Source organism: Castanea sativa, chromosome 8 (assembly GCF_040712315.1).
Source record: "Castanea sativa cultivar Marrone di Chiusa Pesio chromosome 8, ASM4071231v1".
In the NCBI taxonomy this organism is placed as follows: Eukaryota; Viridiplantae; Streptophyta; class Magnoliopsida; order Fagales; family Fagaceae; genus Castanea; species Castanea sativa.
Window position 1 is genome coordinate 54,194,462 of NC_134020.1, and position 71,581 is coordinate 54,266,042.

General features: G+C 32.5%; 6 protein-coding genes and 1 long non-coding RNA gene across 14 annotated transcripts; 4 read left to right on the forward strand and 3 right to left on the reverse strand.

The window, feature by feature from the left end:
- Positions 1-7,023: 7,023 nt before the first annotated feature.
- On the reverse strand, positions 7,024-14,935 carry LOC142605522 (loganic acid O-methyltransferase-like). The gene is made up of 4 exons (XM_075776920.1): positions 14,820-14,935; positions 9,160-9,240; positions 8,152-8,811; positions 7,024-7,398 (listed from the first exon to the last, which is right to left on the reverse strand). The coding sequence occupies exons 2-4, from the start codon at positions 9,214-9,216 to the stop codon at positions 7,057-7,059; spliced, it is 1,059 nt and encodes a 352-aa protein (XP_075633035.1). The 5' UTR covers positions 9,217-9,240; positions 14,820-14,935; the 3' UTR covers positions 7,024-7,056.
- Positions 14,936-16,912: 1,977 nt separating this feature from the next.
- LOC142607955 (putative disease resistance RPP13-like protein 1) lies at positions 16,913-21,203 on the forward strand. Its single transcript, XM_075779643.1, has 2 exons — positions 16,913-20,833; positions 21,029-21,203. Exons 1-2 carry the CDS (start codon positions 17,000-17,002, stop codon positions 21,068-21,070), a joined length of 3,876 nt encoding a protein of 1,291 aa, XP_075635758.1. The 5' UTR covers positions 16,913-16,999; the 3' UTR covers positions 21,071-21,203.
- A 705-nt stretch (positions 21,204-21,908) lies between these two features.
- On the forward strand, positions 21,909-32,731 carry LOC142606684 (uncharacterized). Of its 8 annotated transcripts, XR_012839161.1 has the most exons (13): positions 21,909-22,035; positions 22,675-22,797; positions 23,221-23,285; positions 23,386-23,537; positions 23,660-24,010; positions 24,101-24,186; positions 24,265-24,293; positions 24,422-24,816; positions 25,479-25,597; positions 25,868-25,997; positions 27,943-28,101; positions 28,229-28,586; positions 32,283-32,730. It is a non-coding gene; the product is annotated as an uncharacterized LOC142606684 (long non-coding RNA). The 8 variants fall into 8 exon arrangements; XR_012839159.1 differs by having other exon boundaries at positions 24,101-24,475; positions 24,687-24,816; XR_012839160.1 differs by having other exon boundaries at positions 24,265-24,816.
- A 5,004-nt stretch (positions 32,732-37,735) lies between these two features.
- Positions 37,736-40,337, forward strand: LOC142606811 (loganic acid O-methyltransferase-like). The gene is made up of 3 exons (XM_075778153.1): positions 37,736-37,896; positions 38,382-39,041; positions 39,875-40,337. The coding sequence occupies exons 1-3, from the start codon at positions 37,771-37,773 to the stop codon at positions 40,217-40,219; spliced, it is 1,131 nt and encodes a 376-aa protein (XP_075634268.1). The 5' UTR covers positions 37,736-37,770; the 3' UTR covers positions 40,220-40,337.
- Positions 40,338-42,362: 2,025 nt separating this feature from the next.
- On the reverse strand, positions 42,363-45,095 carry LOC142608136 (loganic acid O-methyltransferase-like). Its single transcript, XM_075779847.1, has 3 exons — positions 44,915-45,095; positions 43,518-44,177; positions 42,363-42,825 (listed from the first exon to the last, which is right to left on the reverse strand). The coding sequence occupies exons 1-3, from the start codon at positions 44,963-44,965 to the stop codon at positions 42,484-42,486; spliced, it is 1,053 nt and encodes a 350-aa protein (XP_075635962.1). The 5' UTR covers positions 44,966-45,095; the 3' UTR covers positions 42,363-42,483.
- A 2,496-nt stretch (positions 45,096-47,591) lies between these two features.
- LOC142608257 (uncharacterized) lies at positions 47,592-55,870 on the reverse strand. The gene is made up of 13 exons (XM_075779998.1): positions 55,627-55,870; positions 52,937-53,046; positions 52,735-52,845; positions 52,546-52,603; positions 52,183-52,272; positions 51,726-51,820; positions 51,529-51,582; positions 51,094-51,231; positions 50,794-50,851; positions 50,578-50,692; positions 50,332-50,401; positions 48,302-48,373; positions 47,592-48,082 (listed from the first exon to the last, which is right to left on the reverse strand). The coding sequence occupies exons 1-13, from the start codon at positions 55,799-55,801 to the stop codon at positions 47,966-47,968; spliced, it is 1,263 nt and encodes a 420-aa protein (XP_075636113.1). The 5' UTR covers positions 55,802-55,870; the 3' UTR covers positions 47,592-47,965.
- Positions 55,871-59,414: 3,544 nt separating this feature from the next.
- Positions 59,415-62,510, forward strand: LOC142608316 (GDSL esterase/lipase 6). The gene is made up of 4 exons (XM_075780067.1): positions 59,415-59,754; positions 60,256-60,401; positions 60,863-61,328; positions 61,960-62,510. The coding sequence occupies exons 1-4, from the start codon at positions 59,523-59,525 to the stop codon at positions 62,202-62,204; spliced, it is 1,089 nt and encodes a 362-aa protein (XP_075636182.1). The 5' UTR covers positions 59,415-59,522; the 3' UTR covers positions 62,205-62,510.
- The last annotated feature ends 9,071 nt before the right edge of the window (positions 62,511-71,581 follow it).

Here is a 71,581-nt window from a genome sequence, read left to right on the forward strand (position 1 = left end):
AGAGAGAGAGAAGAAAAACTAATTTAACAAATTGAGATGGAAGAGAAAATAATTTGAACCAAGTTTGTGATCTCTTCCTAGAGAGAGAGTCAAGATACTTTTTAGATCTTAATTTTAGTGATTTTTCGTTTTATTTTGTTTTTTATTTAATTAAAATTAATAAATTAACTTTTTAAATTTATATGTTGAAGTGGCATTATATTCTGTGTGATTATATTATTTTTTATTGTAACGTCAGCTACGTCAGCTATTTCCATTGGTTGACTGACGAAAAGGACCTAAATGTCAGGCGATAATTGGTTATGGAACTAAAAGTGGTAAAATTAAAATGTAGGGATTAAAATGAAAAAAGTGAAAAATGTAGGGACTAAAAGTGCATTTACGCCAAAATTAAATGCAGAAGATGCCTATTTTCATGTTAAACTCTCCTGAGAATATTTATTTATTTATTTATTTTTGTCAAGGGCATTGTAACTTCATTGGCATCTCTTCATGCATAAAGTACTAATTAGAGGTCTAGGAAGAAAAGGGTTCAAATTACAAGATTAGCAACATGTTATAATTATTTCTAAAAAAAACTCTCCTGAGAAAATATAGTGGACACAATGTAAGGGCTTGATGGGGTTTTGAAACTAATCACCCAGAATTATTTAATTAAATTTCCAAGAAATTTGCAATTAAAAAAAAATGTAACAATGAATAAGGGAACACTTAACTCATGCATCTCTAATAGTGTAATCATTTTGAGAATCTTAGTGTTTTATTTCCATGAATAATCCATGAAAGCCCCTAGATATCATAAAGACATGGACATAAGCATACTCAGATCATTACTAAACACTCTTGCTAGATAAGAGACAAGAGCCCATAACTCCATAAGCCTCTATATATATATATATATATATATATATATATATATATATACATATATAATAAAAAAATAAAAAAAGAGTAGAAGGAGGTGATCAGTGTAGCTTTTTTATTTGGGCATTACCATAGTAGCACTACTCTACTCACTTCCAAGCGGGACCCTATACTTTCGGTCTGTACGAGTTGTATTATTATCATTATATTGTTGTTAACTCACAATAGTCACAATATTTATCTTATTTAAGCCAAAAACACATGTTTTTTACTTTCACTTCGTCCATCCAATCACTGCGCGCGGAAGACAAAACAACGAAAGACACATATCTATGCATCACTTTGTTCTACGTACATCAACGCGATAATGCAGTTCATAGTTCACACATATTGGAATGTTACTTCACGAAACTCATGGGACCAAAATTTTGAATTATTTATTCAATAACAAGTAGTGACAAACACATGGGTCAATACATATCGTTAAGAAGTAGCCCTTGTAGACCACAAATTTTTTAAACCAATCATAGAAAAACACATTAGTGTTTTAGTTAACTCTTTTAAGGGTATGTACAGCTGCAAGTTCTTAATCAATTATTGTTGCAGTACTGGAGGCCAACTTAGAGACCCAGTTGGAAATGCTTCTCCTGTTAAGAAATATTCTTTGATGCCACCAATGGTTTTTGTTAACATTTTGTCTTTTCCCCTGAATAATAATTACCCATAAGGTCCATAACTAATATTAATTTTCTAAGTCTCTATGTATCTCCACCTCAAAATGTGCTACTCCCCCTCAAAATTTTCTCCCCCTTTTTGACTGGAATGGCCAAAGGAACTAGAACTGATCAGATTTGGAGTTGGAGCCATCGACATATTGTCGATCTGTGATGATAGGGCAGTGATTTGACCTTGGAGATAAGCAAATTGCTCCGTGGTATGATGCACATGAGACTCAAGCATGCCATATATCTGATCTACCGTTGCTAGAAGGTGATCAAGACGATCAGATCCTCGTGTAGGTGCTGAAGAGGATGGTTGTGCCAAGGTCTTTGGGGTAGAAGTGAAGCGATCAATCTCATCATCTGTGTCACCACCTTCATCTTGAACAGCAGCCCTTGGGATTTGAGACGTGCCGGTCTTTGATCCTTTGATGTGAGTTGTGCTTCGAGTCACTGTCTAACCACCAATAGGATAATCCCTCTGAACCACAGTGAGACCACTTGGAAGTTTGAGCCTCGTTTTTGCAATTAGGCCCATTATAATTGAAGGAAATGGAAGAACTATTCTGGAGTTTTGCTTCACAATGCTCTTCTTCAAAAGATGAAAGATGTGTCCACAAATATCAATCTCTTTGTGAGTGAAGAGATTGAACAAGAAGATGGTCCTTGGCTTGGACAATGTTGTCAAATTGGTCATTGGGTATAAGTTGTTGATCATCACATGACCAAGGGTTCGCATCTCTAGACTAAATTAGATTGTGTTCATGGATGTTTTCTTAGAAGTACTGCCAAGTATCTTCACCATCTCCTCAGTAGATTCCAATCTTTCGTCATATTGCATCGTGATTGGTTGAGATGGAGGATGAACTTTTAAAAACTCTTGAATGCTGTCCCTAGTGATGACAAATTCCTTGTGTCGTACCCAATAGTTTATATGATCCTCTTTAACGCTAGCATTGGAGAAAAACTCTCTGATAATCTCCGAGTACACTACTCCACTTAGATTCAGCAGTTTTGTCCATGTTCTTTCCTTGAACACTTCAGGTATGAAAGTGTTTGCAAGAGTTTCTAATTGCACAACCTTTTCCATGATGATAGTTGCTCCTTTGTAGAAGTCATTGTACTTTATGTCTGCTTCAATAGACTTGAAGTTATCTGAATCTGTGTGAGCACGCTTGGAGGATGGTTTCTTAGAAGCATGCTTGGTGGGAGACATCTGCAAAACAGATATAAAGTACAAACGAAAAAAATACAAAACAGACCACAAACACTTGATTAGATTCAAGTTAGTCCAAAACAAAAGTAAAAACATCTTAAACAGAGTATAATAAACTCAAAACAACATGTTATAAGAAATAAAACATGTAAACATGAACGCAATGCATAAAAAAAATGACTATGCATGTGTGTGCATGTGCTGATGCATGTGTGTGCAGCAGGTGATGCATAGTGTGTGCCTAGGTGATGCATGACATGGCATTGTGACGCACACAATGGGAAAAGTGTGTAAAACACACACCCAATGATCAAAACATGTCAAGCATGGTTAATCAAGGGTAATCCCAAACATTGGAACTCATTTGAGTCCAAACCAACACAAAAATGTCACTTGGACATTTTGTCGAACAAGCATGCAACACAGTTCTACATAAATGAATAATGCATGAACACAAAGAAATATGCCTAAATACATGCTTAGAATTCCACAAGGGGCCAACACAAACACAAACACAGCAAATGGGACTCAGCCCAATCAAAATTTTGAAGAAATTTTCACAAAAATTAGAATCCCAACCCATTTTTCAAAAGTCCACAATTTTTAAAACCCTAAGTTAAAAACTGCAGAAATCTAAGACAAAAGTGAAAATAATGTTTAGATAAACATACCTTGAAGTGATTTTATAGAAATTTTTACTTGAAAGTGATGGGGTTTGAGTGAAAGAGAGTTTGGGGTTGAGAGGGGTTCGAGAGGCAAAGTGAGGGAAATGAAGTAATTTGAAAAAAATGTCACATCTGCTACATAAAAACTGAAAACACGCGTTTTTCGCGGGTTAGAGAGTTGCGAGATTAGTTGTGAGACACATAGAAGCTTTTACGAGAGCTTTTAGTAGTGACACAATCGTGGGACACTCACGAAAGTTTCTGTGTAAACTTGAAAAATTCCAATTTTTGCCTAAAAACATTTCGCGAGTAGAGTTTAGTCGCGAAATACTCAAGAGGTAGTAGCGAGACTCTTTGGATGAAAATGTGACTTTTTAATTTCCTTTAAGCATTTTTCACGGGTAGCTCTAAGTCGCGAGAAACTCGCGAAAATGCCTCTGAACCAGTTTTTGAAGAAAACACAAAAATGCATTTTAAAACAAAAACTTAAAGCACGAAAGAAAAAACACACTTTCAAAAACATATAAAAATACTCAAAAATCTTTTTGGTTTTGATCGACAAGCAATTGAGTATACACATTACATTTAATCATATACAATCACATAAATGAAATAAGTATTCATTGAACAAAGTCTTGTGTATTGTGTATGAGTATCAAATGTGGAATAGTCCTTAGTCTAGGGTGAAGCTTCAATGATTGATTCAATCAAGTCATACACAACTAGTACTAAGTCAAGTGGAATATCTCAATTATAGAAACGAACATATTTGATCTCCCACATTCATTATGAGAATTTGAGATAGTAAATAAAGGCGAAAATATTATTTTGGTCCCTATATTTTGAGGTCACAGTCGATTTAGTTCTGACATTTTGATAATAGTAAATTTGGTCCCTGTTATTTTCAACTTAGAGTCAACGACGTGTGCATGTGGCACATTGAAGCTGACGTGGCAAAAAAAATATTATTAAAATTTTTAATAGAATTTTAAAATTCCATGCCAGCATTAATTTTTTTTTTTTTTTCCTAAAGCTCAATTTCAAAAAAAAAAAATGGTTTCTCAATTTAAAGAAAGATTAAAAAAAAAAGTTCTCATGAAAAAAATTAGCACCTAACAACAATACAACATTACAATTTTTCCTTACATTTTCTCGTACTTTATTGACAATCAAATGCAAAAACACTGTCTTGATTTTTCTATCTTAAAACCTTCAATTCAAATACATTCTACAACAATATTTCACCTACGTACAATTGTGAAACATCCGGATAAAAAAAAATTGAAATTTTAAAACACAAAATCTAGTAAATTTTCATTCGCTAGCAATGACTTTCTTGGTAACCAAATAGGGAAAAAAAAAAAAAAAAACAGATGGAAAAAGTTGATTTCATTCTAATTGTTATTTGTTTCTACAAATGAACCAAAAATTGAAACAAGATTTTTGGTTGTTTTTTGTTACAAATTTGAGATGTATTTCTATGGAAGAGGAAGTAGGAACCCAATCAAAGCTCTCCATGGCAATCAAGCGAATCAAGTATGAAAGCTCGGATTTGTGTTAAAAACACAAGAGCTGTTTAGACCCCAAATTAAAAATTACGGCTCGGTTGATTTTACTCTAACTTAAACTAAGTGTGGAATAAAGTAAATGCGAGTGAACAAACAAGAAAGCTACTCTAAGCCATATTCAACAAATCACAACTGTAAAATGAAAGCTAAAAGAGTAGGGAAGAGAGATGCAAACACAAGATAATACTCCGATGTGTTATCAAAGAGGAAACCGAATAATTTGGCGAAAAACCTCACCGCCGCCCTCTAAGTAGTAGATCGATCCACTAGATAATAAATTGGGATACACGAATAGCAAGAAACCTTCCAAGCCTAATCTACCTAGTACACCTAAGCCCTCCAAGCTCCTACTCCAACAAGGCTTCTCGGAACCGTGTCATGTCTAGTTTTCTGAATCCCGCAATGCGCCCGATTGCATCCGCCAAAACTTGGCTTCTTCCAATGCTTCCCAGTAGCACCAGAACCTCTTCTCTAGAGGGAGATGAACTTTGTTGATTTATGGTACTTCACTACATTAGTTATAATCTCCAAACATCTCTAAACCTTTTGAGAAATAATTACAACATGCTGCTAACCCTGCAGCTGGAACCCTTTCCTCCCTTTCCCCCTAAGCACTTTGTGCATGGAGAGATGATAATTCGGCTACAAGGTCTTTACATTTCTAAACTTTTGGCTATGCATTTTGAAGTTGTATTTCATATTCTTAGTTGGACTACTTGCTTTGTACTATGCTTTAACTCTAATTGAGTTGTGTAGTCATCTTTGATGTAGAGTATGTTGATTTATTACTTGCTATGCTTATTCGTCAGCATGTTTGGATGGTTAATTCATTGATTGATTGATCATTTTAGTCAAATTATGACTATTGACTTTATGATCATGTTCGATGGTTTTTATTATTATTTTTTGCTGAAAATAAAACCTATCAAGGTCTATGGTTTTAATGATACTGTCTCTTGTTTGCTTGATTGGTTTGTAGGCCAAAATGGGGTTTTACCCCTTTCAACCAAACTTTCCAGCATTTTGCCCCCTGTTGAAACTATTTAGAGATATGCCTATGTTTTGAAACTCGATTTTTAGAAAATCGAGTTTCAATGAAAAACTCGATTTGGCAAAAATTGAGTTGCTTGAAAAAACTTGCATGGAACTCGAGTTCCATGCAGGTTTTTATTTTATTTTATTTTTATTAGTTTGATTGCCTATAACTCGATTTTCTAAAAATCAAGCTTTTCATTGAAACTTAATTTTTAGAAAATCTAGTTTAAAACAGGGACATATCCCTAAATAGCTTCAGATAGAGGGCATTTTGCTAGAACTTTTCAGCAAAAGGGGTATATTCCCATTTTGGCCTTGGTTTGTACTTATTCAAACTATTCGTATCCAGTGGTTTCATTGAGTTTTTCAAAAAAGATAGGTTAAATTTGTTATCTATTGACTCAGTCTTTAGTCTAAGTGTAAGTTGAATTGTTTCTATGTTTCATAGCTTACATTTAATCATTTAGTCTAAATGTCAGATTGCAGACACTTTATTTAACTTTTTGCTGAAAGTACAGATATAAGCTTAAAGCTAAAAGCTAAATTAAATAGGATTTTGTTAATGAATACTTTAAGAGTAGATGTATCTAATACTTTATTATATAATACATTTCTATATTTATTGAAAAATAAACGCAATCTGTAAACATGTATCCAAAAAAACACATACAATCACAATAAATTTGTGCATGTAAGTCAATAAATCATTAACACATGTATTACTTTTTTCTTTTTTTCTTTTTGTTGAGAAACAAACACACACACACACACACACATATATACAGGGGAAGGAAGATGAGATAAGGGAATACACTCATACGCCCACGTATTACTTTTTGTTATAAAAAGCATGCGTTATATCTCATAATAAGTATCATTTTCATAATAATTAACCAAATATAGGTGCATGAATAGAGATAGTTGCTTATACAGAGTATTCTCTTTTTATTGGGAGTCATAAGATTTTTTGGTCGAAATATAATTGGAATCTAAATTTTATGTTTAAGGAGGACAAACAATTCAATTGTTTTATCAATTTCTGGATTTAAGAAAAAGGAAGACCTTGCAACTTTCTCAGTGTAGCGATCGAACAATCCATCAATTATCTCATTTCCAAACTGCTTTACAAGTAATCCTTCAAAGGGGGCTCTCAAAAATAAAGCACGCATCGATGGGCTCTGCAAGGTAACATGCTTTTTCTGGTTTTTCAATATTGCCATTCTCTCAAAGCTGAAATACTCACTTCTTTCAACCAATGCCTTCAATTCCTTAGGAGTTGGGAAATAAAGCGGAAAATTGAATGTATCCACTTTTGCTTCATTGACTAATCCCTGCAATTGGAAACCATGATCAATGCCTTATCAAAAGAATAACTTTGTCGTGAAGCAATGTTTTGCTATCAAGGTCGGTTTGATACAATTTTCAACATAAGAAGATGAATTTAATTTGGAATTCATTTATGAGATTTTCACTTGTATTTTTTAAAATTATATTTGTTTAAAATTTAGCAATAGAATTATTCAATAGTTCGATAGTAAAACTCTACTTTAATGAAAAATCTCTTGTAAAGATAGTTTCTTAATGGAAATTAAAACTTTCTAGTAAAGATAGTTTTCGCGTTTTCCTATATTTGGTAGTACATATTAGAAAAAATAAGTTAAAGAAAATTGTTAAAAATATAACTTGTTTCTAATGATTTTTTTTTTTTTTTTTTTTTTTTTGCGAAAAACAACTTTATCTCACACCACGCTAAAATAAAGGAAGTTAATATGTAATATGGAAACTATTGAAAAGAACTCTATCTCAATTTGAGGTCATTATCAAATATAAGAAAATAAGATAGTTTTCCAAAACATACATTTTGGAAAACAAAACATTTTTTTAGAAAATATTAATGTTGAAACAAACGGAGTATTGGCCTTCATAGGCAAAGATATATTCTATCAAAATTAAATTAACAATAGATTTCATATCAATCATATATATAAAAAAACAAAAAACAACATAAACTTGACTTGTGCAAATAAGAATAAGTTTAAAGGTAGGAGAGAAAAAGAGAAGGAATCGAAGGATTATTTACTTACCACTTTAGCCATGTCCATTAGGCAAGATCCTATCATATCTATCTCTATACCAGTATGTGAGTCAGAGTTGCTCATAACATCAGGGATGCCTGATAGGAAAAGTGCCAGTAGCCCTCCACTCACAAGCTCTTGTGCTCTAGCAAATAGGATGGACTCCATATCCTTGGCAAATTGAGTTGCATAGGCGTCCTTAACTTCCTTTGGTGCATTTGTGTAGAAAATCCTCCCTTTATTCCATGCAGGTGAAGCTTCATCCATAACATCCACGGGGATGTTTGACAGCCAGTGTACTGCAGAAGAGGAGTGAATAAAATGAAGAGATGCCTTGGGAAACAAGAGGCCATGGAAAGAACCCGGTACCCCGGCCGCAAAGTATTGTCTATTGGGAGGAAGGGACATGAAAAGAGTATTGAAATCATTGGAGACCTGGTCGTTGAAGAACACTACAAAATCTGGGATTTTACTATTTCCTCCTTTTGATATGTATTTGAGTTTAATAGCTTCTACTATGTTTTGCATTGCCCTGAAGGTATTGGGTCCTGTAGAACAACCCAAGTCTGCTATACATATTGGGTTTGGAGAAGTTGGGAAGGCGTTGATGTCAAACTGATTGGCTATGGCCTCATTGATCTTTTCTATGGCAGCTTCCACAATCCCTCTCTACAGCACAAAGTGATGATTAACATTTTTTATATTGATCATAATAATTAGAATCACGAAAGTTTTATCTCAAAATAAATTAAATAAACCATCAAAGTATCTAACGTAAAAATACTCATCAATTGCAACGTTAAAAACAATTCTTTGATTTACCCATTTGATCCCCAGTTCTCAATGAACATAAGAATTTTAATAAGATAGCCTAGCACAAACCACCCAGCCATTTTCATATAAGTTGTAGTTGCTTCAAGAAACACCATTTTTTTTTTTTTGATAGGAACAAACACCATTAAATGGAGATGTGGTACAAACCCAATAGGAAATAAAATAGATCGAAAAGTATATAACCTGATAGGTGGAGTTTTGAACATAGCTGTCAGGGCCCTCTCCTCCTTTCATTGCCATATGTGTCTTTATGTCTTCAGATGTCTGTTGAAAGCAGTTGTTGTTATAAGAGCATAATGGTTGATGCACTATTTAGGAGAAAGGTGTTCACCAATAAATTATTTCTTCAATTTTATCGTCCAAAAGATTCACTTTCAACTTCACAGATTGACCTTGCCAACTTATACTTAAGCACTATATGCTCAGAAAAAAAAAAAAAAAACCTTAGCAGTTAGCAGTTAACACGACACTGCTTGAATGTTTACTTGAAGCAAGGCTTGGAACTAAAAACGTGGAATCCCAATATTTAAAAAAGAAAAAAAAAAAACAAAAACAAAAAAACAAAAAGAGAAGAAGAGAAAGTGGATTCCCGATTATCCCAAAATAAAGAACGTCGATTTTTAAGAGAGAGAGAGAGAGAGAGAGCATGGATTGGAAATAGAAAATGTATTTGAGTTTTCAAAAACTAACGTTGGCAGGTTATATGATGGGTTTCCTTCTCCAAAATCTGACTTGACTTGATTCAACTTTGAAAACCCTTAGTTTTGGAAAGTTCCACCAAGTCCGATGACGTTTCTAATGAAAATTGGTTTGAGATCTACCAATTCCAATGATTAATACAATCAAATTGCAGAGATCCGGCGAGATCTCAATAGATCTGGTGAGATTTCTACTGTTGCTGTCTTTCAATCATAACTGGTTTCCCCAAATTTGAACATCACCCAACAAGAATCTGATTTGGCCTCCTTTACTAGTTGACAATAGGTATGGTTCTCCACCACCCGATGGGTTGAGCACTAGGTCGGGTATGGGTTAAGCACAATGCTAATTCGATTTGACCTACGGACACCTCTAATTGTGGTAGATTAATTTGAGAATGTTGTAAATTTTTATTGTATCCCTAGGTTTATTGAATAAAAATATGACGTCAAAAGAAAATAAATATTAGAATTCTACAAACGATTACAAAATTAGAGATATGAACAAGTGGGTAATTGCTTACACAAACTTAAAATTTTTTTTTGATACATCAATAATTGAAAGAAGAGAAATTTGAATAATGGCTTTTTGGGAAAGCACTAGGAGGTGCCAATCAATTAAGTTACAACTACAAGATTCTTAGCTTATTGCAACAAGGGATTATACGTCTATTACAAATGATCATGGTTTGAAAATCCAGACTGGACCGTAATGTCGAATCAGGTTAACCAAAAACTGGTCATTATTCCGATTTTTAAACCCATAAAACTGAAAGTTTTATTTTTGCAAGAAACCATTCCAATTGCAGTCAAGCTGTCCGGTTTTTGAGACTATGCAAGAATTTGCCGGTTTCTTTCCCTAAAATATTTTTGCAAAAAGTGCTATATATATATACAAAGAGCTCATGTGGAAAAACATGAGATTCTGTCATGTGGTGTACTCTATGAAGAGAATTGAAATACTCTTACGATAAGAACAAATTTAAAAATAAAGACTCTTTATTTCTATTGGTTCAATGTTTTAAGACTAATTTTTGTTATATCTTTTATTCAATGTTTTAAGACTAGTATTTGTTTCATTTAGTTTAATGTTTCAAGACTTTTTATCTCTTTCACACACAAAAACTCTTTGCATTTCTATTTACCCTTTTCACTTCTACTCCTTTACATATACATGTCTACAGTTCTTCATGTCATCCTATCTCAAAAACACTCAAAAAAAAAATCAATATAATTTATCTTCAACCTTTCAATGACACTTAGATAACTCCAACATTTTGGCACCATTTAATTCTAACCCATATGAGTAGGCCATGATCAAGTAAGGGGGCTTGCATGCGGTTTTTATTCAATGATGATATCTTATGGTTTTGATGTTGAAGTCAAACGTTATGGATTTTGTGAAGGTTGTGATTCACTTTGAGTCTTTGGGTGTTTGGGTTTTTTGTTTGGGAAAGTCATAAATGTATTTGTCTTAGAACTAAAGAAAAAGAAAAAGAAAAAGAAACATTCTAATTGATTATTGATGAAGTTAACTATTTTATTATTATTTTGTGTTAGAACTCATAATTTGTAAGTTTCTTTGTAGGTTTTTTTACAACTATTTTGTGTAGTATGAGCCATAGTGACAAAAATAAAAATCGATGATGATTTCAAAGTATTTTCCACTTTTTTTTTTAAAGATACCGAAGACCAACTAAAAGCAACTAAATTGTGTTAAATAGATGTATTTTTAACCAATTTTTCTTTATTTAATCACGTTCTCTTTATGTTAATACTTACAAATGATTTCCTTAATCTTATCGAGATAATAAATTGGATGTTTGCAATTGAGGTCTCTATATTTGGTTGTGAGAATAAAGTGGTTGAGGAAGTGTTTAGGAGGTGCTTAAATTTTTGTAATTTTAGAATATAAAAGTATTTAATACTTTAATTCTTTTTTATAGATTTCAAAATCATTTAATTAGTTTAAAAAATAAAATCTACTTTTAACAGTAAATAATATAATATGTTACAGTCTTATAGTGTTTTACAATTTTTTTTAAATAAAATATAAATTAAAAAAATCAAGTTTCAAAGTATTCAACAATATTGTTGGCAAACATAAATATTATACAACAAAATAAGTATTATATGTAGGTCTTAATATACATTAAAAATTATTTCAAATGAAATTGTAATGTAATCAACGTATCACGTGAGACATCATCTAGTATATTCTTATAAAAGTTGGGATTTTCACAACTGGTGGTTGCACACAACAATGACGAGTGGCACAATCTTCTATCCATTTAGAATGAAGTGGACAAATAGTGCCACATGACAAGTACCAATTTGTCCATAACACATCACATTTGACATGTGGTAACACATTTAATCCAAAATTAATGGTACATTATAAATATTTTGTATTTTATACTATTAGAGGTGGTGGTAGTGTATGTATACAATATTTATTTCATATATATATATATATATATATATATATTGCTATCTAGTATTCACATTTGATCATCTGATAAATAAAAAATGTAATTATAAAATAGAATAATTATTTGGTTTTTTTTTTTCCAAAAAAAGAACCACTAACATTTGAAGCCTCCATAAACATTGCATAAAATCTATTAATTACATATGTTTTTTTATTGGAGAAAAATCTAATTATATATACTAATTAAAAGAAAGAGGCTACTTTTATATATATCTAATTATATATGTTTTTAATAATAATAATAATAATAATAATAATAATATTTTGCTATTACTATTCACATTGATCATTTTTATTTGATTATTTGATAAATGAACAATGTAATTATAAAATAGAGTTTTTTTTTTTTTTTCAAAAAACAATCACTTACATTTGAAGCCTCTATTTTTTATTATTGGAGAAAATTTTAATTATATATACAAATTAAAAGAAAGAGACTACTTTAAAAAATGATTGGCCAGCCAAAAAAAAATGTTAAGATTAAATTTTATATCTAGTTACTTTTTTAAAATTACATGGGTCAACACACCTATCTAATAACATCCTCATTTGAGTTTTAGGGGGGATAAAAACTAAATACTATCATTTTCATTAAGTGAGTATTACACACACCTATTCATTATCATTATCATTTAAGTTTTAGGGGAAAGAGATGAATACATAATTGATACAATATAGTGATTTACATCCTTCTATCTTACATAGGTAAAAAATAAATAAATAAATAAATAAATTCTAACATGTGAATTAAACATGGATCCAATACATTGTCTTTTTGTGTTACACAATTTTTTCAATGACCTTTTATATTACTAATGGAAACATTAAAAGAACAACAGTTTGATAGGTTGTAACCCAGAGGTATAATTAAGGGATTAATACATCCAGTAGAAAAAAAAAAATTATTATATCATCTTTTGTAACTCTTACTTCCTCATTTTCTTTAGCATCTGTGTAACTCATGCCTAGTCGTCTCCTCCAAAAACCAAAACATAAAAACCTTAAATTTTATTAATAATTGATAATTGCCCTATATGTTAACATATAAAACTACCAATTCAATTCCAACAAAAAATCCTGACAAAGGTATGGTCTTTTTTTTTTTTTTTTTTTAAACTTTTCCTTTTGGTATTCTATCAAATTTCTTTTTCTTTTTGAAGTTAATTTCTATTTCATTTGATAAATAAAATAGATACAAAGTATTTTATTATAATGTTGTTGGTGATGTTCTTCATAGATAAACGGTCATCTAGATATTCAACAAAATTTTGCAGCCAAGTGAGAGAGACATGGAATCCAAGCGTATACTTTCTCTTGATGTTGATGGAGTTCTATTTGGGAACTTCTTTTTTTAATTAGCGATAAAAGGAGAGTTACAAAGTTTTCCACATTATTTATCTTACTACAGATGGAGTTCTATTATTGTTGATGTTGATGTTTTTCTTTTGAGAACCAATTATTTTTAATGTTCTCCATAGATAAGCTTACAATTGTTTTTTTTTTTTTCTTTTCATTTTTTGTTACATAGCAAATTTAATGTTTTTGTTATTAACTATTAACTTGTAGACTCTTTTTTTTTTTTTTGTTGAAAGAATTAATTATTAAATTCAAATAATTTGTTACAATTTATTTGTGCATTTACTAAAGGACAAAATTTAGCTACAAAATTAGTTGTAAGCTAATACTACAACCTTACACAATAAAATAAATGTTACTACATATTTAAAAAACTTAACAAATGAATTGCATGTTCTTTATGCTCTTAAATTCTTAATATATATGTCAAATAGTGTGCCAATCGAATATTATATAATCTATAAGCTTATATTTTATGCATAATTTTAAACTATAAAAACTTGCAATTTGAACAATTTATTGATGACATAGCTATTGATATTTAGTTTTTTAAAAGTTTTGCAAGTATGAAGAATATAAGAAGAAGATGTCATCCAATTGTGAATTTGTCAAAATTCACCTTCAATAAAAAACTATTGAGTAAGATTGTAACTTATGACTATAACAAATTTTGTAGCTAAATTGTATCTTTTACCAAATATTTGTTATGTGTGTGTATATATACACACACAAGTTATTCTTTTAAACAAAAAAAAAAAAAGAAAAAAAGAAAAAGATAATAATTAATAGAGGACGAATAACAATAATAAATCCGGTATGTAATAAGGGTGTTATGGTAAAGGCTGCTTTTAGGGTAATTATTAATAAATTATTTTAGGAAAATTTCAACACTATTTTAGCAAGAAGTAGAAAAAGTTGTCAAAACATTAAGGAGTGTTTGGTGTGGTAGTTTAAGATGAGATTTTTGTAGTTTTTTGAAATTTGTGTGGGTGAAAAAGTGTGTAAAATTGTTTAAAATGTAAAAATATGAGTTTGAGAAAACAAACCAAATAGATTCTAATTAATTTTTTTTTTTATAAAATATTTCTTAAAATAATTTATTAACAAATATGCATAAAGCATAGGTTAGCATTTCTCATATAATATAATATATTTTCTCTCAAATAAATAGTGTTTTTTTTTCTCTTCACAACAACTCTACTTTAAATATTTATAAATCATAATAAGTTTGGAGAAAAAAATCGTGTAAAGCACAGGCAATAACTAATGAGTGTCAAACATTCAAAAGTCATAGTTACCTTTATTTTTTGCCGGATCTATTTGTTTGGGAAGAGACTGACGAGATGGCTTGAAATAGACTAGAGGCTTTTCCAATCTGCTTGTTTGGAGGGTGAATAAGTGAAGTAAGAGAGGTTGATGAAGTGAGGCAGAGGGAGCAAGAGAGAGTGGTGATTAAGAAGTGAGAGGAGGCGAAAGAGACAGACGAAGAGTCAGTAAGAGTCAACGGTTAGGTGGGGTTCATTTTTTTTAGGCAAAATGTACAAGTGGGGTTTAAATTTTAATTATTTTATTCTAAAATATAAAAGACAAAGTTGTCTTTTCAACAACTAGGAAAGAACTATGTGGAATATTCTCTTTTATTTGTCTTCAATGATTTTTAAATAAATTAGTTTATTAAACCTTTTGAATTATTATCTGTCTTGTAAGATTTGTTAAAAACTAATAAGAGAAATTCTACTCAGAGGACGTTTGGATTGCGCGTTTATGCGTCCACGTCTACGTTTGGTTTTTCTTTTTCTTTTTTTCAAGCGCGTATGTTACTGTTCATTGGTCATGAACAGTGATTTTTGGCATGAACAATACTTTTTACACATTTAAAAATTATTTTACTACAGTATTTTCAGTTTTCAGTTTTCAGTTTTCAATAATAAGTTCTATACAAACAGACCCTTAGTCTTTACTCTTTATTTTTTAATCAAGATATATTCAAATATTTTTAAACATTATATGATTTTAATCAATATTGCTAAATTTTGTATATTTAATTAATTAATTTTTATATTATTAATTATTAAAATAATTATTACTTCATCACAGTTTAAGTTTAGTTAAATCTCAATTTGACCTTAAAAACTTTGAACATACCTTCTTTGCAATATTTTGAACGGTTCGATTTTTAAAACCATACAAATAATTAGATTTATTTGGTTGGAATTACTGTAGAATTTAATTTTTGCGTTCAAGAAGGAAAAGCAATATGATTAGCTTCTGGATTTAAGAAAAATGAGGATCCTTCAACTTAATTTGTGAGGGAAGCGATTAAACAACTCATCTAGGATCTCAATTCCAAAATGTTTTTCAATTATTCCTTCCAACGAGGGACTCTACAAGATAAGACATTTCTCCTGGTTATTCAATACTTCCATTCTCTTAATGCTGAAATTTCCATTTCTTCCTATCAATGCCTTCAGCTTCTTGGGGGGAGTGTAATACACTGGCACATTAATGAATCCACTTTTTCTTTTTCTTTGCAATAAAAAACTACCTTAACAGCCAAATGTAAAAACCACGGTCTATGCTAACCTTCACCCTATAATTACAACACATTTTTCTATGTAGTGAGTAATAAAAATATATACCCACATAAAATTACTATTTTATTATCATTGCTCATCATATGACGAGCTGTGCCAAAATTTGTGATTTGTGACACTAACATTTTTTGTAAAAAAATGTGGATTTAGTTTAAATGACTCTGAATCATTATTATGTGATGAGTTGTGCAAAAAATTGCTATTTGTGACACTAGCATTTTTAGTAAAAAAATGTGGATTTAGTTTAAATGACTTTGAATCATTGAAGCATTGATTCAGAGAGCAAAATAATCTATATTCTCCTTCTCCCTTCCAAAACCTGTTGTCTTCTTTTGGTTTAACAATAAAGCATGGCTGGGACCTTTGTGGGCGAAGCATTTCCGTCTGCAACCTATTGTTTAAAAAGTGCATTTTACGCTTCCTCAAATGCATTTTACATTTCTTCAAATCAAACACAATTATATTTAATATAATTACGTTTTAATAAATGATTCAACATAATATCAAAGGTAATTTTTTAGAAAAAATTACATTTGGTCAAAAAGCATTCCCCATGTGCAACTGGGGATACATGAACCTAATCTATTAAAAAATAGATTAGGTTACCTAATTTATTTTTTAATAGATTAGTGCGACACCCTAATCTATTAAAGAAAAGATTAGGTAACCTAATCTATTTTTTAATAGATTAGGTTCATGTATTATGGTTGCACATGGGTTCATGAACCTAATCTAATGACTAGAACTGCATCTACTTCAGTGTGGTAAGAACTAAAAACTGCACAGGCTTTCACACAACAAACAAAAACCAATCTGTTATCAGTTTCCTGGAGTTACTAATCACTTTGTCAATTTCTTTCCATTGAAAAAAAGAAAAGAAAAACATGGCTGAGATCCTAGTAGCACCAATACTGTCTGCATCCCTTAAAGCGTTTTTTGACAAGATGACGTCTCCGGCGGTCGTGAACTTCATCCTGGGAAGAAAAGTCCCTGATACACTACTAAAAGAGCTGAAGACATTGTGTAGTACCCTCAGCAAAGTGCTCAATGACGCAGAGGAAAGGGAAATCACACGCACAGATGTCAAAGACTGGCTTGATGAGCTTAAGGATGCTGTCTACCACGCAGAGGACCTTTTGGATGAGATCGCTACTGATGCTTTGCGGTGCCAGGTGGAAGCTAATTTTGGTACCTCTAAGAGGAAGGTACGTAACTACATCTCTACTTCATATGATCGGTTTCAGGGAAAACTAGAATCAAAGATAAAAGAAGTCGTAAAAATGATGAATTCTCTAGCTTTACAAATAACTACTATAGGTCTGAAAGAAGTTCTTGAAGGGAGATCTTCCCAAAGTGTGCCCACAGCTTCTCTGGTAGATCCAGACACTATAGTTTACGGTAGGGATGATGATGAAAAGGCAATAGTCAACTTGCTGCTCTCAAACGATGTAGCAAGCAACAACCACTCTTTTGTGATTCCCATTGTGGGCATGGGTGGGGTTGGAAAGACAACCCTTGCTCGGCACATCTACAACAACCAAAGAGTCATAGACCATTTTACCCTTAAAGCTTGGGTTTGTGTTTCAAATGAATTTGACGTTCCTAATTTAACTAAAAATATTCTTGAGGTCTTCAGTCCACAAACTGGTATAGCTAATACCACTGACTTCAATTTTATCCAAAATAAATTGAAGGATTTTTTGATGGGAAGGAAATTTTTACTGATTCTTGATGATGTATGGAATAAAAAAGCTGAAGATTGGGAGCTCTTGTGTATTCCCTTTAAATATGGAGCATTAGGAAGTAGAATTATTGTGACAACACGCAACGAAAGTGTTGCATCGATCATGAGCCCTATTCAAATTTTTCATCTTAATAAATTATCAGAAAAAGATTGTTGGCTATTATTTTCAAATCATGCCTTTGAAAATGGAAACTCTGATGCATATCTAGAATTTAAAAAAATTGGTGAAGAGATCGTTAAGAAGTGTGACGGTCTACTATTAGCAGCAAAAACACTCGGGTGTCTATTGCACCATAAATTAGAAGAAGTAGAGGAATGGAATAAAATTTTGAAAAGCAAAATTTGGAGTCTGCCTATTGATGAGGTAAATATTCTTCCAGCTTTAAGAATAAGTTACAATTATCTACTCTTATATTTAAAGCAATGTTTTGCATATTTTTCGATCTTCCCAAAGAATTATCTATTCAAAAAGGAAGAACTTGTTCAGTTGTGGATGGGAGAGGGTTTCCTGCAACAACACAGCGAGAATGAAGAAATGGAAGTTATAGGTGCTAAGTACATCCTTGATTTAGTATCAAGGTCACTTTTACAACGATCAAAGGGAAGCAAATTGTGCTTTCTAATGCATGACCTAGTACATGATTTAGCTAAATCTGTATCTGGCCAATTTTGTTTCAGATCGGAAGGGGATAACACATACAAAATTATAGATAAAACTCGTCATTTTTCCTACTTAAGAACCGAATATGATATCCCAGAGAAGTTTACAACTTTGTGCAAAGCTAAAAATTTACGCACCTTCATTTCGTTACAAATGAAAGAAAAAGATGAGGACAAGGATGACGAGGGTCTGGGGTTCCACTTAGCAAAGAAGGTATCACATGATCTATTATTGAAACTAAGATTCTTACGTGTGCTCTCTCTTTCACATTATTATAATATAGAGTTGCCAGAGTCAATTGGAGATTTCAAACATTTACGCTATTTAGACGTCTCTTTTACTAAGATTGAGAGATTGCCTGAGTCTACATGTATGTTGCTCAACTTACAAACGTTGAATTTATCTGGATGCAAATTTCTAGTTAAGTTGCCAAAAGATATGAGAAATCTCATTAATTTGCGTCATCTTTATATTAGTGGAACTAGCATTAAAAATATGCCAATAGATATGAGTCGATTACAAAGTCTTCAAACTTTGACCAAATTTGTTGTCGGCAAGGACATTGGATTCCAAATTGAAGAGTTAGGAAAACTTTCAAATCTTCGGGGAGTCATTGTGATATCGAATCTCCAGAATGTGAGAAACTCAACTAATGCTTTAGAAGCAAAGTTGAAGGATAAGGAGCACCTTAAGGAGCTAACATTGGAGTGGGATGCTGCCAATGGCATTATTTCTCAAAGTGAAAGAGACGCATTCAACAATCTGCAGCCTCATACGAGCTTAACAAAGCTTTTTATCAAGAATTACAATGACACAAGCTTTCCAAATTGGGTTGGAGATAGTTCATTTTCAAATATAACAGTTGTTCATCTAAACTCTTGTAGAAATTGCTCTAGTTTTCCATCACTTGGACAACTCCCCTCTCTTCAAGTCCTCTTCGTTTTTGGGTTTGATGAAGTTGTTACTGTGGATGCTGACTTTTATGGTAGTGGTTCTTCTACTATTACGCCATTTCAATCACTGAAAATATTGAGATTTGAGGCAATGTCGAAGTGGGAGAAATGGTCTCCTTATCACGGAGAAGGCGAAGATGAAGGAGGAGCTTTTCTGAGTCTCCAAGAGCTTTATCTTGAAAAATGTCCAAAACTAAGTGGAAGCTTGCCCAAGCACCTTCCTTCTTTAACCAAACTTGGGATTTATGAATGTGAACAGCTTGAGACTTCTCTCCGAACTGCTCCTTCTATTCGTGAATCACAATTAAGGAATTGTAATGATGCGCTGTTGAAAGAATTGCCACCCGCATTGCACTACCTCGCGGTAATCGGATTCAAAAACCTGGAGTCTCTGCCAGAGGGAGTGATGGACCACAACCACTGTGTTGAAACGTTATTTATCTACGATTTTCCTGTGCTCAAGTCTCTTCCTCGTGGTGGTCTATCCAGTCCCACTACACTAAAATGTCTTGTTATCCATAATTGTAAGGAAGTAGAATTCCCGATGTACCCTTCCCTTGAGCAACTGGGGATAGCAGATAGCTGTAATTCTCTAAAGCCATTTCCTCTAGACATCTTCCCGAAGCTTCGTTATCTCAATATTAAAAGTTGTAGCAATATGGAGTCCCTTTCAGTTTCGGAGGGACATCACCTAACTGATCTCCTACAGTTGAAAATCAAAAATTGCCCTAATCTTGTAGCTTTTCCCAGTGGAGGATTGTCGGCCCCCAATCTCTCAGTGTTAAAAGTCAGTAATTGCTCTCGTCTCAATTCACTCCCAGAAAACATGAACACGTTTCTCCCGTCTCTGCAAGAATTGGATATCATGAATTGTCCACAAATTGAGTCTTTTCCGGAAGGTGGTCTGCCATCCAATCTAATTCTTTTAGAAATCAAAGACTGCAAAAAACTAATTTGCAATAGAATGGAGTGGGGCTTGCAAAGACTGCAGTCTCTTAAAGCATTAGCATTGGAAAATGATGATCTCGATTGCTGGGATGTGGAGTCCTTTCCGGAGGAGTATTTACTGCCCACAACTGTTACCTGTCTTTTAATCAATGGATTTGGAAATTTGAGAACGTTGAACAACAAGGGGTTTCAACACTTTACCTCTCTTCAATATTTGACCTTCGAACACTGTCCTAAGCTCAAGCACATGCCAGAAGAGGGGCTGCCTGTCTCCATCTCTCACATACAGATCAGGGATTGTCCTTTGTTGACGAAACGATTGCAAATGAGGAAGGGAAAAGAGTGGCGCAACATTGCTCGCATCCCCATCATAGAAATCATTGAGCGCAACACATCAAATAAAGCCAATCAGGTATTTCTTTTACTTGCCCCGCTCTTGATTTTACTTGCATTCTTTTTAATTTTATTTATTGCCCTTTTTTGTTTTTCTATAAATTGTCTAGTAATTATATATGATTGAAAAAAATACTACTAATATTAAACGATTTCTTTGACACTTGTTAATTCTTTGTCTGATTCGCTTTTTTACAATGTTGGGCTCATGAAGTTGTCCATCGATGGTGAATTGAGAAGCACATTTCTATCTTGATTTCTGTGAAGAAGCTGCCAAATGTATGACAGGATTCATGCTCAGATACCTGTTCTTTGTTAGACAAATGCTTTCAAAGTGAAAATGGAAAAGTGTGCAACTCAAAATTCATGCATAGCTACCTGTTCTAGCGAACCAGTTAAGTACCCATATGATTTAATGATTTGCTTCATTGGAAAATAAGAAAAATTGCTTGAACATTTGTTAAATGATGCTTATTTGACTGATGTATGCAAGGTTAATTTCACCACTTGGTAAGATTCTTCTTTTACCCAAATGCTTGATGCTTACTATAACGACTCAAAGAAAAGCGCTAGCCATATCTGCGCTATATCTCAAAAGAACTAGTCATAATTGAGATTCCTTGTAATTGTTAATAAAGCCTAGATCTATCCAGTAAATACCCATTGTGGGACTCATCACACACCCACACACATCACACAATCAATCAAATTGGGGCATCACAATTGGTGTCCATTTGGTTTTGAAAGCATGATTTTTAAAATCTTAAATGAGGGTTTGGTAAAATTTGTGAAAAGTGTTGTTGTTGTGAAAATCTGTAGTATGTAAAAAAAAAAATTTCTTTGAAAGTGGCAATGTTAAAAAACATCCACTCCCCATGGCTCACAATTTGAGGATGCAGATATTCCCTAGTTTTAAAATGCAATTCTCTTCAAAAAAAACAAAAGCCAAAGGCCTATATTTTATTATTATTATTATTTTCCTTTTTCTTGGAAAAAAAAATCACAAGGCCAAAGGGGGTCTTGATGACAAATAGATTATATAATCAAATTTATAGTATAGGGAGTAATTCTCACATTTTCCTTGTGAAATATGTAGGCAACCTTAATTTTGTGAAAACTCTGTGGCTGTTGGAAAGTATGGCAAAATTGATAAAAAAAATTTGAGAACAGAAAGTGCCAATAACTATTTGTTGGAGGCAATGTTTTGATTGAGCAATGCAGGTCAGTGTTCTACTGTGATTCTGATTGCCATCCTTTTATTCATTATTGTTTTAAACAGAAAATTAAATAAAATTTACCATATATGAAAGAAATTGGAATTGAAAATGTTAAACATTTTCAGAATTTTTTTTGCTTTTCAAGATTCAAGTATCAATGTTGAATACAAGTGACTAAGGAGTCTAAACAAATTCATTTAATATAATTTATTGTATAGAGAGTAGTTCTCACATTTGCCCTGTGAAATATGCAGATGACCTTAATTTCTTGAAAACTCTGGCTGTTGGAAGTAGGGCAGAATTGATAAAAAATTTGAGAATGGAAAGTGCCAATGACTATTTGTGGGTGGCAATGTTTAGATTGAAAAACACAGGTCAGTGTTTCATTGTGATTCTAATTGCCATCCTTTTATTCATTAATATTTTAAATGGGAAATAAAACAGAATTTACCATGTATGAAGAAATTGGAATTGAAAACGTTAAATATTTTCAGGATTTTTTCTGTTTTTCAAGATTCAATTAATGAAATCTCTTAGATAAGATTAGCATTGAATACATGTGACTAAAGAGTCTAAATAGATTCATTTAATCAAATTTATAGTATTGAGAGTAATTCTCACATTTGCCTTGTCAAATATGCAGACGACCTTAGTTTCTTGAAAACTCCATGGCTATTGGAAAGTAAGGCTGAATCGATAAAATAAATTGAGAATGGAAAGCGCCAATGACTATTCTGGGTGGCAATGTTTTGATTGAGCAATGCAGGTCAGTGTTTCATTGTGATTCTGATTGCCACCCTTTTATTCATTATTGTTTTAAGTGGGAAATTAAACGAAATTTACCATATCTGAAAGAAATTGGAATTGAAAATGTTAAATGTTTGAAAGTAGATATTTGTCAAGAGTAAATTTATCGCAAGGAAAAGTTGAAGCATTTAAGAAAGTGAAAGAGGGCTTTTTAATTTTTAAGGTGGAGTTTACATTAGTAGCTCAATCTTTTAGAATTTAATGCTTTGTCATACATAAAGGATATATATCTCTAGTTTTCATTTTTTTTCATAATGCTTTTTGTTTATCAAAACATAAAGGATATATATTACCACATAGAGAATGATATTTTGTATATCTTATGTTCCCTAATTTAATTCAAGTTACATCATCTGAAGCTACAAACTACCTATGGATGCAGATTGGCTAGCTAAGACTACCTCTCTTTACATTTTGGAATTCCCATTAAGCCTCTCCAGATGATAGGTTTGGTTTTGTTTATTACCTTTCTGTGGGTGCAGATTGTCTTCCTAACTCCAAAGGCTCAGCATGTCAATGCTCCTTCTGTCCTTTTTGTCCACACCAGTAGGATCGACGCATCTCCCATCTTACCATCAAGAACATTAACTTTAACTATGCTAAGACAAGGGTCCAGAGGCGCCGAGAGAGGGAAATCCAGCTGCTGGCCCTATATTGCTTAGGTTGAGGCTCACTAACTACACTAAACAACCTTCAAAGGTATCATTAAATGTAGGGGATTAATATTTCCTTCATGCCCATGTCACTCTTCCCTTGAGTCTTTTATCATATCCGATAGATATAATTCTCTGTCATCATTTGATTTGGATATCTTTCCAAAGTTTTGTAGTCTCAAAATCAACATGTGTGGCAACATCAAATCTATTTCAGTTTGGGAGGGACATGAACTTGTTATCCTAGCTTTGGAAATCAAGGAGTGCTCTAATTTTGCAAATTCTCCCAGTGGGGGATTGCCAGCCCCCAACCTTTCACTATTAAAAGTCCATGATTGCCTTCATCTCAAGTCACTTCCAGAAAACATGGATATGCTACGCTCCTCCCATCTTTTCAAATTTTGGATATTGCAACCTGCTAACAAGTTGAGCCTTTTCTAGAAGAAGGTCTACCAACCAATATGAATTGTCTTGCCATCGATGCTTCTGAGAAACTCATTGCCAATAGGAAGTAGTGGGGTTTGTAAAGACTGCACGCTCTTAATCAATTATAATTGTCTTCCTATAAATATTTTTTAAAAATTTATTATTGTCTTGTCATGATTGCAGGGAAGAGAAGTGCACTTGAGGAGGACTTCCACAAGTTTTAGCACTCTTTCTATAAAGGAATTTCAAAATCTGAGATCCCTAGACAAGTAGGACCTTCAACTCATTACCTCTCTTCAACTATTGTCTATCTTAGTATTTATCAAAAAATCTATTGTCTGTCTCAGATGCCTCAAACTAAAGCAGAAGCCAGAAGGTGGGATTTCTTGTTTCCACTCTAAGCTACACTTTCGTTAATTTCTTGCCTTGACAAAACAACACCAAAATAAATAAATGTGTACCGCAAAATTTCTCACATCTCTATTATACAATTTAATGATGAAGTATCATTATCTGAGCCAAAAGTGTAGATGAGATCAAATCCCACTTCACAATAAGGTACTTGTTCCACTCAACCCTCTAAGCCTCCATTTGATTTTATTTATGCTTCTTTCTAACTTTGTTTATGAATAAATAAATTTGAAAATTTTGTTAAAATGTAATGAAAAGATGGAAAAATAAAAGGATTTCTTCTAAGATTGTTAGTCCAAAGCTGGAGTTCTCAAGTTTTTATGGGTTCTTTTGTAAAATTATTTCCATTTGTCAGTAGCAAGTGCCACAAAAGGCTTGGTCAAACACATGCCAGAAGAGAAGTTAACAAAAAAATTGCCTACTAAGAAGGTAAAATAATGGTGAAAGATTGGTCACATCTGCTAAAAAAAATGGATGCCCCGATTAAGGTGCTTATTCTACTTGAGCAACTAAGTTATAATCTTGTTTTTACTTATATTTCTTTTTATCTATACAATGGAATATATATATATATATATATATATATATATATATATATATATATATATATATATACATACAACTAAATGTTTGTAATTGAAATTGAAAATATAAAACACTCTTGAATTTTTTAAAATCATAAAATGTCCAAAACTTAGTCTTTTCAAGAAGGTGGTCTGCCATCCAGTCTAATTTCTTTAGCAATTGACAATAGCAAAAAACTTATTCCCACTAGAATGGAGTGGGGTTTGCAAAGACTGCGGTTTCCTAAATAATTAGGATTTTCTAAATAGTGATCTTGATTGCTGGGATGAGAAGTCCTTTCTGGATGAGTATTTCTGTTTCTCTTCTTTTTACCACCTTGCCTTCCTATTTTTCTTTTGGAGGTGCAGATGAAACATATCTAGCTACCTTGTTCTCAACTATGTCACAACTTGATTTGGAATTTTAACAAGAAAAGAGTCCCATGAATTTTTTTGATTTATGCTATGTCACTCTAATATTGGATTCAGTGTTGAATACACATGTGACTAAGGAGTCTAAATAGATTCATTTAATCAAATTTATAGTATAGAGAGTAATTCTCACATCTATCGTGTGAAATATGCAGACAACCTTAGTTTCTTGGAAACTCGTGACTGTTGGAAAGTAGGGCAGAATTGATAAAAAAAATTGATAATGGAAAGCACCAATGACTATTTGTGGGAAGCAATGTTTTGATTGAGCAATGTAGGTCAGGGTTTCATTGTGATTCTAATTGCCATCCTTTTATTCATTATTGCTTTAAATGGGAAATTAAACAAAATTTACCATATATGAAAGAAATTGGAATTGAAAATGTTAAACGTTTTCATGACTTTTTTTTTTCGAGATAAAACTAATGAAATTGCTTAGTTGAGATTAGTGTTGAATGCATGTGACTAAGGAGTGTAAACAAATTCATTAGTCAAATTTATAGAATAAGGAGTAATTCTCACATTTACCCTGTGATATATGCAGATGACCTTAATTTCTTGGAAACTCCGTGGCTATTGGAAAGTAGAGCCGAATTGATAAAAAAATAATAATAATAAAATGGGAAGTGCCAATGACTTTTTGTGGGAGGTAATGTTTTGATTGAGCAATGCAGGTCAGTGTTTCACAATGATTTTGATTTCCATCCTTTTATTCATTAATGTTTTAAATGGAAAATTTAACATAATTTACCTTATATGAAAGAAATTGGAATTGAAAATGTTAAACGTTTTGGATTTTTTTTGCTTTTCAAGATTCAAGTAATGAAATCTCATAGATGGGATTAGTGTTGAATACATGTGACTAAGGAGTCTAAACAGGTTCAATTATCAAATTTATGGTATAAGGAGTAATTCTCACATTTGCCCTATGAAATATGCTAAAGACCTTAGTTTCTTGAAAATTCCGTGGTTGTTGGAAAGGAGGGCAGGATTGATAAAAAAATTTGAGAATGGCAAGTGTCAATGATTGTTTTGTGGGAGGCAATGTTTTGATTGTGCAATGCATGTTAGTGTTTCACTATGATTCTGATTGCCATCCTTTTATTCATTATTTTTTAAAATGTGAAATTAAACAGAATTTACCATATATGAAAGCAATTGGAATTGAAAATGTTAAAAATTTACATGATTATTTTTTTTGCTCTTCAAGATTCAAGTAATGAAATCTCTTAGATGAGATCAGTGTAGAACACACTTGTGACTAAGGAGTCTATATCTATTTCCCCCTACCCCACCTCACTGTAAACATTGGCTTTGACCCAAAACATAAAAAGACTTGACTTCACCTATACCAAAAGATTTTCATTCATTACCGAAAATTTTGAATATATTCCTAGTTGCATACTTATTTTTTTCAATGATTTGTTGTGCCAATATATTTTCTTTACTAAGGATGCTATTTCACTGTCTTTTGGGGTCATAACAGACCAACTGGGGATGTCCAATGATGTTGAATGATTCTCCATTTGTTGGTAGCTCGAGGAAATAATATGTACCGGCTTAACTAATCACATGTGATTATGTATGCTCTATAAATAGTTAATGTATTGAATGATTTTCTTGCCTAATTAAATGTTCTATAATCACAAACAATAAAAATCCATGCTGTATGGATCTTGCAAATTTTCAAACCACAGAATTTTTAAACACATCCTTTGTTGCTAAAAATAAGAATTCTTTGGTCCTTATCAAACATAATTCCTTTTTGTTGATTTTTATGACATTTGAAAGTAGATATTCATCGTTTGGAATAAATTCATAACGAGGAAAAGTTGAAGCATTTAAGAAAGTGAAAGGGAGCTTTTTAATTTTTATGGTGGGGTTTAGATTAGTAGCTCAATCTTTTAGAATTTTATTTCTTTGAGCCTATGTAATGAATATATATCTCTAGTTTTCATTTTTTCAGAATGCGTTCTGTTTATCATTTTTTCATAAAGTATATATATTACCACATAGAGAATGATATTTTGTATATCTTATATATGTTCCCTAGTTTGATTCAAGTTACATCATTTGACACTACAAACTACCTGTGGGTGCAAATTGGCTGGCTAAGACTACCTATCTTTACATTTTGAAATTCACATTAAGTCGCTCCAGAGGATAGGTCTACTTTTGGTTATTACCTCTCTATGGGTGCAGATTGTCTTCCTAACTCCAGATAGCTCCAAAGGTTCAGCATGTCAATGCTCCTTCTATCCTTTTTGTCCACACTAGTAGGATCTGCGCATCTCCCTTCTTACCATCAAGAACGTTAACTTTAACTATGCTAAGACAAAGGTCCAGTGACTTGAGGCTCACTAACTACACTAAACAATCTTCAAAGATATCTTTAAATGTAGGGAATTAATATTTCCCTCATTTATATGTCACCCTTCCTTGAGTCTTTTGTCATATTCGATAGATATAATTCTCTGTCATTAGTTGGTTTGGATATCTTTCCAAAGTTTTGTAGTCTCAAAATCAACATGTATGGCAACATTAAGTCTCTTTCGGTTTGGGAGGGACATGAACTTGTTATCCTAGCTTTGGAAATCAAGGAATGGCTTAATTTTGCAGATTCTCATACTGGGGAATTCCTAGCCCCCAACCTTACACTGTTAAAAGTTCATGATTGCCTTCGTCTCAAGTCACTTCTTGAAAACATGGATACGCTCCTCCCATCTCTTCAAATTTAGGATATTGCAAACTATCAACAAGTTGAGTCTTTTCCAAAAGGTCTGCCAACCAATATGAATTGTCTTGCCATTGATGCTTCTAAGAAACTCATTGCCAAAAGGAAGCAGTGGGGTTCGCAAAGACTGCACTCTCTTAATCAATTATTATTGTCTTGTCATGATTGCAGGGAAGAGAAGTGATTTCCTAAGGAGGACTTCCACAAGTCTTAGCACTCTTCCTATAAAGGAATTTCAAAATCTGAGATCCCTAGACAAGAAGGGCCTTCAACTCCTTACCTCTCTTCAACTATTGTCTATCTCAAACTGCCCCAAACTAAAGTAGATGCCAGAAGATGGGATTTCTTGTATCCATTCTAAGCTACAGTTTCATCAATGTCTTGCCTTGATAAAAACAATTCCAAAAAAATAAATAAATAAATAAAAGTTAGATGCAAGATTGCTCACATCTCTATCATGCAAATCAATGATGAAGTCTCATTATCTGAGCCAAAGTGTAGATGAGATCAAATCCCACTTGACAATAAGGTACTTGTTCCATTTAACCCTCTAAGCCTCCATTTGATTTTATTTCTGCTTCTTTCTAACTTTGTTTATGAATAAATAAATTTGAAAGATTTGTTAAAATCTTATGAAAAGATGGAAAAAAAAATTTCTTCTAAGATTGTTAGTCCAAAGCTGGAGTTCTCAATTTTTTATGGGTTCTTTTGTAAGATAATTTCCATTTGTCAATAGCAAGTACCACAAAAGGCTTAGTCAAACACATTCCAAAAGTGCAGTTAACAAAACAATTGCCAAGACAGCTTGAGTCTTTTCCGAAAGGTGGTCTGCTATCCAATCTAATTTATTTAGCAATTGAGGAAAGGAAAAAACTTATTTCCACTAAAATGGAGTGGAGTTTGCAAAGACTGCAGTCTCTTAAATAATTAGGATTCCTAATTAGTGATCTTTGTATTTCTGTTTCTCTTCTTTTTGCCATTTTTCCTTTCTATTTTTATTTTGGGGGTGTCAATGAAACATATCTAGCTACCTTGTTCTCCACTATGTCACAACTTGATTTGAAATTTTCACAAGGAAAGAGTCCCATAAATTATTTTTTTGCTCTACTGTGTCACTCCAATATTGGATTCAAATGACTGTTGCAGAATTATGTTTCTCTCTACAGGGTATTTTCTAAACTAACGTCTTTTGTGCACATTCTAGTTGGAAGGGGGCTTTTAGCATTGTCCATTTCCTATATATTAAGTTCATGTAATTTTGAAATTATAAAGACATAAGGTATTTTAATTTCTTATTTGATGATTGATACTTTCTTTTAACAATTTGAACATAATATGTGCTTGATGTAAAACAGTGTAGAATAATAAGGATAAAAGAGGAATGCATGGATAAATAACAAAATACAGGCTTCACCACATAGAATCAAACACATGAGTTATTAACCAAACATCACACGACTTATTAAGCATCACAACCTAACATAAGTTATTAACCAAACACATGAAAGTTAAGGTCGGGGGTGGGGTTGGGTGTCTAACACCTTCCCATCCCCAGGTGAAGCAGATCACCCATCTCCAGTTTTGTATATGCCTTAGCCCTCAAATAAGTGACCCACTAAATTTTACTATCAATTTCACTATATATTGATATGTGCTGAAGTAAATGGTGAATACTTTGTGCTCACTTTTGTGGACTTGAACCCACTTTTGATCCATCATTCACAATTACGCACATAAACATACTATGAAATAAAATCTGATATAAAAAAAAAAAAAAAGAAGTACAAATTTCATGTCTGTATACGAACAATGTGTTCTTCAAAAAATTGTCAATATATTAAAAACTCTTGGGAATTGACTCAACAGTGGAATAAAAAGTGTTAAAGGTGTGTTGAACTATTCCTTCTGTAAGGAAGTTTACTCAAAAGCAGTACAAATCCTGCAACTAGACTTTTACATAATAGAATTTCTTTATAGAAATCACAAAATCAAAGGAAAATAGGAAATATTAATTTGGGAAAAGTGACAACGTTTGATAGGTTGGCTTTTGTTTCAAGTGAGTTACTATGCTTTTCAAGCATACCAGTAGCATGATAATGCCTTCAACTTGCTATTATTCAAATGTCATTCCTCTCATATGAGGCTTGAAGAAATGATTCTTTGTAGAGGTGGCTGAGGTTGCTTGTCCACTGCTACTTAAACCATTGAAAACCCTAGATGTATGCCCAATTTTCTAGAAACCTCTCTCTCTCTCTCTCTCTTTGAACCTCCATGGCCGATCACCAAGGTCATCCATTCTCATCTCGTCGGCGACAAACGAACATTAAAGTGGCCTTCCCCTCGATCTTCCCCTCTATCCATCGATCTCACTTTCTCTAAGCTCTCAATAGTTGATGTGCACTATTGTCTTTCAAGCTGAACCAGCAGGTGTAAACTTTTTTGTGATTCACCCACAGAAACTCCATTTAGAGAGAGAGATGGTGGTGGCTGGGGTTTGCTACGGAGGAGCATGTATGCTTTAATTCTTTTAGATTGGAGGGATCAAAGAGAGATGGCGGTGTTTAGATCAAGATCAGATTTAAAGAGAGAGATTTTTATTGAAAGGATATTGATTATATCGCCTATGTGACCTTGATAACCAACAGAGGATATTGTTATCAGATCCATAACACTTCTTAGGCCATCATTTTGGCATAATTGAGCTGCCACAATGCACTTAATTTGCATACACCGGCTGTATACATTTACTTGGCCCCTCTTGGATATCTAGGCAACATGCAGGCGAGCATACTATGGCCTTGGTTACATGCTCATGTTGGGCTGCCATAACCTTGGTAACGTGCACGCGAGCATGCCTTGGCCTTGGCAGCATGCACATGGGGCTGCCATAGGCATGCCAGCATGCCTAAAGGAGGTTCTTTGTGCATGTTGGGATGCCCAAAGGAGGTTATTTTGGCATGTCTGCATGCACGTTGCATTGCCTCATCCCCCTCCCCCTATTTCGGCATGTCTCCATTCCTAAATTCATTCCAAGATTTTAGAGAGGGTTTCCAACAATCAGTTCTACATTTCGAGCATTTTTTGAATTTTTATGATTTTTCCTATTTTTTGGCTTTCAAAAATCATTAAAAAAAAATGTTCAATCTAGACTTGAAAATTTTCCTACTTCAAGATTGGATTTTTCTTAGCATGTATGCAAAAAATTAGGACAAGGTTAAAAGAATTTCCCCAAAAGAGGTCATTATGTTTCCTCCACAAATCAATGTTTACTAGTGCAAGGAAGGATTTGCTCCTAAGTGCACTTTAGGGGGGAGGAGTAGTTTGGTGATGCATGATGGCATCCCCCCATGAGCTTGGCCATTGGTAGGAATGCTCAAGCCAATGGAAGATCACCCACTGTATTGCTGAGTGGTTAGTCTTATCTCAAGGTGGTTTCACATGGTAGTCCAGCGATATTCATCAATCTCCTTATACTTTTTTGGCTTAAGTGGTTAGTATCTATGCAATCCCACTTTATGGTTGCATAGTCCAGTGATAGTCATTGATCACCTTATACTTTTTTGGCTTGAGTGGTTAGTATTGATTGATGAGTGGTTAGTCTATCGCCCCATGGCTTTGCTTTGTTTTTTAGTGGGAGATCTTATATCACACTTCTGGTAGAATGTGACACGGTTTATGTCTCCTATGATAAGTGTCCTAAAAAATTGAAAGAAAAACGTGAATTAAAAACTATGGTGTGACACATGTATGAAAGCATGTGAATTTCCAAAAATTAGGTATGTAATTCTATATATTTACTATTGGTTAATTTTGAATATATATATATGTGCCGATGTAAATTGAAAATAATATTTCAGATACAGGCTTGACATGCAAGTTGGTGATACAACAGAACATGCAAATTTTATAGTATTTGACAAGGAAGCACAGAAGTTAATTAAAGTTCTTGGTACGCAACTCTCCAATATGGAAGAAGAGGTAAAAATAATAGAAATAGGTTATTTGTTTAATTAAATTAATTCTATTACGTTACACTAATTGATATTATTCCAAATAGTATCAAATGCATTATTGGGAAAACCTACATCTTCCATGTGAAAGTTACTGCATACAATTTCTTCATTTGCAAACAAAACTTTAGGTAACTAGAGTCTTTGAAATTGAAGGAAATGAAGTTATAATATTATCAATGATACATAATGACATATTGCATCTTTGATTATAGGAAACCACAAAAAGAGGGACTAAGAATGGAAATGAAGTATCCAAAGAAACAATCTTTGCTGAAGTAAAGAAAACAAAAATTTTAAAGAAGTACAATTTTGAATCAGGTCGTGATGTTGTGCTTTCTAATAGAAGACTAGTTTCAGCTAACGGTCATATTTTAACTCAGCAGTAAAATGGCGGCACCGTATCTCATTAATGCAAACGGTGACGTTTTGGTTTTAAAGAGAATTCTTGGCTTGTCTTCTTCCTCAGGGATAAGCTGCTGAGATATTTTTTTGTAATTAGATATTTTCTGTTAAGAGCACATTAATCACATGTGTAAATAGAGTGTAACTAATTCCAAGCTTTACGGAATTATTGTTGGTTGGTTAGATTAGATTTAAGCTTATCTCTTGCTCTATATATAGAGAACTGTACACATTGTATTGTTCAGTTAGTATTGCTAATATTCAATCTCATAGATTTTACTCGCTGTTCTTTACATTCTGCCATTGTTACACTGTATACTTTCTTTTTTTCTTCACTTTCATTTTAGAATGATTTGAGTCCGGAAATATTTACTATTTAAGCTATATTTTTTTGGAATCCACAAGGGAGCTGAGTATATGCTTTATCTACTTCTCAGACAATAGTAAATAGAAATCGACTATTGTTTCACCCACCCCTTTTTTTTTACCGGCCCGTGGATACGCTAAATTAAATGGAACACATGATTACTCATGAGCATTCAAATAAGACAAGGCATAATGCACCACTTGTGACTACCTATCACATTCCAGATGGATTTGTGAGAGCAACTTTTTAATATCAAGTATTGTGGATAATGTGATATTATTAAGGCTTCTATATGCAAAAGACTCAAATTTGTCCATTTGGGTTTTGTATATGCAAAACTCGTTAGTTTACTTACAAAATCATTCCACATTTTACCCGATCCATCATTCATCCAATTTGGCCATTTAAGGTCACTTCCAATACATCAGCCAAGGGGTTATATATTAAAAAACCTTGAAATAATTAGTCAATAAACTGGAAAGAATATCATTCCTTTTTCCTAAAGATATAAGAACTTTTGCTCCAAATTCTTCTTCACAAACTATAAAGACTTTAGTGGATTAGCAAGCATATTCTAACATTAGTGAGTGAGTGTGTGTGTGTGTATATATATATATATCTATCTAAAAGCTGAAGTGTAACATTTATTATTGCTACACTCTTGTTTAGCTACCTTATCCGCCATATCGTTAGTCTTTTTCATATTTATTTTTAAATTTTTTTTTTTTTACAATATTAACTATATAAATATACTGACTTTATAAATTCATTTTAGGCGGTTTTAGCTTTACAAATTCATTTTAGGTGATTTAACTTTATATATTCATCTACTTTAATTTTGATGTTATAACTAAATAATAAATTAATGAAAAATTAAAAAAAAAAAGTAATGTATACATATATTCCTCTTGGGTGGTTTTAAATTTAAAGACTATTTTGCCCTTTTATCTTCCTTTATTTTGGCTTTTCTTTTTCTCATCCTCTTATTATAAATTTGCCACTCAATCTCCTCCATTTTATGCATATTTTTCCTATACAAAAAGGCTCTCTCTCTCTCTCTCTCAATTTTGTTTTTCATTTTTTGTTGCATTTTTTATTATTATTTTTCTTGCATTGCTACCTTAAATTGATGAATTTTGTTTTTTTTTAGAATTCTACTTTTGGTTGCTTATAACTTAAAGATGAAATCAATGAAGAATAAAAAAATATTTAAAAAAAATTGTATAATAAAAGAAATTGTCTTAATGCTGTTATAAAAAATTTTAAAAATCAATTAAATTGTTTTGATTTTGGTATGAAAGAAATTATATATATATATATATATATATATTACCACATGCAATGCACTAGATTCGTGACTAATTTATGTAATAGATAGAATGCATGTGTTGCATTTTAGAGTTATATCCATGTTGTACCAGTAATTTTGCGCCTTATAATCATAATTCTTATTATTTCCATTGTAATTATATAGGTTGGAAGAATCTCTCCCAATCCATGGAAATTCATATAATCATGAATTTGAATTAAATCACAAGCGTCATTATTTTATAGGCAAAATATTTTCCTGGCCAAAAACATTTGTAGGAGCTAAAATTTAATATAGAAAACTATTGTCAAAGTTGAGAGGTACTTTTTCAACCCATTTGGTTTCAAAGTATTGAATAAGTAGACAAAAGATTAGCTTTTTACATTTTATTATATAGTCTAATTTACTTATTAATAAAAATCCTGCATATTGCTTTGGAGTCATGCAAATAACATGTGTAAAAAAAAGGAGTATCATAGGTAAAAAAAAAAAAAAGTAATAAAATTCCAACCCTTTGATAATACTTTTTATATTTCTTAGGAAATACATATAAAAAAATTACTTTAGGTGTGTAAAGACTAATATTTATATTTTAGGTGTCTAATACTTTTTACTAAGCTCCTACTGATCCACATCAACCTAGCGTTTCAATCTATTCGGTCCGTTCAAATATATTCCATCTACTTCGGTCTTTTTAATTTGATTCTATACGGTCCACTTCAGTCCTATTCGATCCTATACAGTCTATTCCGTTCATTCTGTCTACTTCAGTTCTATTCGGTCCAATTTGGTCATATTCGGTCCATTCAGTCTTATTTGGTCCATTCTATCCACTTTGGTTCTATTCTGTCCCCTTCGGTCCTATTACTTACATTCAATCCACTTCGGTCCTATTCGGTCGCCTTGGTCAGTGTCGATCCATTTGGCTTATATTGATTGTCCACTTTGGTTCTATTCAGTCCACTTCGGTCATTATCGTTCCACTTCAGTTCTATTCGGTTTATTCAGTCCTATTTGGTCTATTCAGTACACTTTGATTCTATTTCGGTCCTATGTGGTCAATTCGGCCCATTCTATCTACTTTAGTTCTATTTGATCCAATTTAGTCATATTCGGCCTTTTTGGTCCATTCTGTCTACTTTGATTCTATTCGGTCTACTTTGGTCCAATGCGATCCACATTAGTCCACCTTAATCCTATTACTTCCATTCTGTCCTCTTCAATCCACTTTGGTCATATTAGGTCTTAATCAGTCCACTTAGGTCCATATTGTCCACTTTGATTCTATTCGGTCGACTTTGGCCCTTTTCGGTCTACTTCTGTCCTATTTGTTCTATTCTATCTACTATGATTCTATTTCGGTCCCATGCAGTCCATTCGATTGACTTGAGTTCTATTTAGTCCACTTTGGTCATATTCGGTCCATCCATTCTTATTTAGTCCATTTTGTCAACTTTGGTTCTATTCGGTCTACTTTGGTCCAATGCAGTTCACATTGGTCCACTTCGGTCCTATTACTTCCATTCTGTCCACTTTTGTCCAATTCAGTCAACTTTGGTCCTATTCGTTCTTAATCCCTCCATTACGGTCTATTCGGTCTATATTTTCCACTTTGGTTCTATTCGGTCCACTTCGGCCCTATTCGGTCTAGTTCAGTCCTATTTGGCAGATTTCGGTCCTATTCGGTGCACTTTGGTTCTATTCGGTTTTATTTAGTCCACTTCGGTCCTATTTGGTATATTCTGTCCATTTTGATTCTATTCGGTCCTATGTTGTCCACATCAGTCCTATTTCATCCATTCTGTCCACTTTGGTCCTATTCATTTAACTTCACTCTATTCGGTCGACTTCAGTCCATTCAAACAACTTCAGTCTAGTTCAGTCCATTTGGTCCAGTTTGGTTCACTTCGGTCCATTAGGTGCATTCAATCAATTTTTGTGCACTTAGATAATGGGAAAAGAAAGGTTTGGGTTTAAAACACCTCTTCTAAATCGAAATTTATTAAAAAAATTATATAGATCTCAATCTCCTAATATCTAAAATATTAAGTAAAATATTTATTATTTTTATGCTCCTGTTAAGCCACATTAACGTAGCATTTCAGTTTATCTTAATCCGGCTAAATTTAAGTAAAAGTCTTTCAAAATATAAAGTCTTACTTTAGGGCAATTACTCATTTATTTTAACGTCATTACTTTTAAATCAATTGCATGGGGTTGATTAGTTATAGAATGTAAAGTGTATTTGTTAAAAACAAACAACTTTCGGCGTAAAAGTGTCTTATTTAATAATTGATCAAAGTTATAGAAGGTAAAGCGTATATTTGTTAAAAACAAACAAACTTTCGGTGTAAGAGTGTCTTTGTCTTAATCATATGTTCTAGATGACAAAAGTAAAAAGTAGTTCTAGATGGCAAAATATAAAGTAATCACCAAGGAAGACCATGAGAAATATTGCATTTGCGGACATAGAAATGATACCAATTAAAGATGCAGTTGACAATTGCAAAGAAAATGTAAAGGTGTTTCAATAGATTCGCTGCATTCGCATTTGGATTTGGACCATTTGGTGCAGTATCGAAAGTCTTGATTTAAGTGTTGAAAAAAATAAAAGGATTTAGAAAAAGAAAAAAAAAAAACAGATGGATTTGAGTACATTTCCCGACAAAGAAGCCAAAAAATTTGAAAAAAATTTAGGATGGAAACCCGTAAGGTCCAAGGGGCTTTCATGGAGAGAATACTTTATCAAGTCTAAATCAATTAAAATATAACATCATTGGAGCACAACACAACAAGCTTGTGCAAGTCTAAGTCGGCATGAAATTGAAAACACTAAAAAGTTACTACTTAATATATAGTATTTCTTAAAGCATCAAATCGAGGAAGTAAGGAACCACACGGAATATCTTCCCAATCTTAAATAAATTAATAGGATGGTTCAAATTAAATAATATAAATTTAAAGATGTATTTGGTACAACATTAATTAAAAAATTTCAATGTGGAGGGCTAGATAAATACAGAAATCGAATTTTTCATCTGATAAAGTTGATGAAGAAATCAACAAATCTGAAGATATGCGCTTCGAATATACATAGGGTGTAAATCAAAAAAAAAAAAAAGAATATACATAGGGTGAGATTGAGTTATACCCAACTTTTTTTTTTTTTTCACTTAATGTAACTTTAAAAAAATGTTTAAACTTTAAACCATTTAATATTTTTTTTATTAGATGCTGATTTTGACAAATCTATAGTTGATTACGTTTTCTTCTTATACCTTTCATGCTTGCAAAATTTCAAGGTGCTCAATTCAAATATTATAAATATATCAGATATCAAATGTTTAAATTTTATGTTTTTGAATTCTAAATCTGTATAAAATATGAGTTTATGAATTAAATAATAAATAATATTCGATTTGTGTAGAATATAACATACTTGTTAAAAAACATAAAGAGCATGTAATGCAATGGTTGAAATTTTAAAATACTAATTCAAGAAAAAATTATTAAATGGTGTAATATTGCTTAAAATTATACTATGGGTAACTTGAAAGTTGAATTCAACCCATATATATAGAGTTTGTATTTGTTAGAGAGAGAGAGAGAGAAAGAGAGAGAGATGGAAGACAAGAGGACATATGCAGAGAGAGAGATGGAGGACAAGAGGACATATACATCGCCTGAATCATATGCAATGAACGGAGGAAAGGGCCCTTATAGCCATGCTCAAAACTCCATCTATCAGGTCTTCTTTAATATTCAAGCCTACATTTTGATCTATTTTCTTGTTTGGAATCTTTGGATTATACCATTGATTGCCAAGTAAATAGTTGAATTTATCATAATTAGTATCCAAGAAAATAGGTTTTATTTTTAAGAGCTTCCAAGAGAATAGTTGAATTTATCATAATTGAAGGACTTGCTCTTTTTTTTTTCTTTTTTTTCTTTTTTCTTTTTTTATAGAAGGACATGCTTTAAGAAAACTAATTGCAGAAGATAAGTATTTTTATGCTACGAAGAAATCATTGATTCTTAAAAAAAAAAAAAATAGTAGAAATCATAGTTGAAATAACAATTTGAGGGTGTGATAGTAATTTGAAGCTGACCATCCAAAATTATTTAATTTTATTTCCAAGAAAATTGCATCAAACACTATTGTTAGATTATTTTCATGCTTCTTATTATGAGGAATATTTAAAAAAAAAATTATAATCACCACTTGTGTTGTAGAGAGAGGCTGCTGAAGCTGCCAAAGAAAAGATCAACAAGGCAATAGCCGATCACTTTGACATTAAGACCCTTTCAGCTTCCCCAAACTCAGTATGTGTGGCAGACTTGGGTTGTTCTACTGGACCCAATACCTTTATCTCAGTGCAAAACATAATAGAAGCCATAAAACTCCAATACATATCAAAAGGAGTACATACTGAAATCCCAGAATTTGTAGTGTTCTTCAATGACCATGTCTCCAATGATTTCAACACTCTCTTCAAGTCTCTTCCTCCCAACAAGCAATACATTGCAGCTGGAGTACCAGGTTCTTTCCATGGCCGCTTGTTTCCCAAGGAATGTCTTCATTTTATTCACTCTTCTTTTGCACTACAGTGGCTGTCTAAGGTTCCAATAGAAGTTATGGATGAAGGGTCTCCTGCTTGGAATAAAGGGAGGATTTTCTACACAAATGCGCAAAAGGAAGTTGTGGAGGCCTATGCAACTCAGTTTGGCAAGGACATCGACTCCTTTCTATTTGCCAGAGCTCAAGAGCTTGTCGTTGGAGGTCTATTGGCACTTTTCATACCTGCAATCCCTGATGTGATGAGCAATTCTGATACATTTATTGGTACAGAGCTGGACCTTCTAGGATCTTGCTTAATGGACATGGCCAAAGTGGTAAGTTTACAATAACATGACTTGTAATGATTTGAAGCAACATCATTTGGAGTTGGATTCACCATTGATGCTTTTTTTTTTTAATTTTTTATTGCAACAATCATAACAAGCCAGGCCCAATTGTGAAATAAGTTTTGAAAAATGTTATACCTAGCTCAATAGAGTTGATTAAAAATTCTATTGTTTAGAGTACTGTAATTAACCTTCGTTTGGTACTTCTAACCAAGATATAACTTTCAATAATTTGAAATAAGAAATGAAAAATGATTAATTACAATCATTCATATGAAACTTCAAGATTTATGATCAACACCCTAATTAAAAATTAATTTACAATGTCCACTCTGCCATCCAAATCAGTATATAAATTAATAAATTAATGTATACTTATCTTTCCTAAATTAGAAAAGCATTTGCAACGTACACTCTAAAGTCTAAACCACAAAATTCTACAATCAAAATCCCGATTTGACAATAATCTACCCCTAATATGTTACATTGATATTGATGATGAAGGATATTAATTGCAAATTAATCTTGAATTAGAGTTTATTTAAAATTCTATTGTTTAGATTGCATTGCAAATGTCTCAAATTTTAAGCTGACTAACTATATTTTTTTTTTTTTTTTTTTTTGAGAAGAAAGGCAGAACTGCATAATTAAGAAAAACCGGCTAAATTAGCCTGAAGTACCAAATTAGATTGGGATGGAACATCCTCCATTCAAACTAAAAAGCCTGTCACATTAATAGCTAACCGAGCCAAACTATAAGCTACCTTATTGCCTTCTCTCCTTACATGAGAGTAATTATAGAACATGGTTTTCAATTGCAGGGATTAGGTAGTGAAGCAAAAGTGGATGCGTTCAATTTGCCTGCTTATGTCACTTCCCCAAAGGAATTGAAGGCATTGATTGAAAGAAATCGACAGTTCAGCTTTGAGAGAATGGAAATATTGAATAACAAGTCAAAGTATCTTACTTTGTGTAATCCCTCAATGCGTTCTTTATTCGTAAGATCCGCATTTGAAGGAGTTCTCGAAAAGCATTTTGGAAATGATATCATGGATGAGTTGTTTAATCGCTACACTGAAGAAGTTGAAAAGTCCTCCTTTTTCTTAAATGCAGAAGCTGATAAATCGATTGTATTGTTTGTCCTTCTCAAGCGAAACAATTATTAGACTTTAGCTTTATTCCGATCAAATAAAATTTACTTGCAATAAAATGTACAACGAAAAAGAGAATACTCTTGTAAGGTTCTTGATGTCCAAGTGATCATTGGCTACAGTCTTTTTGATCTTTTCTTTGGCAGCTTCCTCAACTCCTCTCTACTGGTGGTGGTTATCATTTTTTTTATATTCATTATAATTAGAATCATGAAAAGTATCTAACAGTATCAAATTTTGGAATGCAATATGCTTAGAAATGAAATTGAATAATTTTGGGTGATCAATTTCAAAACCCTATAATTTTATTTCAATTATATTTTCTCCGGAGAATTTAACGGCAAAAAAAAATTTGTTTATATTTATATTTATTTATTTTACAAACATACCAAGCTTTATATAGGCCTAGGTCTATGTCCTTTTTTGTGTATGTATTTGATAGTTACAATAATGGGTTTCGCCCGCCGGGGGGGGGGGGGGGTGTTCAAACCTCACAAAAGAGAGCAAACTATACCAGTAATCTACATGTGTAGCCGGCTTAGACCTAAGTTGTCAATATCAAATCTCTTAATAACCATTAAATATGTTTCATAATTTTAATATATTTAAATTTCAAATTTTTTTTGTATTTAAAATTTTTTTTTTTAAAGAGTTTCAACTTATAACATCCGCTTCTTATTCAATCATTAGAAATTTTACCAGTTAAGCTAATTAATTGGAACCCACATTTTAAAATTGTACTTAAAAATTAATTTATTAATCATACGGTGTAATATTGACTATCATAAAGTTAGGTGTACATATTAAGTAGGACTATCCACAGGTCAGTTTTGGCCTCAACCTGGACTCAACCCGCTCAAGTCAGGTGGAAGGAGAAGGCACCTGCAACCGACCGCCAACCACCAAGGGTCGAGTCGGATCAAGCGCAAGAGACCATCTGTCTGTTTGGTCAAGTCCGATGAGCAGCAATAGTGGGCAAAAGGAGATTAGATCTCCGCCGATCTAAGTGGAGGCCTAGTCAGATCTCACTGAATATCACCGGATTTGAGTAGATCGAAGTCAAATCAAGCCAAGTATCATCGGATTTGAGTAGATCTGAGCTAGATCCACCCAAATATTGCCGGATTTGAGCAAATCTGAGCGAGAAGGAAAGTAGATCTTGGTCGAATTTGAGAGAGTCTGAGTGAAGGAAGGCTAAACGTGGCCGAATCGGAGCTGAGGAGTGCCAGATCATTGCCGGATTGAGGTGATTTCGACCTTATTTTAGCTTTTGTCGATCGGGTTGGGTGGCTCGAGTTTTAGAGGACGAAACCCACCACTCGACCGCCAAAATCGGTTTCTGAGTGTTGAGACCCGTCACGGATCGTTGGAGGTGTCAGATTCGGCCTTGACAGGTCGATTCTGGTTGGGTTGGTCGGTTTTTTCGAGTCTCCAGGCTGCCTGGACAGCCTTAATATTAAGCATAAAAATAATATGCAATCTAATAATGGATTTTTTTTTAAAGAAAAAAAATATATATATATATATATATTTATATATATAAAAAAGACATCTCATACTCATAGAAAGTTATTGAGTGCTATAACATTAATAAGTTTACACAATTCTTCAAAACCCAATTGGGTTTCGTACAACTGAGATTGTAAAGTCCATATGGGTCTCTAGTGAAATATAAATGGATTTTTCAGTTTGGTGTTTTAAGTTTTTTAAAATTATAATCTAATTTTTAAATCTAAGTGTATATGTGTGTAAAGTTTGCTAAAATTTGTTAGAATTAATTCTAAACTTTTTTTTTTTTTTTTTGCTAAATTAATTCTATACTTTTTTTTTTTTATATACAAGATAGAATTTCTACTCTGGCCTAATCTAAGTGTATATATATGTGTGAAACTCCCTCCTAGAGACTTGAACCCCGATTTTTACCCTCCACACTCCACAAGTATAAATACTTGTAGAGTGACCACTGCACTAAGAGTGCGCGGTGGTAATTCTAAACTTCTTTAAAATGCATATCCAGTATCCACACATTAATTGCTAAACATTATTCCAAAACCCTATATAAAATACATAAATAACTGCAAAATAATTATAATACTATTTTTTTTTTTGAGGGGATATAATACTACTATTTAATAATGAAAGAAAGTATAACATTGAAAATGATTATACAATGAAAGATGTACGAATTAATGGATAATTTATTACAAGAATATTCTCCTTTTCATTGTTACATTTATTTGCAAGTGATAATATTTATTTCGTTGGAATAAAGCTAAAGTCTAATTGTTTTTCTTTAGAAGGACAAATAATACAATCGATTTATCAGCTTCTGGATTTAAGAAGAAGATGGACTCTGCAACTTTCTCAGTGTAGCGATTAAACAACTCATCCATGATATCATTTCCAAAATACTTTGCAATTACTCCTTCTAATGCAGCTCTTAGGAATAAAGAACACATTGAGGGATTTCGCAAGCTCACATACTTTTTCTGACTATTCAATATTTCCATTCTCTCAATGTTAAAATGCTGATTTCTTTCAATCAGTGCCTTCAATTCCTTAGGGGAGGTGAAATAACCCGGCAAATTGAATGCATCCACTTTTGCTTCACTAGTTAATCCCTGCAATTAAAAACCATGGTCTGTCTCATGGAAGTACTAACTTTTTCATGAACCAATATTTCACTATCTAACCAGATTAGTCACTGAAACATGGAAGCTCAGTTACATCCATGTTCTTTCTATAATTGTAGTTATTCAACTTAAAATTTGTTACGTTTGCAATGCACCCTAAACAATAGAATTTTAAATCAACTCTCTTGATTGAGATTAATTTGCAATGTCCTTCTTCATCCAAATTAGTGTATTAGATTAGGGATAGATTATTGTGAAATCAAGATGTTAATTGTAGAAATTTGTAGGATGGATAAGTGTACATTAATTTTATTAATTTATATACTAATTAATTTGAATGGTAGACTTGATATTATAAATTAATTTCTAATTAGGATGTTGATTGTAACTTTTTGGAGTTTCATATGAATAATTGTAATTAACCCCATTTTTTGTTTCTTGTGTCAAAGTATTGAAAGTTATACCTTGGTTAGAATTTCCCAATAAAGGGTTAATTACAGCCATTCACAACTTTTGCACACTATATACATACAAGTAAATTTTAAATCAAGACATAATATTTTTCACAATTAAGCACGATTTGTTATGATTGGTGCAAAAAAAAAAAGTAATGTCATTAGTAAATCAAAGTAAAAACGACGTTATTTTAATCACTAGGGGTTATGACATTGTTTACTTACAGCTTTGGCCATATCCATTAGGCAAGATCCTAGAAGATCCAACTCCGAACCACCAAATATGTCAGATTTGCTCATGTTATCAGGGACAGCAGGAATGAAAAGTGCTAGTAGCCCTCCAATCACAAGCTCTTGTGCTCTAGCAATTAGGAAGGACTCCATGTCCTTGGCAAATTGAGTTGCATGGGCCTCCTCAACTTCCTTTGGTGCATTTGTGTAGAAAATCCCTCCTTTATTCCAAGCAGGTGACCCTTCATCCATAACTTCTTTTGGGACATTTGACAGCCACTGTAGTGCATAAGAGGAATGAATAAAATGAAGAGATGCCTTGGGAAACAAGCGACCATAGAAAGAACCCGGTACCCCGGCTGCAAAGTATTGCCTTTTGGGAGGGAGGGAGATGAAGAGAGTGTTGAAATCATTGGAGAGTTGGTCATTGAAGAACACCATAAATTTTGGGGTTTCAGTATTTCCTCCTTTTGATATGTATTTGAGTTCTATGGCTTCTATTATGTTTTGTACTGAGATGAAGGTATTAGGTCCAGTAGAACAACCCAAGTCCGCAACACATATTGGGTTCAGAGACCCTGAAAGGGTGTTGATGTCAAAGTGATTGGCTACAGCCTCGTTGATCTTTTCTTTGGCAACTTCCACAACTCCTCTCTGCACAGCACAAGTGGTGATTATCATTTTTAATATTCATCATAATCAGAATCATGAAAATCATCTAACAGTAGCAAAATTTATAATGCAAATTGATTAGAAATAAGACTTAAAATTTTGGGTTATTAGTTTGTAAACAATATCCAACCCTCAAATTGTTCTTTCCATTATATTTTTGCGACAGAATTTAACGTGCAAATACTCATCTTCTGCAATTAGATTTCTTTATGCAATTCTTTCAGTAAACCATCCCTAGTTCTTTATGAACAAAAGAGTTCTTACATCTCATAGGTGGGGCTGTAAAATAGTAAATGAGTTGAGTTGTCCATAAATAACTATGACTTCAGAAAATAAAATAACTTGTTCATAATTGATTGTTTACAGACATACCAAGCTTTATATGTCTCAATTTGAGTATAAATTCATATATAGGATTAAGTCAAAGTGTTTTTTTTTTTTTTTTTGAAATTGGATAATACAATAGTTACCAAAGTATAGAGCCGAGGAGATTCGAATCCAAGATTAATGAATCTAGATTTCAATTTTTATATATGAACTTAATAAAATCTCGATTGCTATCAAGTAAGGGCCAATATCAGTTTGTTTAGTGCCCAGCAGATTTCATTTAAGTTGTAGTTGCATTAACAAACCCCATTAAAATTTAAGTGGCGATGTTATACTGATACAAACCAAATAGGAACATAGATCAAAAAGCAGACTTGAATATTAAAGACTACCTGAAAGGAGGAGTTTTGAGCATAGCTGTTTAGACCCAGGCCTCCATTCATGGTTCACGCAATATATTGGTGTCTGAGAAATTGTATTCACCAAGAAATTATCTCTTCAATTTTATAGAAGAAAGATTCAATTCTTAGATTGACATTACCCCTTGTAAAGCCAATATTTCTTACTTCCTCGTTTATATTCTTTTAACTTTAAGAATTTTTTTAGTGCTCCAATGATATTAAAGATTACTTAAAAATTGTTAATTATTCCACTCCTTTTTATAATAGGTTTGACCGAGTCTGCTTTTGTTTGCCACTACATGTGTTCCCTGCTTAAGCATTCTTTGCCTTTCATCACAGTAGGGACGAAAATCAGGATTTGATCTTTGCCTCTTTGGGGACCCAAACATAAATAAAATTTTGTTGGGTCATTTCAAAATAAAGAATAAACTGAAATTCAAATTGAATTAGTATGTTTATAATAAAACTAATGTCTATTCAGTATTAACAAAATAAAATAAAGAGAAATGATATGTCCACAACATTTTTACAACATTTTTACAACAAATCCTAAGTGGCAGGATGTTACTGGTTGTTATTGTTGGAGCAAAAAAGTAATCTTAGTGTTAGGTTCAAATTTGAACCAATAACAACTAACCACCTATGATTTGTTGTAAAAATGTTGTGGACGTAGCACCTCTCTAAAATAAAATAAAAAATTTAATACATCTCAACTCAATAAGACTTTATTATAAGAAAAATACTAAAGTTATTACAAATTTATTACATACTACTTATAACTGATGTGGTAATGTATATGATCGTTGAATTTTGAACACCTATTGTTGACAATATTCATACTCATTACATAGTTACAATAGAAATTACAAGAGTTAGTTTCATGCTTCACTTACAAACAAATTCACCCACTATTGATTTTTAGGTCTTTATTAGCAATTGATCAATGAAAATTCAATTTATAAAAAACAAATGGAACAAAATGGAGTTTATGAAAGAATGGAACAGATAAATCATAAATGTGTAACACGCTCAAAGGAGGTTATTTGGGCATGCCAGCGTGCCCATAGGCATGCTTGTGTGCGTGCTGCTTAGGCCATGGCAATCCTACGTGGGCACAGCCAAAAATCCTGGCATACACGCATGCACGCTACGTAGGCCATGACAACCTAACGTGGGCATGCAGCCAAAGGCCATGGCATGCTCATGCACGATGCCTAGGCCATAGCAACCCAACATGGGTTGGGACCCACGGCCATGGCAGAATAGAATAAAATGAAATATGCATACCGACCTTCAATTTATATTTTTTAAAATATGGATAAAATTGATAATCCTCACCTTTGCTTCATTAAAATAATGAGTCTTTTTCTTGAATGAATGATTATAATTAAAATAATGAGGGTTTTTCTTGTAGGAATAATTAGAAGGGTTTTTTTCAAATGAATGATTAGAAGGGAATAGAATAAAGCTATACCATGTATATAGCCATTGGCTTGTACATATTCACATGGTGTCCATGTGAATATTAAAAAAAAAAAAAAAACTCTTCAGAACTTAAATAGTTTTTCCACTAAGTTTAGGTCTTAGTACAATATAGAGCTGAGCTTAATTGCATATATTATTACTGTCCTCAATTCCTTCATGGATGGAAGACATATGGGCAAGTCAAAATTGTTCACTTTTTTCTTGCTGGTTAGCCCCTGCAAAATATAAAAAGTTCATTAGATAGTGAGCTGATTTATCTCATTGCATGTCCAGCTTCAACACCCTAAGTTTCACGGGTGAAATCTGGTTGAATAGTGGTTTCTATACAAATAAGAGACCAGGGTTTGAATCCTATTTACTCTAACGTGGAACAAATATTGTCGATTAAAATATTCCTAACTCACGAAAATGATTATCATTTGCATCTTATTAGTTTTCCTTACCTTCCGCATCCAATGCCTATTCAATAATTTTGTTGAAAATGACTGACCAAAAAATAATAATAATTTTGTTGAAAATGCATTAGTTGGTTAATAATTAAAAAAAAAAAATCCAAAAGAAGATTGAACTAAAAAAGTAATGATTAAAAAAAAACAAAACAAAAACAATTTAGTGTCATTATAATATAGGCATTAATTTCCTTCAATAATGTCAATCAGTAATTATCATTAAATGCATACTAGGTAATAGATGTTATGAAAAGAGACATTTTTTGTGCTGACATAACAGGTATGATGAATCATCTTGGAGCTGCTGGCTTGATGGGTAGTGTAAGGCTTCTGTCCAATGGAAATTTCCACTGAACACGTCTGGATTCGGACACGTGTCCAATAGTGGACACGTATCCACCATCCAACGTGTCCAGTGGAAACTTTCACCGGACACAAGCCACACCCTGATGGGTATCTAGGCCCAGCCCACATCTTTGTACTTTGTAGGATGATAGGCAAATTATGTTATCTTCCTTTAATGACAATCAAATTTAATCATGTGGTTCAACTACATAATTGATCCTGGCAAATCTAAGGTCCAACACCTAAGTTTTACTCGTTTCTTTTACACCTATATTTTGGATTTTGCAAGAGGAAGAGAAGATTCAAAGTAACAACCTCCGTTTCATTGGACATAGTCCCAATGAATTGTGTTACAGTCGGGTTGCAATGTGAAGAGTAATACTAATATAGCCAAACAAAAATAAAATATTCTGTCATTCAGCAAAGAAAACCACTGGTAGATTAATACAAGATAAAGTGTCATGAAATTTTTAAACGAATGCTTGGCAAATACAAAATCAGAGGCTTTCCACAGAAACCACTCAAGCATTTGAAAGAACACCAACTAGTAACCATGAACAATATTCATCTATGTGCAACTCCCAACATAATGCAGCAATGCACTGTTTTCTGTTGTCCATTTGACTTGGGGCAAAAAATTATCTCATATTTTTCTTTAAATATTTTATCCCTATACTATTTACAAATGATACAACACAAAATGAATCAGGACCGACCAAAAAAAACACCAGCATGATACACACAAGTTACATGATTCAACTTCTCATGGTTTATGCTGTGCATAGATTGATGTACGGACAGCTTGGCGAGAAGAAAGAGCTTTCCCATTAACAAGAACTTGTTCCAAGAAATCTATACGAATTGACTTGAACTGGTAGTGCTGTTCCAATATACACAGAAATAAAAAGAGACTCAGGAATAAGAATGGTCTCGTTATTTAACTTAGACACATCAATTAAAGGAATAAGCATATTTTTTATAGTTACCCTGAAGTTAAATAATACAATATTTCATGAAACAGAATGTATCAAAGCAAGTTAGTTTTTATATCTACAAATCAAAAGGCATGAAATGTCAAGAAGATTGCACAAGAATGTACCTTTTCCTTCCAAGAAAAATCAAAATGACGGTAATAAGGTTCCAATAAAGTTAGCTGATCTCCTTCTTTGATCTGTGAGGACAAGGGACAGTTCTAATATTACTTGAACAAATGAAAGACAAAAGAACAACTGTTTGCAAATTACATGCAAGGTTGAGAACAAATCAATATATTTAATTTTTATGAATGATCACTTAATCCTTTATTGACCTTATCCATGACCTCAGTATTTACAGGTGGAAGTAAAAGGAAGCCAGAACTTGAGAATGAAGTCATTAGAAAACTATTCACTGAACCACACAAGAATGTAAATGTGCCTTCAAGCACACACATGCTCATGCACTCATGGAATCCAAGGATTATGGAATCTCTTTTTCCAGTAGAAAAGCCTCAAAACCAAGACATATTTCATGATGTGGAATGGTGTTGAGAGAAAATTCCACAGTAGTCTTAACCGTTACATGGCCAGATTTGGCTGGTATAGCTGGAACATGAAGGCTTATCAAATAGTGAATCAAGAAACTAAATATTTATCAAGGAGTGAAAGTCACCCCCATTGAGTTAGCATTCCAATCATTATCATCATCATCATTATAAGTAGTGGCAGCAGCATAGTCCTAGAAGTAGTAAAGTTAACTGGCCATTAATGCCAGTACAAGTCAATTTTGGGACCAAGACTTTGTTTTTGTGATTGATAAGATACACACATCCAAATGGTTTTGAACCCACGGCCTTAACCTCCACTCATTCTTGAAAATCAAAATAATTAATACAGACTACAATAAAAACAAAGAAAAAATAGGACTAAAAAATCTTTTTTTGGTATGTGTGGTAGCTGTCATGTCTCCACCATGTCTTCAATAAAGAATCAAAATTCTCCACCCGACAAGTCATGGACATGCAGGCAACCAATAATAGTTAGCATTCCGTACAAGCACATAAACCAATACATAGCAACCCTCAATTCTGTATCGGCCCAAATACCAGGCCATACTGAAGTGTTTGGGGAATTCCAGTCAATTCCTGACATTTTGGATGAAAACTCTGTTTCATCTACCAATAGAATTTGAGCTAAGTTTTTTTTTTTTTTTTTTGAACTTTAGGTTTATGATAATTTCTTCCTCCCTCAAATCAGACCTTTTGGCCTCTCATTTCTGGCACTCTCACTCTCATCTCTCATGAACTCACCAACTTGGGCCCTCAGCACTCATCACAGCAAGTGACAAGTCACAATATCAAGTCTCGGCACTTGGCAACCACAGCTCTCCCTCACTCTGGCAAGCTCATCCACTCCCAACAAGATACATTAGCCTGAGCTTCTTGATGGAGAAGACTTGGATTGTGGAAGTATCAATAAAGCTTTATTACTTATCAAAAAAAAAAAAAATTTGATGATGATAATGTCTTGACTAAGGGTCCTGAATTGGATCCTCAATTTTATGTTGATAATAAGTCATAGTATTGACTTGAATGTCTTTCCATTGGATTTATCAATTATGTATGAGATTTTATGAACCTTATGATATTTTGTTTTCATGTTCTCAACTTTTTATTTTAGTTAATGCCTTAATGGCATGGCATGAACTATGTAATTCCTATATTTTTTCATGAGTATTAACTTTATATATACAAGTATACGGACTATATGTATAGCAGTAATCCAAAACGGAACACCAATACTGATATATTTTGTTCCAGTGACCAGTCCACAACAGTATTCAAAACTTCAGTCTGTAGTTGACATGGACACACCAATCCATGCTTCCTAAGTGGGAAGAATAACTCAAGACTACTTATCAAAAAAAAAAAGAATAACTCAAGACTAGACTGAAAGCAACCTCAACGATCTATTTCATAGATAGAGAAGTTCTTTCCACCAGATTATATGGAATAAACTCATAAGATAAAAGGGTGCTTCATACCCCAACAGCGCTGCCCCCCCCCCCCCCCCCCCCCCAAAAAAGAAAAAAGAAAAGCCCTTCTCCAAGGGAAAAAAAGATATAAATTGAAACCTAAACAGTCAATCTTACCGTGTCACTGTGAATACCATATACTGATAGAATGAAGCATATTTGATTTGAATCACATAAAAGATAGTATCTGCAAAGATAGAAATTTGTGGAGTGAGAATCATTTATCAAACACTAGACAATTCAAAATTTAGAGTTTTATTATAAGCAATAGAAAATCTAAGACAAGTGTAGCAGAACCTTACATGAAATATTTTAATATCCAAATTAACAAATTAAGATAGAGTCGTCAAACAGAAGACTTACAGGGGAGCAACATTATCATGCTTAATGAAGAATAGAACTTTTCCAACTACAGCTACTGCTTTGTTCAGACCGTCTAACAGAAGATCTATAGTGGCTCTTTTGTATGAGGAATTCACTTTCAATAGAACATGCAATGTAATAAAAAAGATATCAGGCTCACTCAAGTCCACAATCAACCACAGACTCATATACATGGAGAAGTTAGAGGTATATTACAATTAACAGCAGCCAGTGATGATGATAAAGATGCAAGTCGTTTAGATCTAGCATGTCCCTGAAAGAAAAATCTTGTAAGCTCCAGCTGCATCTTTATAAATGGATATTTTACACATCTTTTTTCTTTTCTTTGGATAGGTAATTTATTTTGTAGATACTATAACGACTTCAGAATGACTACAATGTTAAATATAACAATATAGACTTCAAAATCTTCTTGACTACAAAAGATAAAATCATCGGTGTGCAGACTTAATAAATAAAACAAAAGACTAAAAATCCACTGGGGAGATGAATTACCCTCAACATATTCTCCAACTTGTCAAGAAGATTAACCATCTTTTGAACCTCCTCTGTAGCGTTGAGACCAGGATCCTTTAAAGCAGCAGCTTCGAATCCACTAAGGGCCCTCTCATAGTTCTCTAGATATTTGTTTACCTAAAAACAGAAGTTCCACCATATATGTACAGAACATATGAGTGATTAAACAGTGAATAGCCAGCAACAACATATTTATGCTCTTCATGTTGATAGAGAAAGTAATGGGGCATAAAAGAGCATGACTCTGAATACAAAAAGGAAATGAATTCCTCACAAACAACAACAACAAAATCTTATTCCCAAAATTTGGGATCAGCTATGGATCCTCAGTCACATGGTCTTTTTCTCCAACATGAAGTCCTCACCAACATGACTCAGAATACAGAGAGAGAAAGAGAGAGAGTTGAAACTTACAGTAGCACAGTTAAAATAGAGATCTGGATTGGACTTCATTCTATCATCTTTCTCCTGATATAATATAAGATATGACAACAAACCCTTTATATAATAGAATATGAGAGAAAATTCAACATGCTTGGCAAACCATAATCATGAGAAAATCATCTTGAACCAGAAAATTCCTAGGGAAAGTTCTTACGCTGCAGACTTACAGCATTTTGGTATGCTTTTGAAGACTGCTGAAGTTTGCTGTGATCCCAAGCTCCAGTCACAAAGAAGCTTGTAAGGCATGCATTTCCAAGGTTGTCTACCAATAAAATTAACCATATTACAGGATATAGAAAAGAAGCAGATGGAATGAATAAGCATTCTGCCAGATTTTCAAGAAAACTAAGTAACTAGAAAATAATAACAGCAGCTTAACGTAGAAAGAGACATCATATTTGTTACTTCTGTCCCAAAACTAATATATGTGCATGTGCAGCATGATGAGCAATTTGTCAGCTATATTACAATGAAGCTAGCCAGAACAAAGATGACCAAAAATCACAAGTAAATTATATGTTTAAGTCAATACCACATTGTCATGTGTATTGCAATGTGTCACATGTCTATCACATTATACAAAGTCTTTATATTGTGATAATGGTAGCATTAAAAAATTCTTACACCAAGAATTCCCATCCTTGACATCCAAGGTAATAGCTTCCTTAGCATGTTGAATGCTTTCCTCGACAATTTCTGCCTCATTCTCAGTTCCTACAAAAGGGGTAATTATAAAAATAAGGTTTCTCTTCTGACTTGTACACTTAAAAAATAGAAATTTCTATCCAACTTATCCCATTAACAGTTCTCTTTTTCTTTCCTTTTTTTTTGTTACCATGCCCCTTTAGCCAGACATAAAGCCCCAGAAAGCCAAAGGTTCAAGCTAAACATTCTTGGCTTCTTATTTATTTCCACAAGCACCAAAGAACCAAGGAAAAGCTGACTACAGCATAAAGTGGTTTCCAAAACAGGTAAAAAAAGCCTTGCCTTGAGCCATTCTTCTTTCAAGCATGGACAACTGACAAAGTATTTTTTTATTAGGACCCTGGATGAGACAATTATGAACATCTTTTAGTAACAGATATGAAAATAAAAACTTATCAGTAAAAAAATTATATGAAAACACAAAGGAAGGTCTGTTGATAAGATCAACAGAAATCCAATATCAGCAATAACCTTGCTTAATGCAAGAGTGAAGCAGTTCTTTGCCGAAGATAGATCTCCTTTCTTCCAGATGCAGTTGCCTAAACACAGCCAAGCATCTGCAAGTGATGGATTCAACTTAACCTGGAACATGGAACAGCCAGGATTGAAAAAGAACTCAACTGGAGCACTACAAGACATGGCACTGTTGAACTAACAATTTCTTCTCACTTACAGCTTTCGAGAGATGATCCTCTGCTTCCTTCCGATAGTCTGGAAATACATCCAATATCTTTCCTCTCAGATATTCATATGTTGCACGCTGCAAGGGTGATTTTCTTTGTTCTGCCCAAGGACACATAATTTTTCACATAGAACTAAATGAGACAAATACAGATGTTAGCAAATAATAAAAATTTCCAAAGGCCTCATGGCCTAGTGGTGCCTCCAGCTCATCCCTATAGGGGTGAGCCTGACTTCCCCTAGCCAAAATAATAATAGTGGTAAACATAATAATAATAATAATAATAATAATAATAATAATTATTATTATTATTATTATTATTATTATTATTATTATTATTATTACCAGTACTAGTACTAGTAATAGTAATAGTAATAGTAATAGTAATAACATTGACAATCATTTAAGCAATCACCAAACTATAGTCAGCTGTATCATAGGCACAAGCAATGTAGAGTGCCATCCCATGTATGGATGTACTGCATATGATCATTTAGAAGTTAACCACATACAAAATTACAAACGCCTATGTATCTGGTTACCATATATTTGAAATGCAATTATTTGGTTCACTTATCTGTTACCTCCATACAGCCAAAAATTTATATACCAGTCACCATAGCAAGACAACATCAAGCAAAATTCCTCAAGTTAAATGTAAAAAATTACCTTAAATTCATACAAAATTGGATCTCCATACATCTTAATAGAACTACTGAATACTGTACCAGTAGTTTTGTCTCTTAATACACTAGACATTAAATTAGAAATTCCCCAACAAATTTCAAATGGAAGCTGCCAAAAAATCATTATCACTATGTCTATAACCGTATAGAAATAAAAAATTCGTCAAAAGATCTTTCACAATTTCCCTAGGTTAAATATGATCCATCAGGGTCCCTAGGTTTTCAAGCAAATGCTTCAATCAATTTATTAAAAATCATATAAACTGGAGACAAAAACATGAGTATCAAGCATTGTGCTAATCCACATCAAGATAATAAAAAAGAGAATTACACATGCTTCCATCAATATGAAAGCAACGTCAATTAATACTGAAGCATTTAAAATGTATATTGAGCATAATTTACGATATCACATTCATAAACATAAATAAATGAAATTTGTATACAGTTCAATCATATAAAAAAGCATACAGTCCTATAATAACCATGAAAAGTGTTTCAAAATTTGTTTGCCTTTGTTTAATGGTAAGTTACAGGAGTGGGTGAGACATTATATCCACAACATCACCTTTAGATTTTGTACAATTTAGTTTTTTTTTTTTTTTTCATTTTTGAAAAAGTAAGTTACCCGTGCACCCTCACTCTCCATCCATTCTTATGAGAAAGAAAGTGCTTCTTGAGCTAGAACTCATTGGAAACCAAAGTCAGTTTAGTTAATTTTTTTTCACATTGATCTTTCACCAGTGGAAACCATTGTTTAGCATCTAATAAACAGTGCAAATAAGCATTGGAAAATTCAAGTGTTCCTTCTATGTAGTGGGAGGCAAACAACAAATCTATATTTTCAACCTAGTTTTCAACTCCTTTATCAGTTTCTATGTCTTATTCTGACCCCAAAATGATCCACAAAAAGGATAATTGAGTATGCAAAAAGTAATTAACATTTATGAATTAGTTTAAGAAAGTCTGTCAAGTGTCAACTAACACTGCTTCCTTAGCCACCCTTGTTCATTATTATGGATAGTGAGATATATCTGCATTGAATGCTTGCAAATAGTTCATGCAAGTTTGCACACATTTAAGAAACCCACTTCAAAACAAGGTTAACGGTTCAAATAGTCAATGCCAAACTCAAACTTCCCAAATATAATTCGATAATTGGGGAAGGGGGAATTTGAACTCTGGATGTTTCCATTGGAAACACTAGGAAGTGTTAACCAGTTGCACTGAAAGGCTCTTGGCCAAACTCAAACTTCCCAAAGAAAGCAAGCATCAAATTAATTGTAGAATGTATACATGTGAATGTCTTCATTTAATAACAATTTAAAAAGAATGAAATAAAATCATCAACAGTACACAATGTGCAAACAAGCAAGTCAAAGGAAAAACATATACTCCTATGTTTTAGCGATTCTATCGTTCATTTTATTTTTCCCATATCTGGAGAAGATGGGTTTATCTCAATTTTTCACCATCAATCTCTAAACCCAGTTCCAGTTTCATCCTAATCACTACACAATTGTAATCAATCAAGCCTAGCATTCCACACTAAACTCAATAACATAAACCCCAAGAAAATAACTTAAATAGCTAACAAATAGCCTAGTTTGGTCTATGAATGAAGGAAACTAAATTCAAAGCAACCTTGCAACCTCATTAGTGTTTTATACAACTAGTTGTCTACCTTCAGTTTAAATTATTCCTCAAATATCTTTGCTTAGTCTGTGAACACAGAACCCCAAAAAGAAAAAAAAAAAACAAAACAAAACAAAAGCATTCTTGCCACCCAATAAGTCTTTTATACCACTAGTTTTCTATGTTTTCCAATTCTCAAAACAAAACAGCAGCATATGTACAGTCACAACATTCCTTCCACCCCATTTATCCTCAATTTTCTCAGCTACCAAATAGGTTACAATACAGGAAACGTGTTCTAACATAGAAAATAAGCAAGGAATCGAAATGGGTGTGCTGGAAAATAGAGAAAAATTGCACCTTGAGGTACGGAATCGAGGAGATTGAGAGCGAGATCGGATTCTTTTTGCAGTTCGGAGATTTTGTCATCTGGGTTTGTGGGAAAATACGTGTCTTGAATGTGGTAAAGATCTTCTACTGCGACTGTGGCTTTGCGCATTGGATCTTCTGCTTCTTTTGCTTCGTTGTTGCTCATCTTTCCCTCTCTCTCTCTCTCTCTCTCTCTCTCTGAGAAAATGCGAACTAAGCACAAAGAAAAACAATGTGACTATGTGAGACTGACTGACTGAAAGAGAGGGATGAGCATGAAACGCAGCGTTTGTTTTTGTCCGAGGAAGTGCTGTCTTTAAGGTTTATGAAACGGTACCGTATTATCAAATGTGATTTCACTTCTTTGTTTTTTTTTTTTTTTTTGATTTATTTATTGTGAATCTGTGATTATGATTAAATAGATTCTAACTCTTCATTTAAAAATGAGTAATTTATATATTTTTCTATTAATAATATTCAGTATTACATTAGTTTGTAGAAACTTTATAATATTTTTAGTATTTTTCAAAATTATTAACCATTACTAATTTGGTATTTATTTAAAATTTTAAATTACTGATAACATTTTTTTTGAAGAAAATTATTGATAACATGATAAAATTCACCCCACTCATTTCTAGATATATATATATATATATATATATATATATATATAAGATTTTAGGAGTTTTATAATGAGGTTACCCTAGAAATTTTAGAAGATTTTAACTCATCAAATATGCATAATTGCATATTAAACAGTGTTGGACCTCAAAAAAAAAAAACAGAGTTGGACCTCTCACTCTAATAAATAAATAAATATATATATATATATATATATATATATAAAATAGAGACTTCATATAGGAGAGCATGAGGTTCTGCCAAGTAGCTCATTTGTTGAGTTTCTCTTATTGGGGCTTCCACCTCATCAAAGTTTACATTTATGTAAAACTTTTAATTCATTGAATGTGTCAATGAAGTCAATACACATTAATTATCTATAAGTATACACTGATTTTATATATATATATAAGAATTCTATATGGTTTTTTAAAAAAATATGTATATATAAGAAAGAAAAAACATCACGCAGGAGACTATGCGATTCTGTCATGTGACGCTTTGTAAGAGTAATTTTTCATTTAGTTTTACACCTTAACTTCTTTACATTTTTGGATTATAATAAAATTCTATTAATAGGATATCACTATTTTCACTGAGTGTTTAACTTACCACTATTATACTTCAATAACATAAATGTGACATCATAAATTTTAGATGATATTTCCATAAGCCAACTAAACATTTACAGTTTTCTCAACAAAAAAAAAAAAAAAAAGACTAAACATTTCTATGAAATTACAAATTTTTTATGCTAACTCCAAGCCAATGTAGAAACAAAAATTATGATTAAAAATTTCAGAAAAAAAAATAAATGATTAAACAAACAATCAACTTATTACACCACATTCTTTTTTTAAGATATTACACCACATAATAACTAATTTCTAATTTATGTAACTTTTTCTCTATAGTTTAAATTCTCCATTCCCTTAATTTTGAATCAAATCATTAATTTAACAAAATTCTTTTCATATTATTGCAACATTACTTCGTGCTGTTAATTTAAAATATTTTGGATATAATAAAAAGCAGAAACCTCATGTAGGAGAGTATGAGGTTCTGCCAAATGACACATTGGTTGAGTTTCTCTTATTTAGGTTTCCACCTCATCAAAGTTTACATTTATGTAAAACTTTTAATTCACTGACTGTGTCAATGAAGTGAATATACATTAATTATCTATAAGTATGCACTAATTATATATATATATAAAAAGAAAAAACATCACGTGAAAGCCTATGCGATTCTATCATGTGGGGCTTTGTAAGAGTAATTTTTCATTTAGCTTTACACCTCAACTTTTTTACATATTTGGATTATAATAAAATTCTATTAATAGTATATCACTATTTTCACTAAGTGTTTAACTTACTACTATCATACTTCAATAACATAAACGTGACATCATAAACTTTAGATGATATTTCCATAAGTCAACTAAACATTTACATTTTTCTCAAAAAAAAAAAAAAAACATTCACATGAAATTACAAATTTTTTATGCTAACTCCAAGCCAATGTAGAAACAAAAATTATGATTAAAAATTTCAGCAAAAAAATAAATAATTAAACAAACAATCAACTTAGAACCCCACATTTTTTATAAGATATTACACCACATAATAACTAATTTCTAATTTCTATAATTTTTTCCCTATAGTTTATATTCTCCATCCCCTTAAATTTGAATTACATCATTAAATTTAACAAAAATCTCTTCATGTTATTACAACATTACTTCATGTTATTACTTAAAAATATTTTGGATATTCTATATAAATTTTTCACATAACAACTTAAATCATTATCCGCGCATCGCGCGGGACCATGGCTAGAGTTCTAATGGTAATTCCACCACATTAATAAGGTTATTAAAATTTTAGTAACAATTTAATGAGTGTTTTAGATTCTATTGTATCTGCAAGAATAGTAACAAATGTAAAGTTTTAATTAAAATTTGTCATGTTGTAAATAAAGTAAATATGCATTCAATGAAACTCATGCATGATTTTTTTTTTTTAGAAGAAAACCTAGATGTAATTGTGAAGGTAAAATTAATCTTACTTCAATCAATAATTTTACCAAACTAACTCAAACTGAGATATAATGAACCACCTATAATGAGTGTCTCTCCTTCCAATCCATAATCTATCAAATAGTGTAGCCAAAAACTGAAATTTACCAAACTAAGTCTCTTCCCCCTTATCCAAACAATAAGTGTCATGAGCTACAGAAAAGAGAAAAGCCATTTCTCTTTCCATTTTTCATCTCTCTCTCATATTAAAATATAAGATTTTCCTTTATCACATGAGGAGTAAAATTACTACTTTCATGGCATTAATTTCCTTGTATTTTAATGCAAACTAAACGGAACTTGATGTTCAATTTCAATCTGACTGAACTTTAAAGGTTTTTCCTAACTATTCCTATATATAAATAACCCAACCAAAATATGCAAATTAAAGATCTTTCCATTGCAATAATAAAGAGAGTTTAACTGTTTTTGGCACACACAGGCAAAGCCAAGGGGGGGCGAGAGGGGGCAACTGTACCCCGACTCCACCAGAAATTTCACATACATACTACCGTTAAGCAAATTTTCCCTGATATAAAAAACCAAACACTCCACAGTCCACACTTGGAACAATGACAAAAAAAAAAACGCTCCAGAGCAGTGAAACCTGGCATCAAAAGAAGGAAAAAGTAGTCTTTACACTCCAAAGTCTATATCATACCAATCTTGTCCCATGCTTTTTTTTTGCCTTATCCCAAATTTGCCTTTATTATCATTCACAGACTCATTACACTTTTTCTAGCTAATCACTAAACTTTCTTAGTAACCTTCAACCACAAGGCTTAAATTATTTGAATGAACTAAATTAGATGTTTAAAATTTATGAATTTAGATTACTATCTTACATTGATTGTTATTAACAATAAATTGATTATTTTCGTTCATTGATGATATGAAATGATTAGTTCATTGTTATTTATTTTGATTAACAATTATTTGTTTTTTTTTTTTTTTGAATATTGATTAATATTTTTAAAGTTAATTGGCACATATATTCATAAAAAGTGAGGAATATAAAACGGCTATTCCATGCACTATGCTCGTGCATTCTGTTGCATTCTGTTTTATTTTGGCCTGGCCATTTTCCTTACTAAACGGGTCAACTTTTTTGAATTTGTTCATATATAAAACCCCTTAAATTTCTCTTGTTCTCTATGCCACTTTGTTCAGGCTGACTTTATTTCACATGGAAAATCTTTTCCTCACACTTCTCTTCCTTACTAGTACATCATGCGTTTCAGTTTCTCCATACAATATTCCGGCAATCTTCAGCTTTGGAGATTCCGTCTTTGATGCCGGGAACAACCACTTCATCAAAAATTGCACTGCCCAAGCGGATTTCCCTCCTTACAGCTCAAGTTTCTTCCACCACCCCACTGGGAGGTTCACTAATGGCAGAACAGTTGTTGACTTCATTTGTAAGTGGCTAGCTTCTTAATTTACTTGCACCAAACTTGGATTAAGATCCTCTAGAGTTCTTAGAATTACTGTACACTGAAATTACAAAAATCCATCTATTTCAATATGAGCGGATTGGAATTTACATTGTCTATAATTTAAATAGATAGCAATTTGGTAATAATCAACCTTTATTTAAATATTGATGATATGATAAAATTTAATTTACTTATTACCGAATGAATGAATGAATATGATATTAGTAGTTTTATCTTGGACATAGAGTTTTCTTAAGAGGAACTAGCTTAGGTCTAATGTTTTTGTGCATTGGACCAGTTGAAATGCAAGACATGTCGAACACTTGTTACATGTCCACATCTCAACGGATTTAGTGCACAAAAACATTGAACCTAAGCCTTGTCCATTTTAAGAACTCTAGAAATTCTCAATTACCAAACTTGTTTTGATTATTCTTGTTTGACTAATTTATTAGTTCCTTTCTTGGTGTGTGAATGTGACAGCCCAGTTTATCGGTATTGATTTCCAGATACCATACCTCGAGGCAAAGATTGCGGTTATGAAGGGAAGTAGAAAGAGTTATCCACACAATGGAATAAACTTTGCTAGCGCTGGAAGTGGTGTTTTGCGGGGAACAAACAAGGAAGAGGTAACAAACTCTTTTTCATTTGGAATAAACTATGGAAGATAAAATGTTCTACCATCGTAATATTCCTTTTAGATCGTCTAGATATATATTTATAGTTAAAACTTAAGTACAGTAAAATGGGTACATTAGGTTCTCAATAAAACAAACATTTTGTTGTGTTAATCAATAAAATAAGAATAATGTTATTCTTTCAAAAATAATTAATTGATCAAGTGGTTGAATTTAATTGAAAAACTTAATGCATTGCACTTAAAGTATTGTATTTAAATTTTACCAGTATTTATTTGCGCACCGGAAACTTTTAATTGGATTGTATTTATCTTCCTGACTATCACCCCCCCCCCCCTCCCCCACCCCCACCCCCCTCACATGTTTTTACTGCGATCTCTTATTTTACTTAGCCACATGTAATTTACCTAAAGCTAAGCACTGTCATCTTTACATGCATGTGGATTGCATAGAGGGTCATCCCAATGCAAGACCAGCTACAACAATTCCGAACACTGATGGAGCAAAATTGGATTGATAAAAGTTTGGTCCAAAAGTCTTTCTTCTTCTTCGAGGCTGGTTCCAATGACATATTCAACTACTTCGTCCCTTCTAACCCACCAAAGCCTGATCCACATGCCTATGTTCAAGCCATGCTTGTTGAAGTAGAGACTTTTGTTGATCAGATTTACAAGCTTGGTGCTCGTAAGATTGCTTTGTTTTCATTAGGTCCCGTTGGCTGTGTTCCAGCTAGGGCCCTCTTGCCCGGTGTACCAAATGATAGATGTTATGGAAAGATGAATGTGATGGTCAAAGAATACAACCGTGGATTGGAAAGTTTGGTCAAACATATGCACATTAAGTACCCCCATGCAATTGGGGTTTATGGGGCAATTTACAACATTGTTCAGAAATTTCGAGCGAATCCAGTCCACTTTCGTAAACCTCTAAGCTTTCATATTTTTTACTCAGATTTGTTTCTTGCATACTTAGCGTGTGTTTGGATTGGGAGGCTGCGTCCAGCGTCCAGCCTTCAGTTTTTTTTTTTTTTTTTTTTTCCTTCCCAGCCGCAGTTGTTGACCAAGTCTTCCGTGAACAGTGCATTCGTGCACTGTTCACGGACCCACAAATTTTACTTTTCAGTAACTTTTTCATTAAAAATGGGTCATGTGGTACTATTCACACATTTTAAAATTATTTTGGTACAGTATTTTCAGTTTTCAATTTTCAGCAATAAGCTCTATCCAAACGGACCCTTTAGAGTAATGGGAACGTAATATCCATCGGATTAAGATCCTTTATAGTTCGTAGTGTAACTCCATCATGGAGTTCATAAAATTCTATTCATCTATTTTGAATTGAGCGGATTAGATTTTACTACATCATCAAATGTTGATGTTGTAATAAATTCAAAATTCATTCATTCAAAAATAGATGGATAATATTCTAGTCTGTCTTAAGAACCTAGAGGATCTTAATCCGTTTCTCATAGTTTCTCTTAGTCTCTACAAAATTAATTATCGAAACGCCATGTTACTAATTCAATGGTTTGTTTGTTATTGTTGTCTAGGTTTCTCTGACGTATGTAATGCATGTTGTGGTGATGGAACTCTTGGAGGAATGCTGCAATGTGGCAAGAAAGGCTACAAGATTTGTTCAAACCCGAATGTGTTCTTGTTCTGGGATTTTTTCCATCCATCAGAACATGCTTACAAGCTCGTCTCGAAGGCTTTATGGGGTGGAAGGAAATCTCGAATCAGGCCATTTAATTTGAGAACTCTAGCCAATATCACCCTTCATTCCGGTTTAGACTGATTGTCAAATTAATAAATAACTAAACAAATTATTTTAGATAATTTGTAATTACGTTGGAATTAGTTTATCAACTGCAAGTGCTTATTAGAACCAATAGTTTTGTTATGAGCAATTACAGATCACAGGTTTTGAGTTCATCAAGGCCCCAATGCAAAAAGTTTCAGTTCATGTGTTAGGCCCAATACAAGACATGCTTGCATTGCAAGACCACATCCTGCAAGTGAAAGTCCTTTTTTTCTTTTTTTAAGGCTCAATTACAAATCACACCTTTTGAGTTTTGGTACATTTTCATTCTCGTTTGTATAATTTTGTTATTTTTTTTTTTCAACTTCTTTCAGTATTTCTCATTTCATTCAATGTGGTAGTTCCATGACTTCCATCCACCAGGTAACCTAGCGTGTTCTCTTTTATTAGGAGTGTTTGGAAAAAAAACATTTTTGCTTTTTGCTTTTTACTCTTTGTTTCAATTTTTTTTTATACAAATAATTAAACTTTTAGTTTTTTGTCATATACTTAACACAAAAAATTACAAAAAACTGTATCTTTTAATAAACACTATGTAAATAAGTTTTTATAAATATACTATTCTCAAACACACTCTCGGAGAACTCGAATTTGAATTTATAAAAAACATATGTGATGGTTTAATTTCATCCATTAACCATCAAGAAGAACTTAAAAGGCTAAAACGACTTAATTTTTTTTTTCTTTCTTTCTTTTCTTATTTTTATCAATTCCCTATTTCTCCAACCTTTAGTCTCTATACCTGAGTTAGGGATCAAATGTAGACCATATTGTCTATTATGCATTCTCTTCAAAATTTTCATTGAATCTTTCATATTCATAATGTTGTAATTTTTCAAGATATTAAAATAATAATAAACCACAATAAAGTTGAATTTTGGGCTTGGGAGGTGAATTGGTGGGTGAGGATTTCGACTGATATATAGTGGCAATGGGACAAGGAAGGGTAGCATAGGGTGATTGAGAGAGCATGTGATTGTGGAAAAGAAAAGTTCTTACATATGTTGATGGAAGACGATAACATCCTATTTTGCGAAGCCAAAAATGTGGGATGTCAACGTATTATTCATCTATTCAACATTTATTCACAAGTCTTTAATCGTAAGATTAATAAGGATAAGTAAAGACCTCACTATTCTTCAACCAAATCACTGAAGGGGCAATAAAAGAAGAAATATAGTGAATCATGTGTGCCCAAATGATATCCAGGCATGAAATATCTTCAGTTACTAACTATGGTGGGTGAGTCAAGAGCACAAATCTTTAATGGGATAAAAGAAAGGATAATGAAGAAGATCCAAGGATGAAAGGAGCAATTTTTAATTGATTTTCATGAATAATTTCTTACAATTATCTTTAAAATTAAAAAAAAAATAATGAAATTGAAGACTAATCAAGATTATATATTTATATAGTATGATTAAAACTACATATAAATAGTCGTTTGAATTGGCACATAGTGGATTGATTTGGAGACAAACTCAATCCGATCACAAAATGCTAGGTTTAAAAAAAAAACTATGGTTTAATTTTTATTTTTTCCTCACTATTTTATTCAAGTGCCACAACTCCCACACCATTCAATAATTTTAATGTACCAAGAAAAAAGAAATCTTATAGCTGTCATATCCAATCCACCACCTGACCACCAAAGCAAAGCATAAATTGGGGTAGGACCTTGCTATCTGATAAACATTAATTCCCCACCTCTTTTGCTTTTATAGATAATTGATGGCTTTTCATTGATTAATTACACTTATTATTAGATTGAAAATGTTGTTAAACCTTAAAAAGTCATGAATTTCAGTTGAATTTTCACTACCAAAAAAAACAAAAAAGAGTACCTAATTGGTGGGCTCGAACGTTTGTTGCTAGATAAGAAATAGGACACCAGATGATGATTAGAAAAAGATAGGAATTCAGATTGAAGCACCTCATCTAAGAGCACAGTGCATACTGAACCCATCAGTATCACTTGTTTCCGTACACACTGTTTTTTTATTGGTGTACACAGATTACACATGCCTGTCCACCGTCCAATTTGTGATAACCGCAAGTGTGAAACCCACCGACAAAAATTAATATTCGGAATTGCATTACTTGAAAATTGAAATTTTGCATTCTCTTATCAATCCTAGTTTAAAGTTTGTGTAGGTGGGGGGATTTAATAAAAAATTTGGATCAAAACAAAGGTTACAACCGAATAAGGGTGGGAAAAGAACAATCTCTAGTGATGTAATATGTACCTGAGGAAAATAAGAAATCATCTTTATTAGTTGAGAAAAAATTAACCAATGGGATTGGTCATAATTCATAAGCCTTCTAAAAATTAAATTAATATCGAATCCAAAAGAAGATCTTGAAGAAAAATTACAGAATAGCAATAGTGGTTATGAAAAAGCGTGACTTAGTGATTTAGGAGAAGGGAATTATAGGTTCTTGTTACAGGTCGGGCCTTAGTAAGAAGGCAAATAGTGTCTTTCACTAAAAGCATCAAAATCGTGGTTTCAAGTTCTTGAATCATTCCTTAAAAAGATAAAAAAGAGATGAAAGATTGCCTACCAATTACATATCGATCTCACCCTACAAAAAATGAGAAAGTTGTATACTAAGTAAAAATTGCCTACCAATTACTTCTTCTTTGGAACACTTCTTTATATTAAATGAAATGATCGACGAATTCTTTACTCCAAATACACCAAGGGAGACCTTGTGCTAGTTAGCTTGATCATCCCGCAATCATGTTTGGTCAAGGCCAACACTTGACGAGATTTAGTCGATGGATCGTGGGCTCTTCAACTTCAAGCCAATTAGAGTTTTCTCCTCCAATGTGGTTACAAATCTTAATCAATACCATATTTCTCTCTCTTAAATACTCCATTGATGTAGTATACTATAGAAATTTTCATAATGTGTCCTCAGTACATAAAATAAAAAAGTGAATAGATGAAAAATAAATCTCATTTTTCTTTATCTAGTAGAGAGAGCGAAATCCTTTGTTTATCACATCACACCCTTCAAAATCACTCTCATACCCCATTTCCTACCAATTAAGGTGAATTAAAATATGGTATTAATGGAAGTTTCCACGTCATTCACTCTCTTTTCTTCCCTCTCATTTTCTCTCTTATCTTCTTCTGTTTACACTACACATATATCCTTCAAAATTACTCCCAGTTCCTCGCAATTGAGGAGATTGTTGCATTAATGGAACTTGGCACTTCCTTCACTCTTTTCTTTCCTTTAGTTTCATTTTCACACTTAAATTCTTCTGTTTAAACATCGTTCAAATCCACTCCCATTTCCTCTCAATTAAGGAGAATTAAATATGGCCTCAATGGAAGTTGCCACATCTTTCACTCTTTTCTAAGTTTTCTACTTTTCTTCCATCTTATTTAATTTTTCACACTTATTTTCTTCTTTCTACCGAACAAATCATAGAAAGGGCATACCCCACCCTCTCTTTCCTTTCCTCATTTTTTCCACCGATGTCCTTTTCCTTCAACATGTAAAGTGTCCAAGACAGCCCCATGATAAGCTGGTTTTCTTGTCCGAGTTAATGAAGAGGACAGCACGCCACACCCCCACATGTATAGAAAGCAACAAAAGCAAAGAAAAATACTACATGAAAACAAGGGCAAATGCTAAACTACTTCCAATTTTACCAAAACATTTTACAAACTAATGTAATAATGAATGTATAATATATATATATATATATATATATATGTTTATTTATTTAAAGCCAAAAGACCCAAAAGTAAGAAAAATTTCAAATTCAATTAGATTTTGAATAGGATTTCAATTGGAGTCCAATTTTGCGCTATGTCCTATCTGATTATTTTAATTTTTATGACAAATAAATTATTTGGTGCAAAAACCAAAGAACCTAAATCCAATTAGATTCTTAATTATATATATATATATATATGAGAAACCATTACATATTTTAGAAACATATAGCTTAAAAAAAGTGTAAACTGTAACTCTTACACCTTGTATTATTTAAACTCATATATGTGCATAATTGTAACTATTTTTAATTGTATCTGTGTATATATACAGGGTTATATACTAGTTAGTATAACTTTAACAACATAATATTATATTATAATGTTTGATTCTTTTTTTTTTATTGCCGTCACGTCAATTTGTAATAAAATTTGTAATATTCTTAACATCACTCATAGGATAATATATTCTCTTATATAGCATGGTTTTATAGGAAAAAATATTTTGTATCAAATGATACCATGTCATCTGTATCAAAATTCAATAAATGAGAAACGTGTGCGTAAAAATAACTACCTGTAATACATGTCTTTCACTTATTAGTGGAATAGTTATTTTTTACTGACATGTCTCACACTTATTTAATTTTGATACTCGCTAACATGGGACCAATTGATATGATACCAAATACATTCACGTTGTATAGAGTAGTAAGAATACCGTGCGCTACCATAGTTTTGTAATACTAATTAAATTTTAGTCCACTATAATTTCAGGATTATCCGCTAAGCCTAATTTATAACTTTGTATTGACTTATTTGTAAGTTGTAAGTCGGAAGTTGTAACACACAATTCCAGATAGCCAAAATGTAACGGTCAAGTACATTTCATTATCAACAACATAGACCGTCCAACCGAACCACACGTATCCTTGCTTCATCTCTCTCTTTACATCATTTGATGTTTTTTTTTTTTACTTTCTTTCCAATTTTAACGACTGGTAAACAAACGACAATGAAGACCATTCAAGGTTCAACCCCTTTTCCTTTTCTAGTAGCAACCCACTAACCTCACCCAGCTAAGAGGCTTCAGAACCCAAAGGACCCCACACGCAAATTCCACAGCGAAATTTCGCTTGACAACGAGACACTGATATTAAACATGAAATTTCCCCAACTTTTCTCCGTCCTTCAAGCCCCAAACGCGTATTCACAAGCAATCACAAACAATCACAGCCATTAAATATTCAAACACACTAGTCCACCACACGTATATACTACTTTAACCTTTATCTCTCATCACGCACATTTATTATTTTTACACTCTTTCATTTTTCTATATCAAATATATCCGGCTGCCATTGACTCACTCATTCTTCTCTATATATATATAGTATAACCATTCCCAACAAATCCCAAAACCAATTTTCTAAGCAAACCTCTCTAAACACTTTTTAGCTTTTCTTTTTGGTTTACAAATGGGGAACTACGTTTCATGCACCCTTGCCACACCTTTGATCAAGAGCAACAAGGCAGCAAGAGTGGTGTTTCCTGGTGGTGAAGTGAGGCAATTCCGTGAACCCATCAAAGCAGCTGAGCTCATGTTCGAGTGCCCAAACTTCTTCTTAGTAAACTCTCAATCCCTTCACATTGGCCGGAGGTTCTCCGCCCTCGGCGCCGACGAGGAAATAGAGTTTGGCAATGTGTACATCATGTTTCCAATGAAGAGAGTGAATTCTGTGGTTGTTGCAGCTGATATGGCAATGCTTTTCCTCGTGGCCAACTCTGCGACTAAGCGGATATCTTCCTCCGGTGGGAATAGTAAAATCCGGGTTTCGCCCGAGTCCGGTGGCGGCGGTGGCGACACCCAAAATATGGCGGTGGAAGCTGATGAAGGTGAGGCTGGAGGGCCAAGATTGAATTTGGAGGGTATTGAGGGGTTTTCATCACCAGAGTATCAATTCAGGTTATCTGTGTGCAGGTCAAGGAAGCCTATGTTAGAGACTATAAAAGAAGAGCCAATTTGGTCAAGATAAGATTTATGTGTTTACAATGCGTAGTAGGTTAATTTTATTAATCATGGGGTAGGAAAATCTCTAATTCTTCTTGTAATTGATATATTTGCTCTCATATTTTTGGCATGGGGACAGGTTATTGATTTTTGTTATGCGTCTCTTGGTTAAGAAGAATTTCATTGATGAATTGGTGGTAATTGAGTACTAATCTAGATCACCAATTTTGCACTTGTAAAAATGTCATATAGCGAAAGATGGAATATATGGTGGTTGAAATGAGAGTTAATATATATATATTTTTTTTTCCTGTGAATTTTTATGTTTGTTCCTTTTGAAATGATCAAGTTAAGCATAATTTTTATCATAAAATATAGGTAATTAGTCAAATTATTTTTTCAAAGGAAACATAATTAGTCATACATTAAAATTCTTATATAAATTTAATACTACCTGTGCTAAGCCTAAGTGAAGGTGGGAGGCATCTCTCCCCAATGTGGGATTGAACAAATCTATGATGATCTTCACTCAAAACGGACAATTAGAAGAGAGAGGTTCATCCCTCCACACTACTTATGATCATTTTTTTTTCTAATTTTTAATAAAATAGAACATGTGGTGACTTTTGTTATGTGATGATTTTTATTTTATTTATTTTTTTAGAAACATATGGTGATTTTTATTGAGTATATGTAATTATTATTATTTTTTAATTTTATAATTCATCAATATTAGATTATTAGTATGTTGCACTCACTTAACACAAAGATTAAAAAACTTAAGTAAACACATGACACAAGCTTAAATGGATAATTATAGTGTAATTCCCACATAAATTTAGACACATAGCGCAAAATTGGACTATAATTTCAAGTTCTAATTCAGTTTTCTCTAAGTTCTACCTATTAATATATATATATATATATATATATATATATATATATATATAGATGACTTATAAATTTGATTTTTTTTAGTTATATGATTATGTTTTTTATGGTTTATTATATTGGATTCCTCGTTTTCTACACTAAATTAACTAATTTGACAAAAAAAAAATTAAAAAATTTTAGATTAGATGGGACACGTGGCGCAAAATTAAACTCTAATTGAAATTCAATTTTTATACTAAATTAACTCACTTAGCACAAATTTCTAAAATTTAGATTAGATGAGACACATGGTGCAAAATTAGACTCTAATTGAATTCCAATTTGAAGTTTAATTGAATTTTCTCTCTATTTTACCTATTATATATATAGAGAGAGACTAGTGTGTAACCATGTGCTTATGCACGAGTAAAATTAAAAACAATAACAATTACACGGTTCAAATTATATCTTTTTTTGAGAAAATGTTCAAATTACACATAATATTCGCTTACATCTTGTTTAAACCATACATTTCTAAAATATGTAATGATTTTTCATTTTATAAACATGTATATATATATATATATATGATTTAGAATTTAATTGAATTTAGACTCTTCGGTTTTTGTACTCAATAATTCATTACTACAACAATTAAAAAATTTGATGGACATGTGATGCAAAATTGGAGTCTATTAGAAATCCAATTTAGAATCTAATTGGATTTGAACTATTTAGGCTTCGTTTGGTAATGTTGTTCTAATAACGTTGTTTGTATTTTTTGATAATACTCGTGGGTGAAAAAGTGTGTGAAAATATGTGTAATATTATTTAAATTCTAAAAACTATTATTTAAACAACGATAACAAAACTGACCCTTAATTTTTATACTAAATAATTCACTTGAAACACAAATTTAAAATTAAATGGAACATGTGGCGCTAAATAGAATCCAATTGAAATCTAATTGAATTTTCTTTTTTTAAGCTTTTGACTATTAATAGATGGGTCATGCTAACGAATGTCTTTAGGGTATTGGTTAACAATCCATTTTAGGAAAATTTTAATACCACTTTTATGGAAAATGAAAAAAACTGTCAAAATATTAATTGTTTTATTTCATTTTCCCATAAAAACTTTCTTTAAATGGATTATTAATCAATACTCTTAGGGCATTCGTTAGTATTTCTCTTAATAGATATATAGATTAAGGGGCTGGATGTTTTTGCTTCCAAACATTGGGAAAAATGAAATATGTGCGAGCCGTGGGGTTTAGATTCTTCTGGTCCCGGCCTAGCTAACTTCAATAATTGTAAATAAATTTGTAGTGTACACGTCTACTACATAATCATCAAAGCTAAGACTTTTCGAGCTTGCTGGTTCTGGGAAATTTACGAGTACCACGTATGAGATTTTGACTCTTCAAAATTAACATTACTACAATATAGCCAGCGGCCAACTTTAACTTACCAAAAAGTCATTTGTTTGGTAATACACGCTCATCCATTCTAACATAATTTATGTGTGTTCATATTTAATTGTGATGACTCTAGCTCTCTCTCTAGAAAGCTTAGAGCCGGTCCATTCAAAATTGCACTTTGGATAGTTGGTATAGTAACGTGATCATTATGTATATTCTGACTTCTAACTCGAGGAAGCAACAAAAAGAAGTTACCAGAACATGTTAAGAAAAAAATTAAACATATTTTGTTGACGAAACCCCCATTGGTTACGGCGGTTTATGGATGGTTTTGATGAGATCGACAGATAACAATAGGTTTAAGACCTTTAAACTCGATCATTATCAGTCTATTGATGAGGTTGGGAGCTTGTTACACGTCGAAATTGACCTACTCATGTATCAATATCATGCCTATTTCGCCTGCCTTACTACTAGCAACCACATATCTATCACCAATGACCACATATTTGGTACCGACTACCAAAGATCTAGCATCATTCTCATCACCCGAAAATGTTTGAGTTGAGTGGCAACTTAACACACCCCCCCCCCCCCCCCAAAAAAAAATCCAATCAATACAGTGACAACTATATAGATACTTTAGTTCTAATTAGCACAATTTATAAATTTCTTATTATTGAATTCCACCTGCACCAAAAAGAAACACATTGATGCATTAATTGGGTGGGAAAAAAACAATTATCATAAAACGGATGTTATTGATTCAATTCTTATTTCTTATCATATTTATTTATTTATATTATTCTTTTTATAAGAAATTGATGTTTCAACTTTTGATTAGACTCAATGCTCATGAAACATCTAAAGAATCTCATGGATTAATAATGTGGTAGATGAAATTTAAGATCTTTGGATTTATAGCTAATCTTTCAAACTTATTGAATCTATCACCCAAGTATCCCAAAAAACCATATCATATTTATATAATTTAAAAATTAAAAAAAAAAAAAAACCAATTATAACATGGAAGTCCATTAAAAAAAAAAGGCATAGGAGTTACAAAACTCAGTTAATCATTTTACTTTTCAATAGACGGAAGGTACATGCACATGGTTCAGATTTCATATTTCAAAAGTTCTTTACCACAGTTTTCAATGATTAAAAATTAAATATTGTTAAAAGATAAATGCTACGTATTTGCACACATCTTTTTAATTACTACTTTTTATAGAGCATAAAAAGTATTCATTAATCTCGATGGCACCTATCAGGTTAATAGTCTCTTACCTTTTTTTTTTTTTTTAATCACGGTCTT

What these genes read in the sequence shown, in the direction of transcription:
- LOC142605522 (XM_075776920.1), bottom strand. Translation starts at nt 9,216, where the DNA reads ATGGCAATGAAAGGAGGAGAGGGCCCTGACAGCTATGTTCAAAACTCC. An exon ending in TTCAAAACTCCACCTATCAG is followed by an intron (nt 8,812 to 9,159) that starts GTTATATACTTT and finishes TTTGTGCTGTAG; the next exon opens with AGAGGGATTGTGGAAGCTGC. An exon ending in TAATGGACATGGCTAAAGTG is followed by an intron (nt 7,399 to 8,151) that starts GTAAGTAAATAA and finishes TTCCAATTGCAG; the next exon opens with GGATTAGTCAATGAAGCAAA.
- LOC142607955 (XM_075779643.1), top strand. Translation starts at nt 17,000, where the DNA reads ATGGCTGAGATCCTAGTAGCACCAATACTGTCTGCATCCCTTAAAGCG. An exon ending in CATCAAATAAAGCCAATCAG is followed by an intron (nt 20,834 to 21,028) that starts GTATTTCTTTTA and finishes GGGCTCATGAAG; the next exon opens with TTGTCCATCGATGGTGAATT.
- LOC142606811 (XM_075778153.1), top strand. Translation starts at nt 37,771, where the DNA reads ATGGAAGACAAGAGGACATATGCAGAGAGAGAGATGGAGGACAAGAGG. An exon ending in CTCAAAACTCCATCTATCAG is followed by an intron (nt 37,897 to 38,381) that starts GTCTTCTTTAAT and finishes CTTGTGTTGTAG; the next exon opens with AGAGAGGCTGCTGAAGCTGC. An exon ending in TAATGGACATGGCCAAAGTG is followed by an intron (nt 39,042 to 39,874) that starts GTAAGTTTACAA and finishes TTTCAATTGCAG; the next exon opens with GGATTAGGTAGTGAAGCAAA.
- LOC142608136 (XM_075779847.1), bottom strand. Translation starts at nt 44,965, where the DNA reads ATGAATGGAGGCCTGGGTCTAAACAGCTATGCTCAAAACTCCTCCTTT. An exon ending in CTCAAAACTCCTCCTTTCAG is followed by an intron (nt 44,178 to 44,914) that starts GTAGTCTTTAAT and finishes TGTGCTGTGCAG; the next exon opens with AGAGGAGTTGTGGAAGTTGC. An exon ending in TAATGGATATGGCCAAAGCT is followed by an intron (nt 42,826 to 43,517) that starts GTAAGTAAACAA and finishes TTTTAATTGCAG; the next exon opens with GGATTAACTAGTGAAGCAAA.
- LOC142608257 (XM_075779998.1), bottom strand. Translation starts at nt 55,801, where the DNA reads ATGAGCAACAACGAAGCAAAAGAAGCAGAAGATCCAATGCGCAAAGCC. An exon ending in AGTTGGAGAATATGTTGAGG is followed by an intron (nt 50,852 to 51,093) that starts GTAATTCATCTC and finishes TTTTTCTTTCAG; the next exon opens with GGACATGCTAGATCTAAACG. An exon ending in ATCACTGGCTGCTGTTAATT is followed by an intron (nt 50,693 to 50,793) that starts GTAATATACCTC and finishes TTCTATTGAAAG; the next exon opens with TGAATTCCTCATACAAAAGA.
- LOC142608316 (XM_075780067.1), top strand. Translation starts at nt 59,523, where the DNA reads ATGGAAAATCTTTTCCTCACACTTCTCTTCCTTACTAGTACATCATGC. An exon ending in AACAGTTGTTGACTTCATTT is followed by an intron (nt 59,755 to 60,255) that starts GTAAGTGGCTAG and finishes TGAATGTGACAG; the next exon opens with CCCAGTTTATCGGTATTGAT. An exon ending in AGCGAATCCAGTCCACTTTC is followed by an intron (nt 61,329 to 61,959) that starts GTAAACCTCTAA and finishes ATTGTTGTCTAG; the next exon opens with GTTTCTCTGACGTATGTAAT.